Source organism: Triticum urartu, chromosome 7A, assembly GCF_056163025.1.
Source record: "Triticum urartu cultivar PI428250 chromosome 7A, HENAU_Tu73, whole genome shotgun sequence".
NCBI lineage: Eukaryota > Viridiplantae > Streptophyta > Magnoliopsida > Poales > Poaceae > Triticum > Triticum urartu.
The window spans coordinates 524,850,962-524,923,050 of NC_141879.1; the positions used below are offsets into that span (position 1 = coordinate 524,850,962).

Sequence of the window (72,089 nt, forward strand, 5' to 3'; positions counted from 1 at the left end):
AAGCTGTGCTGAAGCAGATGTTGGCGCCCATGGCCTTCTGAAAAGAATCCCAAAACTTCGAGGTAAAGATGCTGCCACGGTCTGAAGAGATCACTTGAGGAATACCGTGCAGAGAGACAATGCGAGAGGTATAGAGTTCCGCCAATTGAGCTGCAGTGATCGACTCTTTGATAGGCAGAAAGTGAGCCACTTTGGTGAGCTTGTCGATGACCACAAATATAGCATCATTGCCACGCTTGGACTTTGGAAACCCAGTCACGAAGTCCATTTCAATGTGGTCAAACTTCCATTCTGGAATGGCAAGAGGTTGGAGGAGACCAGCTGGCCTTTGGTGTTCTGCCTTCACTCTTCTGCAGACATCACATTCATTCACGAATTGAGCGATCTCGCGCTTCATTCGAGTCCACCAATAAGCTTGCTTGAGGTCCTGATACATCTTCGTGCTCCCAGGGTGGACGGAGAGGAGAGAATTGTGAGCCTCGTTCATGATCACTTTACGAAGTTCACCTTTGGGCACAACAATACGATCCTTGAAGAAGAGAGTGTCCTTGTCATCAAGGCGGTAGCACTTGTACTTGGACTGACTCTTGGCAATCCCAATCTTCACCTTTTTCACCATGGCATCAAGAAGCTGGGCTTGGCGAATCTGGTCTTCTAAGGTAGGAGAGACTTGAAGGTTGGCGAGGAAACCTTGAGGAACAACTTGCAGATTAAGTTTGCGGAAAGCTTCACAAAGCTCGGGTTGATAAGGCTTGAGAATCAGACTGTTGCAGTAGGCCTTTCTGCTCAAAGCGTCAGCAATCACATTGGCCTTGCCTGGAGTATACTCAATACTCGGATTATACTCTTGAATCATTTCGACCCATCGAGTTTGCCTTAGGTTGAGATTAGGCTGAGTGAAGATGTACTTGAGACTCTTGTGATCAGTGAAAATGTCCACTTTTCTTCCCAATAGAAGATGTCTCCAAGTCAAAAGAGCATGCACAACTGCCGCCAACTCGAGATCATGAGTGGGGTAGTTCTTCTCATTAGGCTTCAACTGGCGAGATGTATAAGCAACAACTTTCTTCTCTTGCATCAAAACTGCGCCAAGACCTTGGAGAGAGGCATCACAAAAGACCTCGTACGGCTTGGATTCATCAGGCGGAGTCAGAACTGGAGCAGTGATCAACTTCTCTTTCAAAGTGTTGAAAGCAATATCACACTCTAGAGACCAAACATACTTGACGTGCTTCTGAAGAAGATTTGAGAGAGGCTTCCCGATCTTGGAAAAGTTTTCAACGAATCTTCGGCAATAGCTTGCGAGACCGAGAAAACTGCGGAGTTGCTTCACATTCTGAGGAGGTTCCCAATTCACAATTGCGGAAACCTTCTCGGGATTCACAGAAATGCCCTTGGCAGAGATGATATGACCAAGATAAAGAACCTCATCGAGCCAAAATTCACACTTGGAGAACTTGGCATAGAACTGATGTTCCCTGAGCTTATCGAGAACCAAACGCAAGTGCGTGGCATGATCTTCCTTGTTCTTGGAGAAAACCAGAATGTCATCGAGATAGACCAAAACGAAGTCATTGGTGTAGGCGTTGAAGATGAAATTCATCATGCGAGAGAACGTCGGAGGAGCGTTGGCGAGGCCAAAAGACATGACAGTGTATTCATATGAACCAAAGCTTGTTCTGAATGCTGTCTTGGGAATATCTTCTTCACGAATGCGAATCTGGTGATAACCCATACGGAGATCAAGCTTGGAGAATACTTGGGCACCTTTGAGTTGTTCGAACAGCTCATTGATGTTGGGAAGTGGGTATTTGTTCTTGATGGTCTTCTTGTTCACTGGACGGTAATCAACACAAAGTCGGTCCGTTCCATCCTTCTTCTTCACAAAAAGAACACCACAACCCCACGGAGAAGTACTAGGCCGGATGAGAACCATTCTTTCTTGCTCATCGAGTTGCTTCTTCAGCTCCTTCAACTCTTCAGGTCCGAGCTTGTAAGGGCGTTTGCACACAGGTTCTGTGCCAGGTTCAAGTTCAATAACGAATTCAACTGGCCGGTGTGGAGGCATTCCTGGGAGCTCTTCTGGAAAGACGTCTTGATATTCGCAAACGACAGGAATTTGAGAGATGGCATCCAATTCACCCTTCTCATTGAGAGAAAACAGACGGATAGTATTATCCCGAGCGGCAAAGACAATTACATCCTCAGACGAATGAGTCAATTGAATCTGCCTGGCAGCACAATCAAGATGTGCCTTGTGTTTAGAAAGCCAATCCATTCCGAGAATAAGATCAATATCCGAGTCACCGAGAACCGTTGGAGAAGACAGAAACTTGTAGTCACCCAAAGTGATAGAAACATCCGGAACGATTGAGTTAGCCTGCATGCGCTTGCCGGGAGAGACAACTGCTAAAGGACTAGGCAAAACTTGTGAAACCAATTCATGCCTATTAGTAAACAGTCTCGAGATGAAACAATGCGATGCACCCGTGTCAAAAAGAACATTTGCAGGAATATCATTAACAGGAAGGTTACCCATGATCACATCTGACGAGTCCTCTGCCTGCGCTGCATTCATCAAATTGACCTTGGCATGCTTGGGATTATGCTTGACCACAGCTGTACTTGCCGATCTCACAGGAGGAGGAGGAGGAAGACGCCTCTGGTTGAAACACTTGTTGGCATAGTGACCCTTCTGTTGGCACTTGTTGCACGTGACCTCTGAAAGCGGACGGTGATACGGAGCACTCGATCTTGGAGCTTGAGACGAAGTCTTGTTCTGAAAGCCTGGGTTGGGTGGGTGGGAAGAACCACTGCCACCTTTGCTCTTCTGCTGGTATGGCTGACGGAACGGAGGAGGAGGAAGCCAAAACTTCTGCTGCTTGGCCACTTGAGTAGAGGAAGAAGGAGTAACATCTCTGACTCACTTCCTGGAAGCATCACACCTCAACTGAGCAGCCTCTTGCTTCAGTGCCATGTTGTAGAACTCATCGTATCTCAAGGGCTCGAAGAGGACAAGAGCGAGCTGAATATCTTCTCTGAGACCACCCCTGAACTGATATATCATGCTCTTCTCATCAGGCACGTCCTGCTTGGCAAAGCGGGCAAGCTTCTGGAACAATTTGTTGTAGTCATAGACAGACAAAGAGCCTTGCTTCAGATTGCGGAATTCCTCACGCTTGCTTTCAACCACGCTCTGCGGAATGTGATGAGCTCGGAAATCTCGACGGAAATCATCCCAAGTGATAACACGTCCACCTCTGGAATCCTTGTACTGCTGGAACCATTCTGCAGCTTGATCTTTGAGTTGGAAGGAAGCGAACTTCACAAAGTCCTCAGGCCTGACGTTGCTGCACTCGAAATGCTTACACAGATCCACAAGCCAATCGTCAGCATCGGTTGCCTCAACACAATTGCTGAAAGTCTTTGGTCCATTAGCAAGGAACTGGTTGAGTGTAGCAAAGTGACTCTGGTTGCTGCCTTGATTCCCTTGACTGCCTTGATTGCGCTCTTGGATAATTTGCATGATCAGCTGAGTGTTTGCATTGGTTGCGGCCATCACAGCTTGCCATGCCTCTGGAGGAGGTGGAGGCGGTGGCGGATCTTGATTCTGGTTCTGACTGGTGCTCTTAGCGGGAGCCATCCTGAAGAGGTTGACCACCGTTAGCAGATAGACAGATAAATATTGAAGCTGAATCCAACGGAATGAAAAATTGCAACATATAGTCTTCACATCCGAACAAAATGAACGAATGCATTCTCTTCAAATGGTCACATATCCATAAATTGAGAAGCCACGTAGAATTAAGGTAGAAAAATAAATCAACAAGGTACGGATCAAGAACGAATAATCGGTAAGAAATCCCAATCTCAAACCAATATCCGTGGAAGAAGAACTAGAGCTACTAGAATTCCCACCTATGAAACTCCCGAACCTTTCCGGTTATGCAATCAGGTGTTGGGGATACAGGGGAGGCATAATATCTCACCCAAACTAGCAAATCCTACATCCAGCTGTATCCATCCTTCAACACATAACCAAGAAAACTTCGGAAACCATCTACCTCAACCTTCGAAAAGCATCCGTTATACAAGTTATGGCGATACTCCCGAACTCCCGCCCCAGTACTGGGTGGCGTCGAGGTTATCTCACCAACGAACTGCATAAAAGAGATTTTCGATGTCGGCGAACATATCTCAAGTATTCCAGAATTGCAACGATAAAATTATGATGACAACACCTCAGAGCTCAACTCCCCGGGACACTTCCACTAAACCCCTGACAGGAGGCACCAAGACAATGTTCTCATCATAAGCCATCGGAACAAATCCAAGATACTCGCGTGATCCTAAAAAAAAATTAGTGAAATTTGAGAAGAGAAGAGTCAAAACTCTACGTCAGGATGCCTTACCAGAGCGATGAGGAGACTGGGAAGTAAAAAGAATTCCTAAACTCTCCGATATATAATTCCTAAGGACTCAAAACATTTTTCTAGACACAACTCGGCTGCTAAGACGATCAAGCAATGGGGCTCCTAAGGCCGGGGAAGGCTCTGATACCAAACTTGTAACGCCCCGGACACACCCGCCGGTGGTCGTTACTCCTGGCGGGATCTAGACTGGCCCCACAGATCAATACTAGTCTTTTCTACGCACTTTGTCCTCACTCATGCGCACCCGGGAGCAACTTCCCGGTCGGTCACCCATCCTAACACTACTCCAAGCTAAGCACGCTTAACTTTGGAGTTCTGTCCGAATGGGCTCCCGGAAAAGAAGGAATTCCTTATTGATATGCTAGTCTATCATCCCTAATAAGCCAGGCTATCACATACACCCCCACTCAGAGGAACCGACGTCCTCGTCGGGCCACAGGAACGTTCCCTCTTGGCACATACGTCTGTGCATCCAGTCCGGTACATGTGCCATGCCAAGTGCCACGACGGGTCACAAACGTCATGAACAACATGACCGCGCACCTGTCCGCAACCATCCGTGTAACCGCGAGGGTCGGCTCTGATACCAAACTTGTAACGCCCCGGACACACCCGCCGGTGGTCGTTACTCCTGGCGGGATCTAGACTGGCCCCACATATCAATACTAGTCTTTTCTACGCACTTTGTCCTCACTCATGCGCACCCGGGAGCAACTTCCCGGTCGGTCACCCATCCTAACACTACTCCAAGCTAAGCACGCTTAACTTTGGAGTTCTGTCTGAATGGGCTCCCGGAAAAGAAGGAATTCCTTATTGATATGAGTAGTCTATCATCCCTAATAAGCCAGGCTATCACACCTAATGATCGTTTAGTTTTATTACCATTGCTTTCTTCATGACTTATACATGTTCCTCTGACTATGAGATTATGCAACTCCCGAATACCGGAGGAACACCTTGTGTGCTATCAAACGTCACAACGTAACAGGATGATTATAAAGATGCTCTACAGGCGTCTCCGATGGTGTTTGTTGAGTTGGCATAGATCGAGATTAGGATTTGTCACTCTAAGTATCGGAGAAGTATCTCTGGGCCCTCTCGGTAATGCACATCACTATGAGCCTTGCAAGCAATGTGACTAATGAGTTAGTCACGGGATGATGCATTACAGAACGAGTAAAGAGACTTGTCAGTAACAAGATTGAACTAGGTATGATGATACCGACGATCAAATCTCGGGCAAGTAACATACCGATGACAAAGGAAACACCGTATGTTGTTATGCGGTTTTACCGATAAAGATCTTCGTAGAATATGTAGGAACCAATATGAGCATCCAGGTTCCGCTATTGGTTATTGACCGGAGATGTGTCTCGGTCATGTCTACATAGTTCTCGAACCCGTAGGGTCCGCACGCTTAACGTTTGATGACGATTTGTATTATGAGTTATGTGATCTGATGACCGAAGATTGTTCGGAGTCCTGGATGAGATCACAGACATGACGAGGAGTCTCGAAATGGCCGAGACATAAAGATTGATATATTGGACGATGTTATTCGGACACCGGATGAGTTCCGAGAGGTACCAGATAATTATTGGAGTGCCGGAGGGTCATCGGGACCCCCGGGGGAACTAATGGGCCTTGATGGGCCTTAGTGGGAAGAGAGGAAGGGACACAAGGGGCTGCCCCCCCCTTGGGTCCGAATTGGACTAGGGAAAGGGGGCGGCGCCCCCCTTTCCTTCCCTTCCCCCTCTTCCTTCCTTCTTCCCCCTTCCCTCCAGGTGGAATCCTACTAGGACTTGGAGTCCTAGTAGGACTCCCTCCTCCTGGCGCAGCCTACAGGGCCGGCCGGTCTCTCCTCCCCTCCTTTATATAAGAGGGCAGGGGGGCACCCTAAAAAATGTTTCTCTTAACCGTGTGCGGTGCCCCCTCCACAGTTACACACCTCGGTCATATCGTCGTAGTGCTTAGGCGAAGCCCTGCGTCGGTAACTTCATCATCACCGTCGCCCCGCCTTCATGCTCACGGAACTCTCCCTCGTCCTCAACTGGATCAAGAGATCGAGGGACGTCGTCGAGTTGAACATGTGCTGAACGCGGAGGTGCCGTACGTTCGGTACTTGGATCGGTTGGATCGCGAAGACGTTCGACTAGATCAACCGTGTTACTAAACGCTTCCGCTTTCGGTGTATGAGGGTATGTAGACACACTCTCCCCTCTCGTTGCTATGCATCACATAGATAGATCTTGCATGATCGTAGGAATTTTTTTGAAATACTACGTTCCCCAACAATGGCATCCGAGCCAGGTCTATGCGTAGATGTTATATGCACGAGTAGAACAAAAAGAGTTGTGGGCGGTAATAGTCATACTGCTTACCGGCAACGTCTTACTTTGATTCGGCGGTATTGTTGGATGAAGCGGCCCGGGCCGACGTTACATGACCGCGTTCATGAGACTGGTTCTACCGACGTGCTTTGCACACAGGTGGCTGGCGGGTGTCTGTTTCTCCAACTTTAGTTGAATCGAGTTTGACTACGCGCGGTCCTTGTTGAAGGTTAAACAACACACTTGATGAAAAATCGTTGTGGTTTTGATGCGTAGGTAAGAACGGTTCTTGCTAGAAGCCCGTAGCAGCCACGTAAAATTTGCAACAACAAAGTAGAGGCCGTCTAACTTGTTTTTGCAGGGCATGTTGTGATGTGATATGGTCAAGACATGATGAAATATAAATTGTTGTATGAGATGATCATGTTTTGTAAATGTTATCGGCAACTGGCAGAAGCCTTATGGTTGTCGCTTTATTGTATGAAATGCAATTGCCATGTAATTGCTTTACTTTATCACTAAGCGGTAGCGATAATCGTGGAAGCAATAGTTGGCGAGACGACAATGATGCTACGATGGAGATCAAGGTGTCGAGCCGGTGACGATGGAGATCATGACGGTGCTTTGGAGATGGAGATCAAAGGCACAAGATGATGATGGCCATATCATGTCACATATTTTAATTGCATGTGATGTTTATCCTTTATGCATCTTATTTTGCTTAGTACGGCGGTAGCATTATAATATGACCCCTCACTAAATTTCAAGGTATAAGTGTTCTCCCTAAGTATGCACCGTAGCTACAGTTCATCGTGCCGAGACAACACGTGATGATCGGGTGTGATAAGCTCTACGTTCACATACAACGGGTGCAAGCCAATTTTGCACACGCGGAATACTCGGGTTAAACTTGATGAGCCTAGCATATGCAGATATGGCCATGGAACACTGAGACCGAAAGGTCGAATGTGAATCATATAGTAGATATGATCAACATAGAGATGTTCACCATTGAAAACTACTCCATCTCACGTGATGATCGGACATGGTTTAGTTGATATGGATCACGTGATCATTTAGATGACTAGAGGGATGTCTATCTAAGTGGGAGTTCTTAAGTAATATGATTAATTGAACTTAATTTATCATGAACTTAGTCCTGATAGTTTTTGCATATCTATGTTGTAGATCAATAGCTTGCGATGTAGCTCCCCATTTTATTTTTGATATGTTCCTAGAGAAAACTAAGTTGAAGGATGATAGTAGCAATGATGCGGACTGGGTCCGTGATATGAGGATTATCCTCGTTGCCACAGAAGAATTATGTCCTTGATGCACCGCTAGGTGACAGACCTATTGCAGGAGCAGATGCAGATGTTATGAACGTTTGGCAAGCTCGATATGATGACTACTTGATAGTTTAGTGCGCCATGATTTACGGCTTAAAACCAGGACTTCAAAAAACATTTTGAACGCCATGGAGCATATGAGATGTTTCAAGAGTTGAAATTAGTATTTCATACTCATGCCCGTGTCAAGAGGTATGAGACCTCTCTTTTTCCTACAAGATGGAGGAGAATAGCTCAACCAGTGAGCATGTGCTCAGATTGTCTGGATACTACAATTGCTTGAATCAAGTGGGAGTTAATCTTCCAGATAAGATAGTGATTGACAAAGTTCCCTAGTCAATATCACCAAGTTACTAGAACTTCGTGATGAACTATAATATGCAAGGCATGAACAAGACAATTCCCGAGCTCTTCGCAATGCTAAAGGCCGCGGAGGTAGAAATCAAGAAAGGGCATCAAGTGTTGGTGGTTAACAAGACCAATAGTTTCAAGAAAAAGGGCAAAGGGAAGAAGGGGAACTTCAAGAAGAATAGCAAGCAAGTTGCTACTCCCGGGAAGAAGCCCAAGCCTGGACCTAAGCCTAAAACTGAGTATTTCTACTACAATGGAAATGGTCATTGGAAGCGGAACTAGCCCAAACATTTGGCGGATAAGAAGGATGGCAAAGTGAACATAGGTATATTTAATATACAAATTATTGATGTGTACTTTACTAGTGTTCATAGTAACCCCTAGGTATTTGATACCGGTTCAGTTATTATGATTAGTAACTTGAAACAGGAGTTGCAAAATGAACAAAGACTAGTTAAGAGCAAGGTGACGATGTGTGTTGGAAATGATTCCAAGGTTGATAAGATCACCATCGCAGACTCCTTTTACCTTCGGGATTAGTGTTGAACCTAAAAAGAGACTTGCCGGTAACGAGATTGAACTAGGTATGATGTAACGAGATTGAACTAGGTATGATGATACCGACGATCGAATCTCGGGCAAGTAACATACCGATGACAAAGGGAACAATGTATGTTGTTATGCGGTTTGACCGATAAAGATATGCGTAGAATATGTAGGAACCAATATGAGCATCCAGGTTCAGCTATTTGTTATTGACCGATGATGTGTCTCGGTCATGTCTACATAGTTCTCGAACCCGTAGGGTTCACACGCTTAACGTTTGAGGACGATTTGTATTATGAGTTATGTGATCTGATGACCGAAGATTATTCGGAGTCCCGGATGAGATCACGAACATGACGAGGAGTCTCGAAATGGTCGAGACATAAAGATTGATATATTGGACGATGTTATTTAGACACCAGATGAGTTCCGAGAGGTATCGGATAATTATCGAAGTGCCGGAGGGTTATCGGACCCCCCCCCCCCGGGGGGGAACTAATGGGCCTTGATGGGCCTTAGTGGGAAGAGAGGAAGGGACACAATGGGCTGGTCGCCCCCCCCCCCTTGGATCCTAATTGGATGAGGGGAAGGGGGCGGCGCCCCCCTTTCCTTCCCTTCCCCCTCCTTCATCCCCCTTCCCTCTAGGTGGAATCCTACTAGGACCTGGAGTCCTAGTAGGACTCCCTCCTCCTGGCGCACCCTACAGGCCGGCCGGCCTCCCCTCCCCTTCTTTATATACGGAGGCACAGGGGCACCCTAAAAAAAGTTTCTCTTAACCGTGTGCGGTGCCCCCTTCACAGTTACACACCTCGGTCGTATTGTCGTAGTGCTTAGGCGAAGACCTGCGCCGGTAACTTCATTATCACCGTTGCCATGCAGTCATGCTGACGGAACTCTCCCTCGTCCTCAACTGGATCAAGAGATCGAGGGACGTCATCGAGCTGAACGTGTGCTGAACACGGAGGTGCCGTACGTTCGGTACTTGGATCGGTTGGATCGCGAAGACGTTCGACTACATCAACCGCGTTACTAAACGCTTCCGCTATCGGTCTACGAATGTACGTAGACACACTCTCCCCTCTCGTTACTATGCATCACCTAGATAGATCTTGCGTGATCGTAGATTTTAAAAAAAATACTGCGTTCCCCAACAAGGCGGACGGACTGGCCCCGTTTGAATGCAGAGAGACGACGCCTGCACTGGGAAGCGGCGCGGGCAGCACTCTCGGGCGACGCGCCACTTCAATGCCGGCTCCAATGAGAGGTCGTGTGCACTCTGGACCGGCATGAATACGACGCTGACAAACGTGAGCGAAAACGCACACGGGTGAGGGAGGAGGGGTTTCAGCGGGCCAGGGTAGTCAGGTGCAGGCAAGACAGCGGCCCGAACGCCCGCAAAGCCTCCCTCACTTTTGTCTCCGGGTTGCGGAAAAAACACGTTCGGACCGGTCTGCGGACCGATACAAGACCGTGTTGGATGGTAAAACACGTTCAGATCATGTTGTCTGAACAATTATGAATGGTTCAAGGGTCGGCGTTGGAGATGCCCTTACACTATATATGATAGTACTAATTAAGAGAGAACATGCAAGTAATGGTACGCCCTGGTTGCGAACCAACCTGTGGTTGAGATGGTTAGGTGGACAGTGGTATCCCCAACCCACCAAGGTTCAAATTCTGGTGCTCGCATTATTCCTGGATTTATTTCAGGATTTTCGGCGATGCGCTTTCAGTGGGAGGAGACGTTCCCGTCGACGACGAGGCGCCTACGGTGACTTCGTAAATCTCAAGATGATGTGCCGGCTCAGTCTTTCGGAGGTGCTCATAGGGGTAGGGTGTGCGTGTGTGCGTTTATAGGGGTGAGTGTATGCGCGTGTATATGAGCGCTTGTGTCTGTACTGATGCTCAAAAAAAATGGTACGCCCTGGTTTACATTTCTTTAGGAATGTTATTATACTCTAGTTTTTTTTCTATTGGCATGGTAACTGTGATGCTCTGTTGTAGTTTCGATCTCCTGATCCTATAATTTTCACGATATTCTACACAGTACCCGTACTTTGCTGACAATCATGCGCGCACCGTGCACCGACGGTTTTGACACATGCAAAGGAGCCCCTCGGATCACTCAAAGAATCCGCGAACTCATCGGTAAAGCATCCCCTTTTCGCTGCGATATGTAGCACTGGTAACTTTATTTTGCTTAATCATTGGATCTTCCTTTTTATAGGGTTACAATTACAACATTAATTGGTTCCTCTTATTGCTGCTAATAATTAACCTGCGGTTGTCCGTCTCGAAGATTCGTGTTGTCTAGGCAAAATGCGATAGCACCCCTAAAACAGTCCGTTGTTCTCGGCAAAGAACCGGTGACGACGACGACGAACGCAACCTGTGATTTCCCAGTATAGCAGCCTAGCTAGTACTGGTAGAGCTAAAAAGAAACAGTTCAGACGCCGACAGTTTTGAGGCAGGTAGAGTAGCCGCAGATCGAGCCGGATTGGCAGCTCCGGTGACTCACCCCTGGACACTCGATCCGCCATTCCCGGCCTGCTGATTGGGCCCATCAGCGTACCCTGCAGATGGGGCCCTGCTGTCTCTCTCTGACTGTCCGGGTCATGACCTACAGATAGCATAATTTCCTGAGGAAGGCGAAGCAACCGCACATGGTGGGCGGCGCCACGTCCGTGTTTGCGATGCGTCGGGGCGTCTGCCGGTTTCGCGTACAGCTCCTGCGCTGCGCCGCACGTACCACACTATCAAATTGAAGATCTGCCATTACGCTTTTTCTCCAAAAAGAAAAACGATCACGGATCGATCATCCAAGTAGGCGATCTAGAAACTCTCTTTTCCACGCGGCCGTACCGTACCGAGATCGGCGCACGCGGATGCGGATGATGATTGCCTTTCACTCTCCCGCTCACGTGTTGCCTACGGCTGTCCTGCCGCTGTCGATCTTCGCTCTGATTCAGTGCCGGCCAAATGCGTCGGCAGACGGATTTCGCTGGCGGGATTTCCTATACGACGCTCCTTGCGTCGCTTTGTCCACCAAACGCACGCATCGACGAACTACTCGGCCGGCTCAACGAAGGAGCGTACAGAGAGGTGGGGTTAATGGTTTGCAGAAGGTTTCACCTCCGGTCTTTCCTGATTTTAGGAAGGAAAAACGTTTCCAGATGGACTGCCGGCCGAAACGCACAAGCCATGAGATCAATCGCGATCATGTGGCCAGCAAACAGCATGCCCCCCTTCCTTATCCACATCGAATGTTTTCTTCCTCACAGCTCCTCCGTCCCGCACCACCGGCGTTGTCACAGCATCGATCCCCCTCCTCGCACCACCGGCGTCGCCGCCGCGACCATCCTCCCCCATCCCGAACAGATCTCCCTCTTCCCTTGTGCTTTTTTCCTTTCCGACGACCAACACTCGAGGCTTGATCCCCGACGACCATCTCTCATCGGAGGTGAACACGACAGCAGGAGCGTTGTGTGGACGGCGATGCTGGAACCATCAACTATTTTGCTCCAACCGGCGGCAAGCTAGACGCTGGGAACCGAGGTGCCCCCGTGCTAGAACCATGGCGGTCGGAGAGCTGCAACCGCGGCACCAGGAGAGCTGCAAACGACAGTGCCCTATGCTACAACCGTGGACTCAAAAAGCTACATCCAGTCAGGGATTTGCTGGAATCGGCGGGGAAAGATGCTGGAACTAGTTTTGGCAGGGAGCTTCAAACGTTGCCGGGGGGAGCTTGAACAAGTGTCGCCGGAAGCTGCAACCGTTGGCTGGAACTGCTGGAACCAGTAGCCAAAAAAGTTGGAATCGACAACCGCCGAAGTTGCACTCGTAAGCAATGATGCCACCGCAGCAACCTTTTTTGCTGCAACCATCGCCAGTGTTTGCTACTACTAGGGAGGAAATTTGCTACATCTATCATAAGTGGAGCTGCATGGTGCCACGATCGGCATACTTTTTTTTGCTGGAACTGGCTACTAGTGGAGTTGCAACCATGCAATGAGGATGCTTAAACCGCTGCCTACGAAAGCTGGATCCACTGTCTTTTTTTATTCAATCAAGGAAGCGGTGTTGAGATGACGACGGGGCATTGTCGAGGTGAGCTGCAGCCGGCACCAGCAAAGCTACATCAGACTTCCGTTTTGCTGCAATGATTTTAATGGGCGAAGCATAATCCCAGGAGACGACAGCGATGGCGAAGGCGAGGCATTTTCGTTGCAACCATATCGATTTGTTGCTACTACCAGCGACATTTTTGCTCCATTTTTCTCCATAAAACTACCCACTGATGCTTCAACAGGGGAAGCGCGGCGGCTATGTGGCTTGGAGCGGCCGGGGCGGTGCGGTGCTCCAACAAGAGGCGACCGCAAACAGCCGAGGGCGAGCGAACAACTGCAGAAGGCACGAGCAGCCAGCAAGCACGGGGATGATGACGGCTGCACGCCTACGATGACGACGGCCTGATGCGGTGTGCCCCCACGACCAGCCGAGGGTGCCCGTGGGCGGATGGTGAGCACGGCCAGCCGAGGACGAGCGGGGCGCTGCCTTCTCTCTCTCTTTTTTTTCTGTGGTGGAGAAATCCCCATGGTCTGAGGTAGTTGGAAGAATAGTCAGATCTAAAGGTTAACAAAAGGCTGATCCTGTGGCTGGGACTCGACCAGCCCAGTGTTTCGTTGATATTTCGTTTTGTTGTCTTTTGTCGGTTCATTTTTAATTTCTTATTTCATTCGTATTGTTTTGCCGGTTATTTCATTGATATTTTACTTTGTATTATCTTTTTCATTTTATTTTCATTTTTTCCTCATTTTCCAAAATATTCCCAAATTCAAAAACCGTTCAAGCTTTATGATGAAATATTCACAAGTTACAAAAAGCATGTTTTCAAAAACCGTTCACATTTGAAGAAAAAAACATTTTCCAAAAATTGTTCCTAAATTTCAAAAACTGTTCGCATTTCCAAAAAATCATGTTTAAAAAATTGTAGTATTCAAAATATTGTTTACAATTATCAAATAATGTTCGAAAAGTATCTCAAGAAATTTTTAAATAATGTCTGATTTTTTAAAATATTTGGAAATTTCAAAAAAAGAATTCAAAACATTATTACCGTTTTCAAAATATTTGTTCATAGATTGAAAACATGCTTAAGGAATTTTTAAAAATGTTCGTAATCTAAAAAAAATCATGTTTTCAAAAATATCTATAATTTAAAAAAATTGTGTTTTCAAAAAAAATGGAATTTGAAAATTGTTCATAATGTTTAAAAAATTGTTTGTGTTTTCCATGTTATTCACATTTAAAAAATGGACCTGCCGCTCTAGTTAGTCTTAATGTATCATGCTGCGGAACAGTCACCAATGCTCATTGTCTCTACGGTAGCAGCACAAGTTCAGTGACCGGATATTCAATTCCTTTCAAGAGCACATGTTTTGGGATTTTTTTAAGTCATACGTTGCGGCAAAAATGGGCTGCCCCCCCTGTGTGCCTTTGGTTGCTACTTGCTCGCAAAGACATAAATCTCTTATGCCCACGGGAAGCCAATTTTTGGGTCATCCCAAAAGGAACGCTTCGCATGTGAATGGGACAGCCAATGTAATGGTAGCTACGCCTAAAAAAAATGTAATGGTAGCTTTAGGTTTTTTTCTTAAACGTTCCTAGCCGCATTTGCCAAGCTTCTAGAAGCTTCTGACGACCGGTTTTGGCAAGCTTCCCACCGTTTTTTGTTTTTCCATCTAGTTTTTTCTATTTTTCTTATTTCCTTTTATACATTTGCATTTTCTTTTTTCTTTGTTTTGCAAAATTTTCTCAAAGATGTGAACCGTTTTCACATCCATGGAATTTTTCAAATGAACTCTTTTCAAATCCAAGACTTGTTTTTGAATGCATGAATTTTTTCAAATCTCGTGAACTAAACATCCACAAACATTTTCTAAATGCGTAAACTTTTGTCAAATCCATGAAGTTTTTTTCAAATCCTCGTAAACTTATTTTGATGTCGTGAACTTTCTCGATTGTGCCAACTTTTTTCAAATCCACAAACTTCTTTGAATCCATGAACTTTTTTCAAATTTGTAGTGATTTTTTTAATTTCTGATTTTCTTTAAACGCATTGTTCTGAAAAGTTAATGGTCAGCCAATACCGGTCAACTGCGAACCGGAGAAACCAGCATGTCATGAGCGATCTACCTGCCTTGTTGTTGGACCGGGCTGCAGAGCGGGGCGCGAGAGCACCTGTTCCTTATCTGGCACACACAGAAGGTGCTGAGGAGGAGCTCTCAAGCTCCTTTTCCCTATGTTGGTGGGTATAATGAGTGTGGGAGCTATATCTAGGTTATACCGAGATGTATTCTCCCCTCGCTTGAAGCTTTTCCCTGGGCACTACAGTACTGTGCCCGCCCATTTTTGGCGTTTATTGGCTCGCTTGCTGTCGCTGGCTACATTCGCTTTGGGATCTTCTATCTTTTCCTTTTTTCAGTTTTCTCCAATTTTATTTGCACCTTTCTTTGATCTTTAATGATTTTCTCTAGTTTTCTCTAGATTTCCCTGTTCTTATTCCCTTTTATTCAGTTTTCTTTGTTTCTTTCTTTGTTTTCATCGATAACTATCAGATTTTCTTTTATTTTTATTTGGTTTTCTTGGTTTATTTCTTCAGTTTTTCCCATTGTGTTCAATGGTTTTCTTTAGGTTTTTCTGTTATCTTTTATTACACATGTCTAACTTTTTTCACATACAATGTACAACCTCTATCCGGGTTTATTGGTTCCCTTTGTATTCTATGTTCAATTCTGACCATATATTTGACTAACAAAATATCAGTTATATGACACAAAACTTATTTTGTTGGATCCATATTCTAAAGAGGTTTTCATTGATACTATTTTTGTGTTCAAAATTAGTTTTTAATATTTGAATCAAAGTTCAAAGTTTGAATCATAATACAAGGGGACTATTAAATCCGAACGGAGGTAGTATATTCTTTGTACACAATAAAAACATTTTTAAATACATGATTATCAAAATTTTATAATATATGTTATAATGTCTAATTGTTTTTCATAGACCTTGTACATTTACCGTATACATGTGAAACATTATTTTTATACATGTTCAACATTTAAAAAATATATGATTAACACTTCTTAAATGTATATTTTTTATATCTACATTTTTCGTATACATCAAGCACATGTTTTCATACACGTTTCCAAAAACATTATTAACATTTTTTGGCACAACCATTTACAAAAATACATTTTTATGTCTACTTTATGCCATACACGTTTTACATTTTTCGTATACATCTGAAACTATTATTTTATATATGATTAACCTTTTTCAAGTACAAGATTAATTTTTTTTACAGTGTTATCAATATTTGCCGAAGAAGAAGAAGAAGAAGATAATGAATCGAATGAACAATATTACTGGCCAGCCCATTACCACGTTGATTCAGCCAACTCGACGGGCATCTCCTTCCTATTTGGCGCATAGGTCGCTCGTTACCAGCCTAGAGCGTACGCCTACATCGTCCGATTCTCTTTTGGGTCGGCCCATTTTGAATTCCAACCCGATCTGTTCAGCGAAATCACTAATTAAGGAGTACTCGTTGCAAAGAACACTCCACCTTTTCAGGTTGTGACAAGTGACGCACATGCAACGCACCATTTGTCGTAACCTAGGAGTTTTCTCTTTTTTGGTAGATTCATTTATTCAAAATATTTTATCTTTTAAACCGTGCGTCCAAATCTCGAACCGTTTTCATCATTGGTTTCCTCGTGTCGAGATCTTCAAAACTATATACCATGTTGATATGTTTTAACGAACTTTTTATTTCATGAAAAAAACCGGAGAAAAAATCTGGGCGAAAAAACCGAACCGGAAGCACGGTTTTTTTCCTTTCCGAAAGAGGCACGCCCGTGCTTCTCGCGAAATCATACCCGTGCCTCTTGTGGAATCAAAACCGTGACTCTCGTGGAAGGAAAAAATAGAAAATACGTTTTTTTTCGTTTCCGAGAGGCACGGCCGTGACTCTCGCGAAAGCACAACTGTGCCTCTCGCGGAAGCAAAACCGTGACTCTCGCGGAAGCAAAACCGTGATTCTCGCAAAAGAAAAAAAACACATATTTTTTTCCCTTTCTGAGAGGCACAGCCGTGACTCTCACGAAAGCACAATCGTGCCTCTCGCGGAAGCAAAACCGTGACTCTCGCGAAAAAAAACAGAAAACGCGTTTTGTTTTTCCGTTTCCGAGAGGCACGACCGTGACTCTCGCGAAAGCACAACCGTGCCTCTCGCGGAAGCAAAACCATGACTCTCGCAAAAGAAAAAAAAGAAAAAAAATCCCTATCCGAGAGGCACGGCCGTGACTCTCGCTAAAGCACAACCGTGCCTCTTGCGAAAAAAACCGTGACTTTCGTGAAAGAAACAAAAACGCGTTTTTTCGTGTAAAAAAATTTGAATTTTTTTGACCGAAAAGCTAAGAAAAACCGGGAGAAAACCAAAACGTCAAAAAAACCCCGTAAAAATCCATTTAAAAAGCCGAAAACGCATGCAGAAAAATTAAAAAAAAACAAAATCCGGAGGGAGCGTCCAGAGTGCGACACGTGGCGAATGGCTGAGAGCGCGCCAAGTGGCGCTGATCGTTGCGAGGCTCCCGAATGAGCGCTCGTTAACTAGTTGCTCCCTCTGTTCCGGGAAGATTCTAAAGCCTTCCTTGAACAGATTTTTATTGTTTTTCCTACCTGTTTTTCTTTTCGTTTTCTTTTTCCTTACGTCATTTTTCATTTTTTGTATTTTTTTTCTGTTTTCCCTTTTTATTTACTTTTTCATTTTTACTTTATCCTTCATTTTTTTCTTTCTTTTTTCTTTTTTGCGACCTTCTTTCAAATTTGTCAACATATTTTCTCAACTTGCGAACAATTTATGAAAATTATGAACATTTCTCAAACTCGTGAACATGTTTGAAATCGTGACATTTTTCTAATTCACGTTTTTTTCACAAATTCGTGAACGTTTTCTGAATTGATGGAACTAAAAATATGGCGAACATTTTATACAAATTCAAAACATGTTTATAAACCCGTGATTTGAATCTGCGAACTTTTTTTGAATTGAAGATTTTTTTTCAGGAAATTGGGGTAACAATCTTTTTAATTCTCAAACTTTTTTTATTTTGCCGAATATTTTGGAAATACACGATCATTTTCTGAATCAGCATACCTTTATTTGTATACATGAATATTTTTTGTATACACTATCATTGACTTGATTAAGTATTATGTAATTCATGAATATTTATTAATTCTTTTGAGCATTTTCAGAAAAATCATGAACAAAATTTGAATTTTCAAAAATTTGTTAAATTTCATTATAGTTTTTTTCATATATAAATATTTTTAAAAAATCTTGAACTTTTTATGATGATAATTTTTTAAAATTGCGATTTGTTTTGACTCCCTGAACAATTTATGATTTTTTGAACATTTTTCCAAAATGCACAATTTTAAAAAAATTGGAACGTTTGAGATACAAATTACTTAAAATATAAACTGAAAAAGTGGAAAATAAAATGGGCATGCGGGAAGAGCGAGGGGTGCGCGTTATGTCTCCTCCTTAAAGAAAGGTCCCGGCTCGACGGTCTGTTTTGTTAGAAGCGAGACCTATGCGCTCACTTTTTTTCTGAGAAAAACATAGGCGCTCACATGGGATGCCACATGAAAATGTTGATCTTGATTGCTGCATTCAATCAAGAGGCATGTGTTTTGTCCCGCTAACAAAATGCAATCTATTTTGCCCTACTTTACGAATCTTGGGAATGTACTTAATTTATGGCTCTCAAAAATAATAATTCAATCACATAGGAAATTTAATTAATAAATATGTAAAAGTGCATGTTTTGTATAAAAATGTTCACATGTGTTTCAAACAGTTTATGTGAATTTCAAGAAATGGTCTAATTTTTTTAAGCATTCACGTATTTTAAAACGTTGTTCATATAATTTAAGAATATTTTTAGATGCCAAAAATGTTTATATGTATGGAAAATAATAGTATGTGTATTTCAGAAAAGTTGTTCATGTATTTCGATGAAGTGTTCATATCCTTTAAATATTCATGGACATTAAAAAATTTAGGTTGCAAAAAAAATCAAGTTTAAAAAAATAGTTATTTGTATATCTCATAAAAGATCTTCATATTTTTTTTTCAAATATCCTTGTATGTGAAAAAAAATGCTCTTTTGTTACAAGAAAATTAAACACGTACATAAAAAAGAAATGTTCATGTATTTCGAAAAATATTTGTGTGTGTTAAAAACCATATATGTCAAAGAGACGTTCACATTTTGAAAGTAAATTAGTACTAACTAAAATGTGTTCATTAGTATCATAAATATCCAAAATTCAAAAGGTTGATAAATAAACAAAGAAAGGGAAAATGGAAAAAATAATGTTGAAAAAAATAAAAGGGAAAGAGATAAGAAACAAGAATCCAAAAATATAAATAAAAGAACTAAAAACATGGGAAATGAAACATTACAATCGGACCCTTTCATATTGGTTTCCCATCAAATAAGAAAGATATACTTCCCTGCCAAGAAAATATATACTTATGCGTGGAAAAGATGATGTACGCACAGAATGTGAATCCTTTGGATGTCTCTGTTTGTCGGAGTAATGAGCCACGGGTAGCCTAACCCGAAGCCCCGAGCCTTTCAAAACATTGGGACCGGCTGCGCCCCTCAAGACGGCAAGATGAAGCGACGCCTTCTGGTGGCCGGCTGGCAGAATGGCCGACTGCCAAAAGGCGGCCATGCTCAGGAAGGCGACTCCAAGACGGGCCGACTCCTAGCAAGCGGCCTCCAGAGAGGACGGCTCCTAGCAGTCGGCCCATAGCGCCCTCAAAGTCTGCGCCCCCATTAAAAAGACAAGACGAGGTACAGCTACAGTGCGAGCCTTCCCCCTCCCCCCAATCCAGGGACGGGCGTGGTCACAGTGCCCCGTACAGGCGGAGATCTCCGTATGACGCGGCACTGTTGCTTCTCCCCCCACACGTCACACATGATAGGCGGAGTCCTGTTCCCACGTAGGCCTGTCAGGTACGGCTTGCAGACGGCGGACCCTACCTGACAGCCAGAGCCCTGAAGTCGGAGGAGGCCGGGGCAGCCGGACCTTGGAGGAGCCGGCTACCAGCAGGCGGCCAATCCCTCCCATAGGCCCCACGCGCCATCAACCAGATGAGACACGGAGTGGCAACGGTGATCGCCCACCAGGCGGCGCAAGCGGCGGAAGCGGCTTGTCGGCTCCGTACCAGATCAGGCGGTGGGGCCCACCAGGCGGTGGGGCCCACCAGGCGGCGGGCCTCAGTTGTCGGCCAAGAGGCCTGCGACCAGAGAGAATGACGATCGGGCTCTATGCCCGGCCAGATTACCATTGTACCCCTGGGGGGTAGGCCTATATAAACCCCCCAGGGCACTCATGCAAAGGGTTCGGCCCTGTTAGGATTAGACTCATACTTAGAGGAGGAGAGAGCGTGCCTGCCTTATTCCACCTCTAGCAAACAGCTCGAGGAGCACCATTGTACCACTTACACACTAGTGATCATGCGGAGACCCCGCAGAGCAGGATTAGGGGTGTTATCTCCTAGGAGAGCCCCGAACCTGGGTAAAGTACGCTGGTGTTCGTGTCTACGCCTCATCCCACTTCCAGGCACCGGCAACGTTCTACTCGCTCCCACCATGATAAGCCATCCTTTGGCATATGTCGCACCCAACCCCCGACATTTGGTGCCCACCATGGGGCGAGGTGCACCGTCTCCCGGAGACCTGTTCTGGACGAGAACCCAGTTCCTTCCTGACGAGCACAGCCAGCCCGGCACGCTGGACGGCGTCTGCGTCGAGGCGCTGCATGGTGCGGAGATCGCGTGTGCAGCGAGCTGCCTCACCGATCTTGTTGGAGAGATTTGCCTCTCCGACGAGCCCGCGTCCGATGCGGGCACCAACGGCCTCGAAGGCCGCCTCGTGGGCCTCCTCGATCAGCTCCACGTCGCCAGCGAGTCTGCTGCTGACTTGGAGTCGGTTGGCTCCACCGACCCGATGTTGGTCGACTCCGGCACGGCTTCGCTCGACACGTTCCCCTTCAATGTGGTGGTCTACGATGAGCAGCTTCCTCGCGCGGACAGCGGTGGCAGCACAGTCACGGAGGTGCTCGTGATCAGCCACGGCGAGCACTCTGGCGGGGGCGGTCAGGACCCGTTGCAGACGGCAATGCAAGACTTGGTTGCGCCAATCCCGGAAGACGCCGACGCCGAGACGCTGGAAGCGCGCCGCGTCCAGCTCGTTGAGAGCGCCAGCCGGCTGACCAGCATGAGATGCCTTTCGGAGGCCTACCAGCGGGAGATGGACCGTGTTGTAGGCGACACTCCGGCTCCTGGTGGGCCTAGCCGCGTTGGCCCGATCAGGCAGCGTGGCGCGACCATCGCCAGCATGTTCGGGACAAACCGTCCCGTCTATGCCATGTCTGCAGAGAACATACGAGCTGCCCAGGCGGCAGCAAACGAGCTACAAGCTCAAGGGCGACGAGCGTCGCCACATGACGGAGCGAGTTCAGCAACTCCTGGACGCGACTGCTGAGCAGCAAGATGTCGGGTGCCGCACTGAAGCGCCCAACCAGCAAAATGACGACCGACCACCTCGCCGAGACCAAGGCGTGACATCCCGGACGCCGACTGGTGGCGTCCATGATATAAGAGACAAGGAGCCGGCAGCCAGCTGTAGCCAGACTCACGTCACCATCGAGCGCGACCAAGATGGCCGCCCAAGAGCAGTGCTACGGCAAGACGACTGCCCACCGCCTCCTCCCCGCAGGGAGAGGCGCATCTCCCCGCCGCCTGTTGACCACCCGTCACTCGGCAACCGCCTTGGTCGCCGAGAAGGAATCGGAGAAAACGATGCTCGCCATCGGATCGACCGCCTTAATCGGTCCCTGGCGCTAGAAGAGGAAGAAGAGCTGGGTCCGCCTTGTTTTGGCCCTCGCATCCGAGATGAGCCCTTTTCCAAAGGGTTTACTCTCCCAAGAGATACCCCCAAGTGCACCGGCTTCGTGAAGTCGGAGGACTGGTTGGTCGACTACTCCACAACCGTCAGCATCGCCAACGGCAACAAGCGCGTCACCGTGAAGTATGTCCCCCTCATGATCCAGGGCACGGCCCGGACTTGGCTGAACAACCTGAAGCCACACAGCGTCAACAACTGGGTTGACTTTACTGAAGCATTCATCTGCAACTTCACCAGCATGTACAAGCGGCCGCCCAAGCCTCGCCAGCTCTCCCTGGGCGTCCAAGGCCCCAACGAGTCGACTCGCGACTATCTCACACGCTGGGCCGAGCTGCGCAACTCTTGCAAGGGCGTGCACGAGGTGCAGGCCATCGAGTACTTCACTGCCGGGTGTCGAGAGGGCACCCTTCTCAAGCACCGGCTCCTCTGCGACGAGCCAGCGATCCTTGACGAGCTGCTAATCATAGCAGACAAGTACGCCACAGCCGACTCCTCCATGAAGGCGGAAATTTAAGTCAACGCGTCTGGCAAGGTGGCCCCCAAGCCCCTCGGACCCCGGCTGGCGACGCCAGTCGGCGGCAGCAGCCGAATGACAACAAGCGCAAGGCCGTACAGCCGGCTACCACAAGCCAGCAGGTGGCGGCAGTTGAAGATTGACAACCAGAAGAACAGCCTCATCCCAAGCATCAGAAGGGCAGCAAGCCTAACTGGCTGCCCGCTTTATCGTACGAACAGACTCTTGATACTCCTTGCAAGTTCCACAGCGGTGCAAAGACATCCAATCACACCCCTCGGAAGTGCCATTGGCTCACCAGGATTGCCAAGGGTGACGGACTCCAGCCCGCTCCCCCTGTCGGCCCGCCGCCTCCTCCCCCGCAGTAGCCGGCGGCTCGGCCAGTCGGCGTTGTGCAAGATGATTATCCCGAAGAGCATGGGGCCTACGTCGTGTTCACCAGCGTGGCCGACGATAGGCGCAACAGGTGGCAGCAGCGGTTGGAAGTGAATGCAGTAGCATCAGAGACCCCCGAGTTCATGCATTGGTCAGAGAAACCCATTAGCTGGAGCAGAGCTGACCACCCGGAAGTGATGCCAAACCCCGGCTCTTATGCCTTGGTGCTGGACGCCACGTTTGCTATAGAGAGGCGGGCTGCCCGTTTTTCCCGAGTCTTGATAGATGGCGGCAGTAGCATGAACATTCTATACAAGGATACCATGGAGAAATTGGGAATCAAGCAAAGGCACCTTCAGCCCAGTCGGACTGTTTTCCATGGCATAGTTCCTGGCCTTTCCTACTCACCAATCGGCAAGACTCAAATGGATGTTCTCTTCGGGGACAAAACTCATTTCCGTCGAGAGCCAGTCTGGTTTGAGGTGGTGGGCCTTGAGAGCCCTTATCACGCACTGCTTGGCCGGCCTGCCTTGGCCAAGTTCATGGCGGTCCCCCACTATGCTTACCTAAAGATGAAGATGCCAAGCTCTAAGGGAATCCTGACCGTAGCAGGAGACTACAAGAAGTCGTCCGCCTGTGCGGCGGAGAGGAGCCGGTTAGCCGAGTCCCTCGTAATCGCAGCAGAGAAACGACTCCTTGACCGGGTTGTGGCAATGGCAGGCAAGCAGCCGGAAATGTCGGCCGACCCCAAGGAGTCGAAAGCAGAGGGCTCGTTCAAGCCGGCCAAAGAAACTAAGAAGATACCTTTGGACCCGGAGCACCCGGAGAGGTATGCTGTCATTGGCGCAAACCTTGACAGTAAATAGGAAGGCGAGCTCGTCGATTTCCTCCGTGAGAATCGGGACATCTTCGCATGGTCCCCCACAGACATGCCAGGTGTACCGACGGAATTCGCCGAGCACAAGTTACATGTCCGATCTGATGCCAAGCCAGTCCCGCAGCCCTTGCGCCGTCTATCAGAAGAGAAAAGAAGAGTTGTTGGAGAAGAGATAGCCCGGCTCCTAGCAGCCGGCTTCATCATGGAGGTGTTCTTTCCAGAATGGTTAGCCAATCCAGTCCTAGTGTTGAAGAAGAACAAGCAGTGGCGCATGTGCATTGATTATACCAGCCTCAACAAAGCATGCCCCAAAAATCCATTTGCTCTGCCCAGAATCGATCAAGTGATCGACTCTATAGCCGGATGCGAGCTGTTGAGTTTTTTGGATGCATACTCCGGGTATCACCAGATCAAGCTGGACCCGGCCGATAGGATGAAGACCGCCTTCATCACACCATTTGGAGCCTTCTGCTACCTGACCATGACGTTCGGCTTAAGAAATGGCGGCGCCACCTTTCAGCGTTGCATGTAGAAGTGTCTCCTCAAACAACTAGGCAGAAACGCTCATGTCTATGTAGACGATGTGGTGGTGAAGACAGTGAAGCGTGGGACGCTACTGGAGGATCTCAGGGAGACTTTCGAGGACCTGCGCCAATTTCAGATCAAGCTCAACCTAGAGAAGTGTGTCTTTGGGGTACCAGCCGGCCAGCTTCTTGGTTTTCTGGTCTCAGAGCGTGGCATAGAGTGCAACCCTGTGAAGATCAAGGCCATCAAAACGATGGAAATACCCACCCGACTGCTGGATGTGCAAAAATTTACCGGCTGCTTGGCATCTATTAGCCGTTTCATCAGTCGGCTAGGCGTGAAGGCCCTTCCCCTGTACCAGCTCATGAAGAAGACCACCTTTTTCGAGTGGAATGACAAGGCGGACGGAGCTTTTTTCCAGCTCAAGAAGATGTTGACCACCCCGCCTGTCTTAGCGGCCCCGACTCCTAAGGAACCAATGCTCCTCTACATTGCCGCTACCAGTCGGGTGGTTAGTATAGTCATAGTGGTGGAACGGAAAGAAGAAGGCAAAGCCCTACCAATCTAGAGGCCGGTGTATTACCTAAGCGAAGTACTGTCCGCCTCCAAGAAGAACTACCCCCACTATCAGAAAATGTGTTATGGCGTGCACTTTGCTGCCAAGAGACTGAAGCCATACTTCCAAGAGCACCCAATCACTGTGGTCTGCACAGCCCCGCTTGCTGAGATTATTCGAAGTCGAGATGCCTCGGGCCGAGTGGCCAAGTGGGCCATAGATTTGGCCCCCTACACCATCTACTACCAGCCTCGCATCGCCATCAAGTCACAAGCACTGGCCGACTTCCTCGTCGACTGGGTCGAGACCCAGTACTTGCCGCCAGCGCCAGATTCCACCCATTGGCGGATGCATTTTGATGGTTCAAAAATGCGCACCGGTTTGGGAGCCGGCGTCGTTCTCACCTCCCCCAAGGGCGACAAGCTCAGATATGCGCTACAAATTCACTTTGCCGCCTCCAACAATGTTGCTGAATACGAAGCACTCATTCACGGGCTCCGGCTTGCCAAAGAACTCGGCATTCGCCGGATCCTGTGTTACGGAGACTCCGATTTGGTGGTCCAGCAGTCATCAGGCGACTGGGACGCCAAGGATGCAAATATGGCCAGCTACCGTTTTCTCATGCAGCAACTCAGCGGATACTTCGAAGGGTGCGAGTTCCTTCATGTGCCAAGAAATGACAATGAGCAAGCCGACGCCTTGGCGCGAATCGGCTCCACCTGGCAAGCAATACCAACCGGCGTTGCCTTGCAACGACTCCTCAAGCCGTCCGTCAAGCCATCACCAGAGTCAGATTCCATATTTGTGTCGGCTCCTCCTGAAGCAGCCGGATCCGACTTGAGAACTGATACGTCTCCAACGTATCTATATTTTTGATTGCTCCATGCTATATTATCTACTGTTTTGGATTTTTATGGGCTTTATTATACACTTTTATATCATTTTTGGGACTAACCTATTAACCCACAGCCCAGTGCCAGTTTCTGTTTTTACCTTGTTTTAGGGTTTCGAAGAAAAGGAAAATCAAACGGAGTCCAATTGACCTGAAACTTCATGGAACTCATTTTTGGAAGGAAAGAAGCCTAGAAGACTTGAATTGCATGTTAGTGAAGCTTCGAGGATGCCACGAGGTAGGGGGCGCGCCCACCCCCTGGGCGCGCCCTCCACCCTCGTGGGCCCCTCGTGGCCCCCTAACGTATTTCTTCCGCCTATATATCTCCATATACCCTAAAAACATCCGGGAGCACAATAGATCGGGAGTTCCGCCGCCAGAAGCCTCCGTAGCCATCGAAAGCCAATCTAGACCTGTTCCGGCACCCTGCTGGAGGGGGCAATCCCTCTCCGGTGGCCATCTTCATCATCACGGTGCTCTCCATGACGAGGAGGGAGTAGTTCTCCCTCGGGGCTGAGGGTATGTACCAGTACCTATGTGTTTGATCTCTCTCTCTCTCTCTCTCGTGTTCTTGAGGTGATACGATCTTGATGTATCGCGAGCTTTGCTATTATATTTGGATCATATGATGTTTTCTACCCCCTCTACTCTCTTGTAATGGATTGAGTTTCCCCTTTGAAGTTATCTTATCGGATTGAGTCTTTAAAGATTTGAGAACACTTGATGTATGTCTTGCGGTACGTATCTGTGGTGACAATGGGATACCACGTGATTCACTTAATGTATGTTTTGGTGATCAACTTGCGGGTTCCGCCCATGAACCTATGCATAGGGGTTGGCACATGTTTTCGTCGTGATTCTCCGGTAGAAACTTTGGGGCACTCTTTGAGGTTCTATGTGTTAGTTGAATAGATGAATCTGAGATTGTGTGATGCATATCGTATAATCATACCCACGGATACTTCAGGTGACATTGGAGTATCTAGGTGACATTAGGGTTTTGGTTGATTTGTGTCTTAAGGTGTTATTCTAGTACGAACTCTAGGGCTGTTTGTGACACTTATAGGAATAGCCCAACGGATTGATTGGAAAGAATAACTTTGAGGTGGTTTCGTACCCTACCATAATCTCTTCGTTCGTTCTCCGCTATTAGTGACTTTGGAGTGACTCTTTGTTGCATGTTGAGGGATAGTTATGTGATCCAATTATGTTATTATTGTTGATAGGACTTGCACTAGTGAAAGTATGAACCCTAGGCCTTGTTTCCTAGCATTGCAATACCGTTTGTGCTCACTTTTATCATTAGTTACCTTGCTGTTTTTATATTTTCAGATTACAAAAACCTTTATCTACTATCCATATACCACTTGTATCACCATCTCTTCACCGAACTAGTGCACCTGTACAATTTACCATTGTATTGGGTGTGTTGGGGACACAAGAGACTCTTTGTTATTTGGTTGCAGGGTTGCTTGAGAGAGACCATCTTCATCCTACGCCTCCTACGGATTGATAAACCTTAGGTCATCCAGTTGAGGGTAATTTGCTATTGTCCTACAAACCTCTGCACTTGGAGGCCCAACAACGTCTACAAGAAGAAGGTTGTGTAGTAGACATCAAGCTCTTTTCTGGCGCCGTTGCCGGGGAGGTGAGTGCTTGAAGGTATATCTTTAGATCTTGCAATAGAGTATTTTAGTTTCTTGTTTTATCACTAGTTTAGTTTATAAAGAAAACTATAAAAAATGGAATTGAGTTTGTCTCATACGTTTCACCTTTTTAATATCTTTCGTAAGTATGATGGAAAGGAAAACTATGCTCAAATGCTAGAAGAAGAATTATATAGAATGCTTGGCATAAAATATGTGAATTATGAGCATGATTGCAATGTTGTTAGTACGAATTCTTTGAATATCCATAATACTAATGATGATTGCACTAGTTATGATGAAAATGTCTCCTATAAACATGTCAATTTTTGTGGAGTGCATTGGGTTTGTAAGTACACACCAAATAGGGAAGATAGATATTGCAAGAGGCATAAGTACTTAGAAACTAAATTGTTGCAAGAAAGTCTTGATGATTGTGCTGAAAAATTCAATATTTTTCGCGCCCCTTGTGAACTTTGCAGTGAACATGGTCATTTAAATCTCCAATGCAAATTGTTTCATGACCGAATCGTATCCAAAAATTGTGATAATTTGATTACCCTTGAGCATCATAAAGAGCTTAGTCTTCTTTTGGGGTATGAGGAAATGAAACATATAACTGAGGGTATTCCAAAGTTTAATCTTGATAGATTTCTTGATTTTGATCTAGAGAAAATTTATATGTATTTTGCGGTGAATTGTATTTAAAATCCTTATATTGCCAACTACATAAAGAAAAGAAAACAAATAGAAGATGAAGAGAATACTAATGAAAGGGAAGAGACTTCCCAATACCCTCCTATTATTTCTTATGATGAATCAAGTAACGAGGAGGAGCCTCCTATTCAACCAATCTCATTAATAAGGAGCTCCAAAAATAGGATTGAACCCACACATGATGTGGTGAAGAAGAAGAAAAGAAAAAGGAAGAGAGGTAAAAAGATATCTCTCCCAAATAATGTTGCTCCTATTATTATTGTGCTTCATGAAAATATAATTGTGGAAGATAATGATACTTCTTATAATCTTGAAAATCTTTTTGGCACTTGCTTGGAAGAATATGATAATTGCTATACTATTGGTGCTATCCATACTATTAATGATGAGAGTGATTATGCCTATGATATGAAAAGGCCCAAGCTTGGGGATGCTATGTTTGATGAAGCTGATGTTTTTGAGAATATATTTGCTGCAATTAATGTTTGTCCCAAGCTTGGGGAAGCTACATTTAATGAATATGATATTTTTAATCTCCCAAGTTTTGATATGCAAATTTATAATGATGATAGCATGCCTCCTACTTATGATAATTATTGTGATGATACATATGCTATAAAAAGTAGTGATGATTATATTTATAAAACTTGTCATGATTATGATTACCCTTTTTCCGAACATTACTCTTTTAATGTGGAAACAATTTATAGTATTCAAGTCTCTTATGACACTCCCACTATCCCGAATGAGAAGAATTTTGCTTATGTGGCGAGTAATAAAATTTCTATGCTTGTAGATCATGAAAAGAATGCTTTAGGTGCTGGTTATATTGTTGAATTCATTCATGATGCTACTGAAAATTATTATGAAGGAGGAATATATGCTTGTAGGAATTGCAATAATACCAAGTTTCCTCTCTATGTGCATAAAGTTTTGAAGTTATGCTTGTTTTGCTTTCCTATGCAAGTTGATTCTTGTTCCCACAAGTTGTTTGCTCACAAAATCCCTATGCATAGCAAGTTGGTTAGGCTTAAATGTGCTAATCATATTCTTCATGATGCTCTCTTTATGATTCAATTCTTATCTTTTATATGAGCATCATTGAAATCATCATGCCTAGCTAGGGGCGTTAAACGATAGCGCTTGTTGGGAGGCAACCTAACTTTATTTTTGTTCCTTGCTTTTTGCTCCTGTTTAGTAATAAATAATTCATATATCCTCTGTTTAGATGTGGTTTTATGCTTTTAATTAGTGTTTGTGCCAAGTAGAACCTTTGGGAAGACTTGGGGAGAGTCTTGTTGATCATGCTGTAAAAAACAGAAACTTTAGCGCTCACGAGAATTGCTGCCATGTTTATTTGGAGAGTGATATTTAGTTAATTATTTTTGCAGATGATTAATAGATAAATTCCTCAGGTCCAGCAATTTATTTGAGAATTTTATGAGTTCCAGAAGTATACGTTTGATCCAAATTACTATAGACTGTTATGTTTTTGACAGATTCTGTTTTTCATGTGCTGTTTACTTATTTTGATGAATATATGGCTAGTAAAAGAGTTTATAAACCATAGAGAAGTTGCAATATAGTAGGTTTAACACCAATATAAATAAATAATGAGTTCATTAAAGTTCCTTGAAGTGGTGTTTTGTTTTCTTTCGCTAACGGAGCTTACGAGTTTTCTGTTAAGTTTTGTGTTGTGAAGTTTTCAAGTTTTGGGTAAAGATTCAATGGACTATGGAATAAGGAGTGGCAAGAGCCTAATCTTGGGGATGCCCAAGGCACCCCAAGGTAATATTCAAGGACAACCAAGAGCCTAAGCTTGGGGATGCCCCGGAAGGCATCCCCTCTTTCGTCTTCGTTCATCGGTAACTTTACTTGGAATTATATTTTTATTTACCACATGATATGTGTTTTGCTTGGAGCGTCATTTTATTTTCTTTTGTTTTGCTTTCTGTTTGAATAAAGTATCAATATCTGAAATTCTTAAATGTTAGAGAGTCTTCACATAGTTGCATAATTATTCAACTACTCATTGATCTTCACTTATATCTTTCGGAGTAGTTTGTTGTTGCTCTAGTGCTTCACTTATATCTTTTAGAGCATGGTGGTAGTTTTATTTTGAAGAAATAGATGAACTCTCATACTTCACTTAGATTATTTTGAGAGTCTTAATATCATGGTAATTTGCTTAAAATCCTAATATGCTTGGTATGCAAGATTAATAATAGAACTTTCTTATGAGTGTGTTGAATACTATGAGAAGTTTGATACTTGATAATTGTTTTGAGATATAAAGATGGTGATATTAAAGTCATGCTAGTTGAGTAGTTGTGAAAATTTGAGAAATACTTGTGTTGAAGCTTGTGATTCCCGTAGCATGCACGTATGGTGAACCGTTATGTGATGAAGTCGGAGCATGATTTATTTATTGATTGTCTTCCTTATGGGTGGCGGTCGGGGACGAGCGATGGTCTTTTCCTACCAATCTATCCCCCTAGGAGCATGCGCGTAATACTTTTCTTTGATAACTTGTAGATTTTTGCAATAAGTATATGAGTTCTTTATGACTAATGTTGAGTCCATGGATTATACGCACTCTCACCCTTCCACCTTTGCTAGCCTCTCTAATACCGTGAACCTTTCGTCGGCATCATACACCCACCATATACCTTCCTCAAAACAGCCACCATACCTACCTATTATGGCATTTCCATAGCCATTCCGAGATATATTGCCATGCAACTTTCCACCGTTCCGTTTATGACACACTCCATCATTGTCATATTGCTTAGCATGATCATGTAGTTGACATCGTATTTGTGGCAAAGCCACCATTCATAATTCTTTCATACATGTCACTCATGAGTCATTGCATATCCCGGTACACCGCCAGAGGCATTCATATAGAGTCATATTTTGTTCTAAGTATCGAGTTGTAATTGTTGAGTTGTAAGAAAAATAAAAGTGTGATGATCATCATTATTAGAGCATTGTCCTAGTGACGAAAGGATGATGGAGACTATGATTCTCCCACAAGTCGGGATGAGACTCCAGACAAAAATAAATAAAAGAGGCCAAAGAAGCCCAAATAAAAAAAGAGAAAGAAAATAGGCCATAAAAAGAGAAAAGGCCCATATAAAAAAATAAAAAAAATGAGAGAAAAAGAGAGAAGGGACAATGTTACTATCCTTTTACCACACTTGTGCTTCAAAGTAGCACCATGATCTTCATAGTAGAGAGTCTTTCATGTTATCACTTTCATATACTAGTGGGAATCTTACATTGTAGAACTTGGCTTGTATATTCCAATGATGGGCTTCCTCAAATTGCCCTAGGTCTTCATGAGCAAACAAGTTGGATGCACACCCACTTAGTTTCTTTTTGAGCTTTCATATACTTATAGCTCTAGTGCATCCGTTGCATGGCAATCCCTACTCACTCACATTGATATCTATTGATGGCCATCTCCATAGCCCGTTGATACTCCTAGTTGATGTGAGACTATCTTCTCCCTTTTTGTCTTCTCCACAACCACCACTCTATTCCACCTATAGTGCTATATCCATGGCTCACGCTCATGTATTGCGTGAAGATTGAAATTTCTTTGAGAATGTCAAAAGTATGAAACAATTGCTTGGCTTGTCATCAGGGTTGTGCATGATTTAAATATTTTGTGTGGTGAAGATAGAGCATAGCCAGACTATATGATTTTGCAGGGATAACTTTCTTTAGCCATGTTATTTTGAGAAGACATAATTGCTTTGTTAGTATGCTTGAAGTATTATTATTTTCTATGTCAATATGAACTTTTGTCTTGAATCTTTCGGATCTGAATATTCATACCACAATTAAGAAGAATTACATTAAAATTATGCTTAGTAGCACTCCGCATCAAAAATTCTATTTTTATCATTTACCTACTTGAGGACGAGTAGGAATTAAGCTTGGGGATGCTGATACGTCTCCAGCATATCTATAATTTTTGATTGCTCCATTCTATATTATCTACTGTTTTGGATGTTTATGGGCTTTATTATACACTTTTATATCATTTTTGGGACTAACCTATTAACCCAGAGCCCAGTGCGAGTTTTTGTTTTTACCTTGTTTTAGGGTTTCGAAGAAAAGGAAAATCAAATGGAGTCCAATTGACCTGAAACTTCATGGAACTCATTTTTGGAAGGAAAGAAGCCCAGAAGACTTGAAGTGCACGTTAGGGAAGCTTCAAGGAGGCCACGAGGTAGGGGGCGCGCCCACCCCCCTGGGTGCGCCCTCCACCCTCGTGGGCCCTCATACCCCCCTGACGTATTTCTTCCGCCTATATATCTCCATATACCCTAAAAACATCCGGGAGCACAATAGATCGGGAGTTCCGCCGCCAGAAGCCTCCGTAGCCACCGAAAGCCAATCTAGACCCGTTCCGGCACCCTGCCGGAGGGGGCAATCCCTCTCCGGTGGCCATCTTCATCATCCCGGTGCTCTCCATGACGAGGAGGGAGTAGTTCTCCCTTGGGGATGAGGGTATGTACCAGTAGCTATGTGTTTGATCTTGCTCTCTCTCTCTCGTGTTCTTGAGGTGATACGATCTTGATGTATCATGAGCTTTTCTATTATATTTGGATCCTATGATGTTTTCTCCCCCCTCTACTCTCTTGTAATGGATTGAGTTTCCCCTTTGAAGTTATCTTATCGGATTAAGTCTTTAAATATTTGAGAACACTTGATGTATGTCTTGCCGTGTGTATCTGTGGTGACAATGGGATACCACGTGATTCACTTGATGTATGTTTTGGTGATCAACTTGCGGGTTCCGCCCATGAACCTATGCATAGGGGTTGGCACACGTTTTCGTCGTGATTCTCCGGTAGAAATTTTGGGGCACTCTTTGAGGTTCTATGTGTTGGTTGAATAGATGAATCTGAGATTGTGTGATGCATATCGTATAATCATACCCACGGATACTTGAGGTGACATTGGAGTATCTAGGTGACATTAGGGTTTTTGGTTGATTTGTGTCTTAAGGTGTTATTCTAGTACGAACTCTAGGGCTGTTTGTGACACTTATAGGAATAGCCCAACGGATTGATTGGAAAGAATAACTTTGAGGTGGTTTCGTACCCTACCATAATCTCTTCGTTCGTTCTCCGCTATTAGTGACTTCGGAGTGACTCTTTGTTGCATGTTGAGGGATAGTTATGTGATCCAATTATGTTAGTATTGTTGAGAGGACTTGCACTAGTGAAAATATGAACCCTAGGCCGTGTTTCCTAGCATTGCAATACCATTTGTGCTCACATTTATCATTAGTTACCTTGCTGTTTTTATATTTTCAGATTACAAAAACCTTTATCTACTATCCATATACCACTTGTATCACCATCTCTTCGCCGAACTAGTGCACCTATACAATTTACCATTGTATTGGGTGCGTTGGGGACACAAGAGACTCTTTGTTATTTGGTTGCAGGGTTGCTTGAGAGAGACCATCTTCATCCTATGCCTCCTACGAATTGATAAACCTTAGGTCATCCACTTGAGGGAAATTTTCTACTGTCCTACAAACCTCTGCACTTGGAGGCCCAACAACGTCTACAAGAATAAGGTTGTGTAGTAGACATCAAGAGCCCCACCAGCCGGCATGGGAACTTCGGCAGACAACCCGGGGACTGCAGCAGTCGGCCCGGGGACTTCATCAACTCAGCAAGCGGCGGCCGACTCCAACCCACCGCCTCCCAGCCCAGCCGCCCTCGTAAAAGTGGCAGTCCTGGCAGTTGAAGAAATTGCAGCACCTTCATGGGCCCAGCCCATCCTCAATTTTTTGGTGAAAAAAGAGCTGCCAACCGACGAGATCTCGGGCCGGCAAGTGCAACGCCGGGTGGCAGCGTACACCATAGTCAACAGAGAGCTTGTAAGGCGCAGTATCACTGGTGTTTACCAGCGCTGCGTCGAGCCAGAACAAGGACGGGCAATCCTCAAAGATATCCATCAGGGCGAGTGTGGTCACCATGCGGCCTCAAGGGCTCTGGTGGCCAAGGCTTTTCACCATGGTTTTTTGTGGCCGACTGCCCTAGAAGACGCCAAGGACTTGGTCCAGAAATGCAAAGGGTGCCAGAAGTTTCGTTCAAAGCCTCACCAGCCGGCTTCCACACTCAAGACTATTCCCATCGCCTGGACCTTTGCCGTCTGGGGCCTAGATATGGTGGGACCATTTAAGACAGCAAGAGGTGGCTTGACTCATCTGCTTGTCGCGGTGGACAAGTTCACCAAGTGGTTAGAAACAAAACCAATCAAGAAGTTGAATGGTCCGACTGCTATGACTTTCGTCTCCAACATCACCATCCGGTACGGCACACCACACAGCATCATCACCGACAATGGCACGAACTTCGCCAAAGGTGCCTTGGCCTGTTTTTGCGCGACACAGGGCATCCGACTGGACCTAGCGTCTGTTGCCCATCCGCAGTCAAACGGCCAGGTGGAGCGAGTAAACGGCCTCATTTTATCTGGCATCAAGCCCTGACTAGTCGAGCATCTGGAGCGGTCGGCCGGCTGCTGGCTCGACGAACTTCCGGCTGTCCTCTGGAGCCTGCGCACAACTTCGAACAAGTCAACCGGTTTTACTCCTTTCTTTCTCGTCTACGGTGCCAAAGCCGTCATCCCGACGGACATAGAATTCGACTCCCCTCGAGTCACCATGTACACCGCAGAGGAGGCGGAAGAAGCACGGCAAGATGGCATCGATCTGCTGGAAGAGAGCCGGTTGTTGGCACTCGGACGGTCCACCATCTACCAGCAGAGCCTGCACCGATACTACAACAGAAAGGTCAAGCCAAGATCCTTCCAAGAAGGAGACCTTGTGCTCCGGCTGATCCAGCGAACAGCCGGCCAGCACAAGCTCTCGGCACCTTGGGAAGGCCCCTTCATCATCAGCAAGGTGTTGGACAACGACTCCTACTACCTCATCGACGCTTAGAAGCCTCGAGCACGCAAAGAGATGACTCCGGCAAGGAGACAGAGCGACCATGGAATGCAAACCTCCTTCGAAGGTTTTACAATTGATGCAGTATGTATCATGCCAACTTTTGTATTAAGTACGAAGACTCCGGGTTCCCCGAGAAGAGCTCGGGGACTGCCCTCTTTTATCTGTATGATAAGTATTACGCCTATCATTTATGCCATTTCATTAATCTGTCTAGCACCGGGGCCGACCAGTCGACCCGGGGACTTGCCGCCTTGTTCTATGAGATGCCTCCTGCGGCCGGACAAGTAGTGTGTTGGCACCCTAGCTTTCTCCTGCCAGAGGCCGCAGCCTGCAGAGCAGCTATTCGGTCAGCAGGAGTCAAGGCGGAAAGGGAGCCTGCATGAAAAATGGCTAAGGACTTAAGGCATTTGCATAGTCCAAGCCGGTTTCTCGCCTTGCCAACCGGTTGCCGAGCAACCGGCCTGCCGGTTTCTACTTAACTTGCCAAGAAAACTCTAGTCGGCCAAGTACTTGCCTTCCCAAAAGTGGCTAAGTACTTGACCCAGCCACAGTCCGCAGAGCAGCTGTTCGGCTGGCAAGACAGCAACCAAGGGAAGGCGGCAAAGGAAAAAGCCAAGAGAGTAGAAGGCAAGGAAAGGTAGAACTCGGATAAAATATTTACACGTCAAAGGCCCTTGGCCGACATCCAACATAAGTTCCAAATACACCCCGCGGGTGGAATTGTGCGAAGCTAACAAAGTTCGTTGAGACTGATAAACAGGGAGAAATAAAAAAGTAAAGTGGCAGCCTAGGGATCGGCGGACGGGTTCGGCGGAGTGGTGGAGTCGGTGGCGCCGGCTGGTCGAGTGGCCGGCTGGTCGGTTCCCGCTTGGTCCCCTCCAGCGGCAGCCGGCTCATTCGGGTGCGGATCATTGCTGGAGGCGCGGTTGAGTTGGGGTTGGCCGTCCGCTCCGACCTCTGGCGCCCCCTCTTCGCCTTCCTCCTCCTCCTCGTCTTCTCCCTCGTCACTGGAGTCGATCACCTAGGCCGAGTCCTCGCCCTCCTCCGGGTTCAACCCGAACCACTCTGGCGGCGCCTCGGTGCCGTCCTCAGCCGGCTCCGGGATGAAGACTCCGGTGTCGGTGTACTCGGCGATGGCCGCCGCCCGCTTGACGAGTTCGCCCTCCACCGCCACCAGCTCCTCCTGGGCCTCCTGTCGGAACGTGGTCAACTGGGCTAGATCTAGCCCAGGGTACCACACCTTGACAAACTCCAAGGCCCGGCATGCTTCGGCCCGGGCCGAGGAGCCCTTCCATGCCTCAAGGCGGCCAGCCGCCACCTCCAGCCAGTCGGTAGTCCAGCTGGGGGTGCGCGGGGCCGGCCTGTCGGGCCACAAGGCGGCGATCGCCTGGGCGCCGACACGCTGAAGACGGTGCATCATCCGATGAGTTGGCCGAAGACGGGCCTGAATGCTGAGAAGCTGCTCGCGAAGGGTGCGAGGGGCATTGGCGGCGATCCGCTCGCCTTCCGCCCTTCGTTCTTCACGGTCGACCTTGATAGCCTGGTTGGCGGCACCAGAGTGGCCTGGAAAGAAGTCTATCAGGACTAAGCAAAAGAGTCAGCACAAGAACAAAAGAAGCCGGCTTGGCTAGAGGCTGGCAACTTAAAAGAAAAAGTAAAAAAGGTCGCCTACCGTCAACCATATCCTCGATTTCGCCAAAGCCGGCCGTCAGCATCGCCTCCTTGTCGGTCCAGGCGGAGCGTTCGATCTCGAACTCGGTGAGAAGACCCGCCTCCTTGTCCTCCGCCTCCTTCTGGGCCTTCTGAAGAAGCACTGCCTGCTCCGCTAGCTGCGTGGCCAGCCGGTCACGTTCTTCAGCCAGCTTGCTGCAGTCCACCTCCTTGGCATGCAGCGCGGCGTTGGCTTCGCCCAGTTGCTGTTGAAGGATGGCATTGGCCTCTGCAAAATCAGAAAAAGAAGGAAACGACAACAATCAGCAAAGAAAGATGTAGCGCCAAGAAGATCCGGCCCGACTGCTCAGCAGTCGACTCGGATCTCGAGGACTACAACCCGCGGGTGCGCTAGCGCGCCCCCGCAGAAAGAAGAGAACTTACTCCAGCTCTCCGACAAGTCGGCGGCACGTTGATCCAACTCCTGGACTCTGGAGTTGAAGGCGGCCGCGCGGAGGTTATGATAATCCTGCAACAAATGTATTAGTACTCGGAGCTTGCGAATTAGAGTTCCGGGCCGCCTGCTCAGCAGCCGGCCCTGAACTCGGGGACTACACCCAGTGGGTGCGCTGGCGCGCCCCCACGAAGCAATACAAAAATTGAAAATAAAGGAGCAAGAGGTATACCCGGATGGCCTCTCGAGGAACACCTTGTTGCAATGCTTAAGAGCATCGGCCTCGGCGCGGAGTTTGGCTTGGACCTCCAGGACCGCCTTATTCAGGTGGGTCATCCCGCCTCTCCGCGTCCATCCAGCGGGCGTGGCGCTGGTCGCCTTGGTGTCCAGGATGGAGGAGCCCGCGGCGTCGACCTCCACTGGGCGTGGCGCCGAGGCCACCTTCGCTGGCCGGTGGCGCAAGGGTGTGCGGGTCCCGGGAGTCGGGCCCGTCAGCATCTCATTTCCGGCCGGCGGCACCGGTGGGTCGGCCGGCTGCTTGTCTCGCACCTCCTCAGAAGGTGGTGGCGGGAGCACGATTACATCCGGAATGGCGGCGTCGCCGCCCTCCGTCTCCATAATAGGGTGCTCGCCGTCGGTTTCCCCTGTCTGCGTCACAAACTCCGGTGGTGGCGGCGTAGAGTTCAGGGGGACGACGAACGTCGCTGACTGATGGCGCGCGGCTTCTTCAACCCGCTTCTTCGCCGCATCAGCGGCCTCGGCCTCCGCCAGCTTCTTCAGGGCGGCGGCCTCCGCCTTGTTCTCCTCCGCCTTCTCCAGGCGGGCGGCCTCCTCGCGCGCCTCCCGCGCGTTCCGTTCCGTCGCCTCCCAGAGGTCGGTGGCCGGATCGATCCGCCGGGTGGTGGTGGAGGTCTCCGCCGACCTCACGATGGAGGCGGCAGCCGACTTCTCAAGAACGAGCGGGGCCCTAAATCAAGAGGAACGAAGTAAAGGAGACTCAGATGAGATCAGAAAGGAAGGAGGAAGTACGAAGGAGGTCAGAACTTACGCAGAAACCAGTGGCAGTGTCTTCACCACCTTGCGAAAGCGGTCGGCTTTCGTGGCCGCTTCGTCCTGTTTGGTCGCCGCAGCCGAGCCCCTGGGTTTCTTTGGCCGGCTGCCAAACAGGCTCGGCGCGGCTCTGCGCTTATGCGCGCCGCCTCGGGCTGCCGGCGCGCCAGACGAGCTCGCGCCCTGCTGGTCGGAGCCTGGCTGGCGACGCGGGACGACTTCCCCCGCATCGTCATCTGGCCAGCCCTCGAGGCTGGCTCCGAGCCCCGAGCCACCCGCGGCACCGGCTCCTCCCTCGGCGTCGTCCTCCAAAGCCGCCGCCCCCAAGTCGGGGTCATCTACGTCGCTCTCCACTCGGTCGGGGAGAAACCAGCGCTCCAGCCCTGCGGCGCCGGCCGCCGACTGGAGGAGGGCGCTCTGTCCAAAGAGCCGACTGGTCAGATTAAGCCAATGGAACCCGGCAAAGAGGAAGAAAAATGGAAGGAAGGGAAAATTACCATAGGCGGGGGGTTTGCACAGGAATACGGCTCCTTGCCAAACTGCCACTCCTCCGTGAGCTTGCAGTTCGCAAGGTCGTTCACCATGTGAGCTACCTCTGCGTGAGGCATCTCTTTGGTGCACAGCCGGCTTGGATCCTGATGACCGCTCATCTGACTTATCATGTGAGGGTGGCCCTGGAGCGGGAACACCCAGCGCGCCACGAAGGCGGACATCAAGTCGGACTCGGTCAGGCCCTCCGACTGTACCATCACCCGGAGCCGTGCGACGGCGGCGGCTCCCGAAGGCGACAGCGTCTTGGCCCAGTACAACCAGTTAGGCCGCTTCCCAGTCGGTGGGCCGACAACATAGGTCGGCAGGTTGACCCAGTCACCCTCCGTGAAGATGCTCTTCATGTAAAAGTACGACTGCTGCCACAACTTCATCGATTGGATCAGCGTGATGGGAGGAAATGGATTGTCGGCCCCTGGGCCTCCGCACCGTGATGAAGGCGCCGCACTGAGCCGGCACCCCCGCGATGATGGTGCCAAGCTTGGTGTAGAAGAACCCCCCCCCCCCCAGAGCTCGATGGTGGGGAGGACGCCGAGGAAGCCCTTCGCACAAGGTGACGAAGGCGGACAACAGCACCACCGTGTTCGGGGTGAGGTGGTGCGGCTGGAGAATATAGAATTCGAGGAAGGCTCGGAGAAAGCCACTCGTCGGCAGGCCGAGGCCGCACAGGCAGTGCGAGCGGAAGATGACCCGCTCGCCCTCCTCCGGTGCCGGCGATATCTCACCCTTTGGCGCGAGATGAACCCCCACGTAGTCCGCGCGGGGCAGCCACCGCGTCTCGCGGAGGAAGTAGATGTGGTCCTCGTGAACTGTGGAGCCATCCCAGGCTTCGGAGCACGCCATGAGAACGAGGGGCTGACGGACGAGCTCGATGGAGACAAGCTGCGGCGGCACTTCGGCAAGGCTCGGGCGTTGCGGCAAGGAGGAGAAGTGGAAGAAAGAGTGGGCGGAGGGGCGCGCGTGCATTCCCGCTTCCTCCCCCTCCCCCCGTACTTATAGCCTGCGGGCTACAAAGCCGAGGGGGTGGGCATGGGAACGTGGGATTAACTGTGCCCACGACCCCACACCCCCACCTTTACCGCGCGAATATTGCGCGCATTAACTCCACAGAGAAGCCCAACCGCCTACTTCGGCCGTCGCGGATCCGCTCGCTGCCCGAGGCCCGATGGTGGCGGGCCCGGCCTGCGGCCGCGTCCCGTCATGCGCGTGGGTTGGCATGCCAACCCGGCCGGCCAGCGCTACGTGGCATGCCCGCAATAGACGGCAGGCAGAGAAGCTTATCAAGCGCGCCGCCTGATTCCCATCACGCATTCAAAATCCCAGCAGAGGAAACTGTTGAGGCTCCCCGGCTCCTCAAACCGCGGCCCCTCACCAGTTTCGAGGACTACTGTCGGAGTAATGGGCCACGGGTAGCCTAACCCGAGGCCCCGAGCCTTTCAAAACATCGTGGCCGGATGCGCCCCTCAAGACGGCAAGATGAAGCGCCGCCTTCTGGTGGCCGGCTGGCAGAATGGCCGACTGCCAGAAGACGGCTATGCTTAGGAAGGAAACTCCAAGACGGGCCGACTCCTAGCAAGCGGCCTCCAGAGAGGCCGGCTCCTAGCAGTCGGCCCATGGCGCCCTCAAAGTTTGCGCCCCCATTAAGAAGACAAGACGGGGTATGGCTACAGTGCGAGCCTTCCCCCCAAATCCAGGGACGGGCGTGGCCACAGTGCCCCGTACAGGCTAAGATCTCCGCATGACGCGACATTGTTGCCTCTCCCCCCACACATCACACCTGACAGGCGGAGTCCTATTCCCACGAAGGTCTGTAAGGTACGGCTTGCAGACGGCAGGCCCTACCTCGTAGCCAAAGCCCTGAAGTCGGAGGAGGCTAGGGCAGCCGGACCTCGGAGGAGCCGGCTACCAGCAGGCGGCCAGTCCCTCCCTTGGACCCCACGCGCCATCAACCAGATGAGACACAGAGTGGCAACAGTGATCGCCCACCAGGCGGCGGGACTGTAGCCATGCCCTCCCCAACCAAGCCTGCGTCATTAGTGATACAGCTATAGTGATCAGTAGCCGGCAAGACCCGCAAGCGGTGGGAGCGGCTTGTCGGCTCCGTACCAGACCAGGCGGCAGGGCCCACCAGGCGGCGGGCCCCTGTTGTCGGCCAAGAGGCCGGCGACCAGAGAGAATGACGACCGAGCCCTATGCCCGGCCAGATTACCATTGTACCCTTGGGGGTAGGCCTATATAAACCCCCAGGGCACTCATGCAAAGGGTTCGGCCCTATTAGGACTAGACTCATACCTGGAGGAGGAGAAAGCGTGCCTGCCTTCTTCCACCTCTAGCAAACAGCTCGAGGAGCACCATTGTACCACTTACACACTAGTGATCATGCGGAGACCCCGCAGAGCAGGACTATGGGTGTTATCTCGTAGGAGAGCCCCAAACCTGGGTAAAGTACGCTGGCATTCATGTCTACGCCTCATCCCGCTTCCAGGCACCGGCGACGTCTACTCGCTCCCACCATGGTAGGCCATCATTTGGCATATGTCGCACCCAACCCCCGACACTGTTGCACAAGCTTGGACAGAGCATCTCATCGTTTACCAATTCCTAGCCTTCTTGTCCTTGTGATGGCCACAAATTCCAAGCTCAACCACTACAATTAGACCTTCAGGCGATCTACAGCCTTCACAAGCATCTCAGGTGAAATCACATGCTTGTTAGCTCCCGGAAAACTCCTATCATCTTGGAGCCCCAAAAATTCCAAGATTAACAAGCCGATGAAGAACTCGGAGTGGGGTCCAAGTTTGGTTTGGTTGGATCATAGATCACGTCTCAAATGTCACTTCTCCTCACAAAGATTCAAGTTTTGAGGCTTGGGGAGCATTGTAAGCTCAACAATGGTTAGGAAACTCATATCCAAATGGTACAATCGCTTTGGGGACGAAGCAGTATTTATTGGAACCCTTATAAATTCGCTCGTTATCCTGTTTCTACATGAACTCACAACCTTTAGGTTTAGCTGGGAGCTATGGGCATTCTTCGAGGTGCGCGGCAATGATCCAAGCCGCCACGGAGCCCAACTAGGTCTAGGACATTCCTAGGGTGACGAGAGGTTCTATGGATTGCCCGAAGCTTGGCCCAGACCCCTCTGAGGCACCTTTGCAGCACAACTACATGAGTACCAACCACTTTTCTTGAGGCCTCCTTTGGTGGGGTTTCTCAAAGTAAAATTGTTTCTTCGGATGCCCCACCCCTCAGAATAATATGTTTCTATATGACACAAATCATAAAGTAAATATTGCATGAATTTAAACACTCTTATATTGTTTTCCCTTTTCTTATGGGGAGTTTCCAACCACCTTTCTTTTACTTTCACATGGATTAAATTACACACTTGAGAAAAATATTAGTCTCATAATCACCACTTGTTAACACTCATTTAGGGGCAAAGATGTCCGTTCACCGCAATCTAGCATAGTTTGCATCACTCGAGAACAATCTAATTAAGCTTACTACCAGCTGTGTGCATCGAACTGGAAGAGTGCGGTTTTAAGCATGATGCAAAGCAAGAGCTTCTGCCATTGATGCTTCATTCAACACACCAAATATAATATTTGAAGCAGTAATAAATTCTTAGAACTCTATTAAGTAGACCGACATTGAAAATCTAGTTATTGTGGAGCTTCAAAAACCTGGTGTTAGGCTTAATCCAACCACGCCATTTGATCTTAGCTCCTTTCTCCTAAACTTTAGTCGAGTCACAAACAATGCCATGAATACATATTGTACTTTCTTTTGAGAAGGAGGATCACCCCCGGCCTTTGCATCCGACAGATGCATGCGGCCATATTATTAAAAGGTGCCAACAGAATACAAAGTCTGCAATCCAGTACAGCTCGCAAACGGAGCAAAAGAAAACAAAATATTGGAGAGAAAATAAAGCCACAACCGGCATAAAACAGGATGAGATGACTAAACACCTATCATATTAATGGGTCGCCACCCAAACCAGTTGGAGATACCCGACTCTACCATCTCCCAACGGGTGTATCCAGTAGTCAAATGCTCCCCGGAGACCGTAAGAGTGAGTAACGACCACGTGCAGATCCATGTCGTAGCTCTGAAGATGACCTGCAAGAAATTCAAAATGTTTTGTCTGTTAAAGATCAATATCATTCCTAAGTTTCATACAACCCGCAATAAAGCACAGATTCCTATCTAAATGCGTGCCGGAATAACTAAGTCTACTCCAGTTAACCACATCCCAAATAACGTGTCAATGTTATCTGGAGGGGTAATATTGAACACTATATGAATGGTGCGCCAAAGTAACCTCGCGAAAGGGCAATCAATGAAAAGGCGTTGTATTGTTTCATCTCGGTCACAAAAACAACAACGTGCACTGCCTACCCATTGTCACCTAAGAAAATTATCTTTGGTAAGGATCACTTGCTTGTGGGCAATGAAGGAAATATGACCTAGAGGCAATAATAAAGTTGTTATTTATATTTGCTTATATCATGATAAACGTTTATTATTCATGCTAGAATTGTATTAACCGGAAACTTAGTACATGTGTGAATACATAGACAAACATAGTGTCACTAGTATGCCTCTATCTGACTAGCTCGTTGATCAAAGATGGCTAAGTTTCCTAGCCATGGACAAAGAGTTGTCATTTGATAAACGGGATCACGTCATTAGAGAATGATGTGATTGACTTGACCCATTCGTTAGCTTAGCACTTTGATCATTTAGTTTACTGCTATTGCTTTCTCCATAACTTATACATGTTCCTATGACTATGAGATTATGCAACTCCCGAATATCGGAGGAACACTTAGTGTGCTATCAAACGTCACAACATAACTGGGTGACTATAAAGATGCTCTATAGGTGTCTCCGATGGTGTTTGTTGAGTTGCCATAGATCAAGATTAGGATTTGTCACTTCGTGTATTGGAGAGGTATCTCTAGGCCCCTCGGTAATGCACATCACTATAAGCCTTGCAAACAATGTGACTAATGAGTTAATTACGGGATGTTGCATTACGGAACGATTAAAGAGACCTGCCAGTAACGAGATTGAACTAGGTATTGAGATACCGACGATCGAATCTTGGGCAAGTAACATACCGATGACAAAGGGAACAACGTATGTTGTTATGCGGTTTGACCGATAAAGATCTTCGTACAATATGTAGGAACCAATATGAGCATCCAGGTTCCGCTATTGGTTATTGACCGGAGATGAGTCTCGGTCATGTCTACATAGTTCTCGAACCCGTAAGGTCCGCACGCTTAACGTTCGATGACGATCGGTATTATGAGTTTATATGTTTTGATGTACCGAAGGTAGTCCGGAGTCCCTGATATGATCACGGACATGACGAGGAGTCTCGGAATGGTCGAGACATAAAGATTGATATATTGGAAGCCTATGTTTGGACATCGGAATGATTCTGGGTGAGTTCGGGCATATACCGGAGTACCGGGAGGTTACCGGAACCCCTCGGGAAGTATATGGGCCTTATTGGGCCATAGTGGGAGAGAGGAGATGGGAACCTAGGAGCCCGCCCCCAAGCCCAATCCGAATTGGGTGGGGGCCGGCCCCCCTTTTCCTCCCCCTCTCTCCCCCTTCCATCCTCTCCTAATCCAACTAGGAAAGGGGGGGGGATCCTACTCCCGGTAGGAGTAGGACTTCTCTTGGGCGCGCCATAGAGGGGCCGGCCCTCCCCCTCCTCCACTCCTTTATATACGGGGGAGGGGGGCACCCCATAGACACACAAGTTGATTGTTTAGCCATGTGCGGTGCCCCCCTCCATAGATTTTCACCTCGGTCATATCGTTGCAGTGCTTAGGCGAAGCCCTGCGCCGGTAGCTTCATCATCACCGTCATCACGCCGTCGTGCTGACGAAACTCTCCCACGACACTCGGTTGAATCTAGAGTTCGTGGGACATCACCGAGCTGAATGTGTGCAGATCGCGGAGGTGCCATACCTTCGGTGCTAGGATCGGTCGGATCGTGAAGACGTACGACTACATCAACCGCGTTGTCATAACGCTTTTGCTTACGGTCTACGAGGGTACGTGGACAACTCTCCCCTCTCGTTGCTATGCATCACCTAGATGGATCTTGTGTGTGCGTAGGATTTTTTTTTTCAAATTACTGCGTTCCCTAACAGGCAAACCACATGAAGATTCTAATTCGCAAGGGAACCTTAATCTTCGAAATACGAATCGATGTTGGGATTGGGCCAGAATTGATTAGATCCAAGTACAAAGATTTGCCCGTTGATGGTGTCCTGGACTAGGGGGTACTCACCATGTCGTCTCCCGATCAGTTAGATTGGGCCGAGGACCCATGGCCGCATACTCATGGGCCAGTTCGGACAACCCCTACCGCATACAAGGAAGACTCCACAAGACTTGGCGCCCAAGACAAGGACTCTCCTAAACCCTAGGCCTCTGGTGTCTTATATAAACTGAGGCCAGGCTAGTCAATAGACAATCTCATATTCATTACTACAATCTCGTGGTAGACACATGTACTCTGTACTACATCCCATATGAATACAATCAAAAGCAGGATGTAGGGTTTTACCTCCATCAAGAGGGCCCAAACCTGGGTAAAATTCTGTGTCCATGTTACCATCGCTCCAAGACGCCTAGCTTAGGACCCCTACTACGAGATCCGCCGGTTTTGACACCGACATTGGTGCTTTCATTGAGAGCCTACTGGGTGATCGTCGCAGTCCGATGGGATAATCAGGTGATGTCTATCCGATTAGATCTATTCATCATCACTTAATTTCTTTAAGGATTACTTTTTCTGATTTTACATTGTCGTGTTCATGGATTTATGCACGAACACGGATGATCTATATGATCTGCACTCCTTTGCGGGCGACGGCGGGGTTCCACATGCGGAGGACTTTATCCGTACTAGTAAACAAATCGGATGTCCAACCCTGATGCGTCCCCAAGATTTAACTATCCGTACTAGTGTTAAAGTACTACCTCAATTAGTACTAGATGCAACACAAATCCCGAAGCCTTTCGGAAGCAACGTCAGCCGACCAAGCCACTTTTTGAGGCACCCAAGCACACGGGGAGCAAGATTGCATGCACCAGAGATACTTCGCCGACGCTTGTACATGCTTTTTCGTCTGCATCGATCTGGCCAGCCGATGTACGCGTCAGACTCTTCATCAAAACGACCTCCGCGTTCGGATTGGCGATTCCATATATTGTCTGGCCCGATGCACTCCGGTCAGGACATCCCTCGTCCATCGTCATCTCATCTGCTAGCAAGTTTCGACATCGTCGGATAAATCGACAGGTGCAATTGTTTTAATTATTCGTGTTGCACATGTTAATAATATTTCAAAGAGTATTTTCTGCTCGTCAGCGATTTTTGGCACTACAGGTTTTGCAGCCTGGTCTACTTTGAGGCCGTCGTTTTAGGACAATCCGATATGTCGTCGCTGTACCGCACACATTGTGTCCGTAACTCGGGTGTTCGGCGCACGGGCCATATTTCTTTTATCATTCACCTTGCATAAATTATTTATTATGCTATGATTTTTTTTTAAAAAAATTATTATTACTATTATCTCCGGCTTGCACTGTTTTTTGTGCAGAAGTAAATGATCCGGATTGGGCAGCGCTGTCATCTCGGCGTACCGACGTACCATATCACCTCAGCTGGACCGGGGGCTTCGTCATCACTTCATTAACTCACGCCGGAGATTTCGGCGTCACACTGCCGGCCTGCTCCACTGCCTCGATCGGACTGGGGTTCCACCTCGCCACGTTGGCCATACCATGTCGCCACTTCGGAGTGCCGAGCTCTTCGCTCGGCCACATCGGGCTTGGGGGCTGAGACCTTGTCCCGCACCAAGCTCGGACCGTATCATCAATGCCGAACACATTAACCAGCTAAGTCGTTTTCATGCTCAAAGTCTTAAATTTTGTTCGGTTCGACCAAGCATTATACCTTCTTGGTAAAAATTTGTATGTGAAAAAACTCCCTTGTCAAAACTTTGTTTGTGACACACAAATTCAAATACCCCATTTACTTGGGGGCTTCCTTTATGAAGCTTTTCCTCTTGCATATGATTATACTTGTACGGCTTCGTTCCTTGTTCGTGTATTATGCCACAATATGCACCATGTTGACTTAAGCGATTTGCAAGCTGGGTTGCCTCGCTCCTGTGTTTACCCCTACGTTCCCGATTATTCGGCTAGGGAGTAAAGGGAGCACCTCTACGATTGTCATGATCGGGTCATCCGAGACGGACCTCAGACTGGGTGAAGCCGAAAGCTAGCGCTCTTATTTTCAATTATGGTCGGCACACAACGGAACTCATGAGTACAAAAAATCTATTGCACAAGTCTCATAGTAACAATGAGCACCGAAGAAAGGTATCGGTGGGGGTACTATTTTCTTCGAAGATGCTTCTTACACTTTGTCAGTAATATAGCATAAGTTCCCTGAGCGCGCTTTGTCTGTTACAGCCATATGGCCTGATTGCCTGGTTATCGGAAACACCGTTGATATTCTCGACAGGTAGAGTACATAACACTTTTCGGTCCTTAACCGAAGAGGGAGAAGCCGACGGTCGGTTAAGACGCATTTACAGTTTGGGTGAACACAGATATAATACAAGTACTTCGGTACATACGATCATTATACATAATTTTTTTTATCCAAGTCACTTGGGGGCTCTTAAACTTATATGAGCCGTTTTATAATAAATAATTTCTTCCTAGTCGTTGCAAAGTCTTTTTCTATCACTCCTTTTTTCGACACGAGTGTGTGATCAATAGCCGGGTAGCCTGATTTCTCTCTCAAGCCGCTCGCATTTTAGTTTGCTAAATTAGCCTAACAATAAGAACCCCGCCTTAGGGATAGGAGATTGAAGCCGTAGCCTGACCCGCTTGAAGTCTTGAGATAGGATGTGTCATATTAAAGCACGACATAAGCACTTTTTTTTTCTTTTTTAAGACCAATTTTTGGATTGGCACCGAACACTTGATCTTGTTCGGACGTCTAGTTTTTACTGGCGTTTTTTGGTTTTCCAAGCTTATGGCACTTTTAAATTATTTGTGTGTTTCCCATATAAGTCGCGCAGTGCAACGCCGGACACCTTTAGAGATTCGGTAAAAACATTCTCGGATATTACTATATATGCATTGGTTTCGAATTGTGTCTTCGGTCAATAATTGGGTTGCCCGGCTCCTGTGCTTGACCGCCTACGTTCCGCTTTGTTCGGCCTGGTGTGCAAAAGGAGAACCATTGTGATTGTGCTTCCAGCTAGCATGGTTAAGCACCTCAGTGGAGAAAGCCGAAAACTGACTGTCACAATAAGCGTAAACTGGTCAGTGATCCGATAACTATGTTAAATGACGGGCGTTCGTAACATTGGCCGAAGTGTTTACGGCTTGACCTCTGCTGTCGCCGAACACTAACCGGGGGCTCGTAGTTAGCTTCCCCAATTTAAAACTCCTCTGACTAAGTGCAAGTTATAAAGCCTGCATATCTGATTGTCTAGTTTCCGCTAACTCAACCGCCTTCGGGCACCGAGACGTCGGCTAAGGGTTGTCTTGTTATTGCGGAAACACCCTGCGTAGTATCTACAAAGGGGTAGAAGTCGACGATGGGCCACTTTCAACTGATAAACGGTCGCAACGGAGTCAAAATAAACATATCATCGGCATTTGTATTTTACTTTGGATATCGATCATTAATTCGGACACCCGTGCCCACATTAAGGCTCGGGGCTACTGGGCTTCGTACTTATTATTTACAAACATTAAAGGGGTACATCGATCCCCTGATCTGGTGTTGCCACCCGACCAATGTCTCGGGGGCTACTGCATTGACAATCCAATGCAGAAAATTTAAAGTGCAATATAGTTTTCGAGGAGATTATTATCCTCAGGTTGGTCGGCCACATCCAACCTGAGTCTCGAGGACTTTGCACACCGCGTTTCTATTCCTAAGTATGCTGCCGAGCTGGGAATTGATCCTCAGGCTGATTTTATGAATCGACCTGAGTCTCAGGGCTACTAGGGTCAGCGGTCTGATTTTTTCCCTCAGGTGCATCCCGGATATTAGGCCAACACGCACCTTGAGGGCTACTGGCTATACATCTCAGCAGAGATTACATTGCACAATTCCAAATTAAATTCATAAAAATCATCCCATGGACGAGGTGGTGTACTACCTCGGATATAGTCCGGCGTTGGTGCTCGACTACAATAGACACCCCGGAAGCGGTCCGGCATAAAGCTCGGATGCCAATGGTTGGCTCCATAGAGGGCATTTCTGGCATTTAGCTCGGCTAAACTCCTTCAACTTTTTTGAGCCAAGGTGATATACGACACCTCGGATATAGTCCGGCGTTGGAGCTCGGATACTCTCCGGTGTTGGAGTTTGGATTCAGTCCGGCGTTGGAGCTCGGATACAGTCCGGCGTTGGTGCTCGGCTGCAAAAGATACATCAAATGCAGTCTGGCGTTGGAGCTCGGATGCAAGAGGACACCGCCGCATGGGGACAACTTCAAACCCGAGGTGGGCGTGAAAATAACAAGGCATTGATAAAGGTCGGAAACTTAAAGGGGCTCCTCAGATACCCGACGTATAAGCTCTTCGGGTGCACTTTGGCGATCCTCAAAGATCGAAGATGGGAAGATTTGTTGAACCAGTTTTCAAGACCGACGACCGAAGATGAAGAACAGTTCGGAAGAATCGAGGAGCATCCCCAACTTGAAGACCGGTTCAGGGGGCTACTGACGGTGTCCTGGACTAGGGGGTACTCACCACGTCATCTCCCGATCAGTTAGATTGGGCCGAGGACCCCATGGCCGCATACTCATGGGCCAGTTCAGACAACCCCTACCGCATACAAGGAAGACTCCACAAGACTTGGCGCCCAAGACAAGGACTCTCCTAAACCCTAGGCCTCCGGTGTCTTATATAAACCGAGGCCAGGCTAGTCAATAGACAATCTCATATTCATTACTACAATATCGTGGTAGACACATGTACTCTGTACTACACCCCATATGAATACAATCAAAAGCAGGATGCAAGGTTTTACCTCCATCAAGAGGGCTCGAACCTGGGTAAAATCTTGTGTCCATGTTACCATCGCTCCAAGACGCCTAGCTTAGGACCCCTACTACGAGATTCGCCGGTTTTGACACCGACAACCGTAAACACACCGCTTCCAGCCATCAATCTCCGCACAAGGTGAAGCCAAGAATTCCAACGCTCCCCAACTAAGAACCTCTTGAACCGGATATTTAACGGGACCGCTTGTAATACTGAAGCCATGTAATCATCCTTACAGTGCACAATATTATACAAGGTGGGATACTTTAAGGCTAGCGGCGTCAAAAATTGGGGGAGAATTTCAATACCAGAAAAGGCTGGCCCTCAAGAATAAATAAGAACCTAAACTCGCCTCCGTGAGGATTTGAACCCAGGTATTTGCTTTGACATTCACTCCCCCGACTAGTTGAGCTAGGCTCAAGAATACATATTGTAACGTAAAGAATTGAATGTTGATCGGTTAGCTAGTTGTGCACACACTCAGGGATGCCACTACATGTTGTTCTTCTGTTAGAGTTGCTGCCATGTGGTTGTTGTCCTTGGCTTCTCTCGTTTCTGTTGACATTGTACTGCAATGCAAAGGTCCGGAGTTCCTTTTCCATGCAGATCGGGAGGTTGTGTGTGTGTGCGCGCGCGCGCGTGTGTGTGCATGTGTTTTCTTGAGAGAAAGTGTGTGTGATATGACCAAGGATTTCAGGCTGCGTTTGGAAGCAAAGTTTTTTTTTAAGTTTTCTGGGAATTCCGCGGTTGTTGAAAAAAAACATGATTTGGAATACTTTGATGCATTTGGTTTCAGCAAAAACTAAAATTTTGTAAACCACGGTATCTCTGAAACCATGGTCTTTTTGGAGTATCTGGAAAAGAGGTCCTGGCCTCTTTTTTCTAGACAGAGCAGAGAAAAAAGATCGGGGCGATCGCAGTTGACATTGCCGTCTACTCAAGATAACAGTATCCAGCTGCGATCCTTTTTCCTCGTTCTGTTAGTATATGCTAAACGGCATGTATTATATCTCCTGGACCGATTCAGTTAGATTTGTTTACCACGTGCTAGTCTCCGTTTCTTCTCTTCATCATGAGCGAATCAAGCTCACCAAGGGATAGACATATTCTACGGATCCTAGCATCTATAGATCGAGCGAACGTTGCCGCCCGCCGCCGTTAAGAGTCGCTAATTACTCAGTCATCCACGCTAAATACTTGGGTCAAAACTTTGATAAAACAACACACATATGTAAAACCAAGTAAAACATTGGTAACTTTTTTTAGACCAAGGATTTCACGATCTTACCGTAAGTTCTTTTTTGCTTTTTAGGTGGTTTGCCCACTGGACCCGATAAATGGGCGCACATGCAGGCTTGCCATCCACGCGGCCCTGTCTTTTGATTGGGTGATCCCTCTCGGCCCTGCATGCACTTTGCTAGGTGACGTCGGGGAACTGGTGGCCCATCCATCCATCACATCCATCATCACGCGTGTGCCGCCGCTCGGAGCGGAGACGACGCTGATCGAACACAACAGACAGAGCGTTGGGCATCCTCGCACTGTTCGCCGGCGGCGGCTCACGGCGGCGCCCGTGCCCGCCCGCCCGAGATGGTCGCCGGCCACAGCGAGACCAATCAACTCAAGGTGGAGCGAGCTCGTCGCCGCCCACGCGCGTCCATGGCCAGGCCAGCCGTGGGCGCGCGCGCTTGTGAAGTCGACGCGACGTAGCAGAGCATAGCTTCGTCTGGTCCCCCGGGCCCCGGGCCGGGCGTGACGCCCGCCGTGGCAGGCGTAGCAGCCAGCTACAGCTCCGGGACCGGCTGCCATGGCCTAGCCGAGGCGGAGGCGGAGGCGATCCCCTCCGCCCGCTGCGCCCTCCGCTGACAGAAACAAATCATGGAGCGAGCACGGGTGTGCGAGCTCAGCTCAGCTCGGCTCAGGTGGACCCAATTCCGTGCTTTGCAGCTTGCATCAGGGAGGGCGGTCCGCGCATGGGCCTCATGGTTCAGGTCCTAGGATATCTCCAGGTGTAGGTAGGTCACCAACCTTTCTGAAAGTGGCACCGTGATGCTGCCATGTACGTTTGATGGTGTTATGGCCGGTTTAGCTAGGCCTACCGGGCAATCTTAGGCTACAAATTATCTTAGATTCATTTTTATGCAAGTTATTTTAGGTTAATTCTTCTGCAAATTATCTTAGGTTAATTCTTCTGCAAGTTATTTAGGTTATAAATATAGGCTGTAAGATTTTTTTTGGAATGAAGCAATAAGAAGATTATCTCTATTGCCCGGCTCTTAGAGGAGCCGGAACCCTAGCCGCCCCCAGCCTCTTGCGCTGCCGCCGCCATCCTCCTCTCCCGCGACGGCGCCCAGCCGTCGGCGCGGCCGCTCATCACCACGCCCAGCCCCCTCCTTCCCCTACTACCTACGGCCAAGACCGGGCAGAACCCTAGCTCCTAACACCTTGGTATCAGGTACCCGGGTTTCGACCATGTCTTCACCGCCTCCAAACCCGCCACCACCGCAGCCGCCGCTGCCCAATGCCTCCCCCACCGCCGCTGCCACCAATTCCACCAACGCCGTCGCTGCGTCGCCGGGCACCACGGCCTCCCTATCGGCGACAATCTCCCCTGCACCTGGCACCACGCCGGGCCAGGGCCTGCCACAAACCCCCCTCCAGCAACCACCGTCGTCGCCTCCCCCAGCGCCGCCGCAGTTCACACCGGAGGCCATGGCCGACGTGCTCAATGACCTGGTCGTCGCGGTCCAGGGCATCCGCCTCTACTTGGCGGGCCCGTACGGGCCGCCTCCACCGCTTCATCCGGCCGCGTCCGCGGGCCAGCAGGCACTGCCATGGTACTCAGTACCGACGGCCACCACCGGCGGCTACCCGGCGTTTTCCCCATCGGCCGCTTCGACGCCGCCTTGGCCGCAGTGGCCGACGCCGTTCGCGGCGCCAACCGCGCCGCCCGCCACCACCCAGGGACCGTAGTGGCCGACCTGGGCCCCGCCGCCCGCGCCGTCCCTCACCGCGCCATCCCTCCCGACGGCAACGGTGCAGGTTCCACCACCGCCCCCGCCCAACCCTAACCTGGGCCGGTCCTCGCCGAGCGGCCTTCCGATCCAGGAGGTCCGTTTCCCTTCGTCACCGTCGCCACTTCCTGGCTGGCTCCACGGGCCGCCGTCAGCTTCCACGGAGGCCCGGCCGCCGTCAGGGTTCCAGTTGCAGCCCGAGGCGTCGGGAGCCACAGGGGACTACGCCGGCCCTTGCACCCTGGACCGAGCTCCGTCATCAGCCCTCCGTACCGCCGAGGCAGTGGGCCAGGGCGCGCCACACCAGCAGCCGCCCCGGTTCGCAAAGATCGACTTCGCCACGTACAACGGTTCGAACGATCTGCTTAACTGGCTCAACCAGTGTGACCAGTTCTTCTGTGGACAGCGCACGCCCACGTCGGAGCGCACTTGGCTGGCTTCCTACCATCTCCGCGGGGCCGCCCAGACATGGTACTACGCCCTCGAGTAGGACGAGGGCGGCATGCCACCGTGGGATCGCTTCCGCGAGCTATGTCTTCTTCGATTCGGACCACCGGTACGCGGGAGCCGCTTGGCCGAGTTGGGCCGCCTACCGTTCACCTCCACGGTGCAGGATTTCGCCGACCGCTTCCAGGCACTAGCATGCCACGCGCCTAGTGTGACGGCCTTACAGCGGGCGGAGCTCTTCGTCGGCGGCCTTCCCGACCACATCTGCGTGGACGTCGAGATGAAGGGGCCACAAGACCTTCAGGCGGCCATGTACTACGCCCGCGCGTTCGAGCGCCGCGCGGTGGCCATCCAGCAGGAATCACCGTCCCGGATCGCCGGGTTGCTACCCGGGCCGGATTCCGCGCAGGGTCGACCTGCGCAGGCTTCTGCGACACCCCTCGTCGCGACCGCGGCGCGGCAGTTCCGCCGGCTCACATCAGCCGAACTGCTCGAGCGTCGTCGCCAAGGGTTATACTTCAACTGCGACGAGCCCTACACGCCCGGCCATGCCTGCCCGCGACTCTTCTACCTGGAGGTTGCAGACTACATTCCGGAGGACACCGTCGCCGCCAACCTGGACGCCCCAGCTGTCGAGAAGGTGTTTGACGCTGGTTGATCGCCTCCATGAGTTCCGCAAGCGCTTCCCCACCTTACAGCTCGAGGACGAGTTGTTTATGCAGGCGGGGAGAAGTGTTATGGCCGGTTTAGCTAGGCCCACCGGGCAATCTTAGCCCACAAGTTATCTTAGGTTAATTCTTATGCAAGTTATATTATGTTAATTCTTCTGCAAGTTATCTAGATTATAAATATAGGCTGTAAGACTCTTTTTGGAATGAAGCAATAAAAAGATTATCTCTATTGCCCGGCTCCCATAGGAGCTGAAACCCTAGCCGCCCCCTGCCTCTTGCGCTGCCGCCGCCATCCTCCTCTCCCGCGACGGCGCCCAGCCGCCGGCGCGGCCGCTCATCGCCACGCCCAGCCCCCTCCTTCCCCTACTGCCTACGGCCAAGACCGGGCAGAACCCTAGCTCCTAACAGATGGTGTGTTTTGTTTTGCATGAAGGCCTCGAATTACCAAGACCTCTGCTCATGTGCACGATCCTAGTCTCTTGATAGGCACACATATCAAGGATAGCACTACTCCTGTAAAACAAATGCCACACCCTCAGTTCCAAAATACTTGTCCTGGTTTTAGTTCCACATTTCCACAAGGTTGATGCAGCCGACTCGGACTCGAAAGGTAAATCTTGAGGTAGGTTGGTTGGTGTATCAAGATCAAGAAAACGTAACAACCAAACAAACAAACATAATCGACCAACTTTTCACTCAAAACGTCTAGCTAGGAAGAAACTTACAAGCACGCCTCTATAGGAGGCCTCGGATAAACAATCCAACAAGCACAAGAACTAGCCAGGAGGCCACATAGGATGGAGCTGAAAACAATTTCTGGAAATCAGAACGACCGCCATTGATCTTCAAATCTCCATGTTCTCGGATGCAGCTACGCCACTGGTTTATCCCCGAGCTTATCCGTGGGTGATGATCGTAGCGTGCTGGCCTGTCACGATAACTTTGGGGACTCGCATACCAAATCCGCGCCTCAATTTCTCGACGCTGTAATTATACAAGGAAAGGAAATGTTAGAAGAGTGATATACACTACAGCTGGCATAAGACTATTTGCCGAAAGATGCAGGTGTGGTCCAAGGCAGAGAAGCCGCACCAACTGAACAAACACCCTAACTGTTCCCGAATATGGAGTTATTCGCGCATTTGATCACGGCACATGCTAGTTCAGGAATTTCTTGAAAATCATCTCTTCCCAAGAGCAATCCACATTTCAATATACTACCCAGTCTAGATCAACCGATGGTGATCCGAGCAATCATAACTTCATAACTAACACTATTCAAGTTTTCAGTCACATGGATAGTAAATCAATGTAGCTCTTGAGAACAGGCTGTCTGAAAGCTATGTTTGTGCATGGCTTTGGGTCTGCCTCAAGGCACCTGTAACGATCAGGCTCTGCTGACCACAACTGGCACTTCATAGATCTGAGACCAATGATGTCGCATTTCTAAACACTGCTACGAGTTTAGCATTGAGCACTATATTAACAAGCTAAAATATACATCAGCAAATATTATTACTTGCAATTCTAGCATGACTTCAGCAGCTCACGATGCTCTACATCTATCCGCCTTACGGCAAACAATACTAAGCACGGCGGGTGCACTACGCACATACGTATTTGCTATATGCTTAGGAACTCATAATATATGATTGCTTAGCAATAGATTTCATATGACCCTATATTTTATTCACCAAAAACAAATAATCCTCGGTTAGAGTTATGTTAGTACAGGAAGAGGTGTCGCAGCAAGATTATAGGAGTATTGCACTAACTGCACTTGAAGGGAAAACTTATTCAAATTTTCAAACAGGGGATTTCTTTGCCAAAAATAGAAAAATAAGAGAGGAACTTGAGCCACTAAGCAAAATAATCTCAAGTACTTTGCATTCATAGAATTTAAGATGATTAACAAGATACTTACGTTGGTGCAAGCTTGCCAAGGCCATATAGCTCTTCGCCAGATGCTTCATCTGTAACTTTCCCAGAATTTTCAACTATATAAGATCTTTCAGGGGAATCAGAGAGTCCTCGAGATACAAGTAAATCCAAATCCTTCTGGTGGAGTTCTCTTCCGTTGATATAAATGCCAGTGTTTCCACCACCACAATTCTTGGGCATAGGGTAATTAAACTCTGGAATATAAGGCTGCAATCAAAAAATTTGCTTAGAAACTTAATCAACACTATGCAGAATACTGAATTGTGCAAAATCCACAAGCTCTTACAGGTATCATGCCAAGGCAGGGCTGACCGACAACACCCCAGAACCCAGCACGGTAGTCATACCTAAGAAAGAGAATATTAGACAACATTTGAGTAGTTCATATAAGGATGACTTCTGACGTACATAGGATGTATTTATACAAATTAACTGAAGTGTTTATTTTCTAGGTTAGTGAAGCTTAAATGCCTGAAATGTAAAATCCATGAAGTAAAACCAAAAACAGAATATGCCTTGAAGAATTTACCAGTAATCACCAGGATATATTAGTCCAGCTAACTTCTCAGCCTTCCTGACTGCACGGTCTGGGATAGGGAAACCATTTACAAAAACCCTTGCTCTTCCATTGCGTGTTCCATTGTTCATTTTGAAGCTCTTTTTTATAAGATTGGTGAAAAATGAATCACCCACCTTTGTTGTCCTAGTGTGGCCAGAATCTTGTGGTACATTTAATACATCTTCTGTGTAATCAGGATCATCAAACTCATTGTCTGACGAGTGCATCTCATTTGCTACACATACATCTTTGATTGAGTTCTGTTTGCAAGTTTCAGTTAACAGTACAACCTTTTCATGTTCAGAACGGGTACTTCTGCTTCCTATTCCAGAACCTTCAGATGGTGAGAATCCACAATGATCACGGCGTGGTAAACTCGGTGTGCGGGACATCACATTGTCTTCAGCAGGAAGATCCCTGGATTGAGGACTATCCTCAGAATTAGTCCCCAGAGGGGTATGTTTGCTGCCTGTTTCGCTTGAATTTGAGTGTTTGTCCTTTTCCTGAGATTGATGGCTTGCTACAGAAAAAGCATATGTTGGAAGCAATCTATCATCAGCAGTAGCACGCAAGTTATCTGCCATGTTATCACCAATGCCATTTTGCGGTGCAGGAGATAAATGTGCACTCGGTGCAAGTTCTGATACATCAAGCCTGGTTCCATCAAGCTTGATTACAATTGTGTGTGAGCATGATCCACACCGCAATTTATACTCCTTCCCCAACAAGGAGCGTTTGTTCGGTAGCTGCAGTACTTCATAGCAGTTGTAGCATATGGTGAAAGGAGCACCACCAGCAATTGGCTCGCAAGTTTGTGCAGGCTTCTTGCTTACGTTGGCCCTCAGGTTATGCTGCTGCAAGGAAGGATTAGCACCTCTTGAATTGTACCTTTGCTGACCAAGCAAGGGACCATCCACAGGATAGGCCCCGTAACTGTTCACAAGATACGGTGCCCTCTGGTCACTGAAACCCAGGGGAGTTCCCTGTACAGGCAAGAACTCCCGGTGGTAGCAATGTGAGCAAGAACAAGGAGCCTGGTGGTAGAAACCTTCGTGGTGGCAAGAGAGGAGAGGATCAGGATCATGCTGTCCAAAGAAATAGTTATCGAAATTTCTCCATGGGTAAGGGCCAGCAGGATAGCTAGAGGTTCTTGCATGTGCAATTGGTTCCACATATCCATGAAGGCTCTGCTGTGTAGGCAATGGACCATAAACATGTGGAACGCTAGGATTCCTCATATTCATGGATGAAGAGTGATGAGGACCTTTCCGATGCAATTGAGATGGATCATGCCTAAATTGACTTGCCCGTTCATGAATATTGTATGAACTTGAGGCATCTGCTGCTCTATTGACTGTAGCACTTGTATCCGGCCCATTTACCTCACACGACTGCTGAACCTGGTCTCTCAACTCATCAAGCATCCTCAACAGCTCGGCCCGATCTTTCTCAAGATCCCTGACTCTGCTTGGACCGTCCATGTCTGTATCATTGACACGCTCCCTGTTGGAATATGTGTTCCTAGACTTCAACTGGTGGTCAACAGGGCCTTCTCCTCGGACTGCATTGGGTGGAACACTGTCGATTTGCGACCTCGGGCTTATGTCAGATACACCTCTTGCTCTTACCGGATGTGCAGTCTCTCCATTTTCCACATTACGAAAGCGCATGTACTTGGCCTCCCTGACATCATCTCTTATGTTAGCTTTGACACTTGAGGTGCTTGTCTCTCTTGTAATCCGACTATTATCACGGCTGTAAACTGATCTACTGTGCAAAGGTGGCATTCTATTGGGTACTGATTTATGATCAATGCTAGCTCCAGCCATTGCTTCAGATGTCTCTGGCACAGTCTCCAGTACTTCCAAGTATTTCATATTTCCATTATCAGAGGTATCCAAAGCTTGAGCAGAGTATTTCCTCTTTGCTGCAAAATTTCAGGTGAGTAATGGTGTCATTTCCAGATTCATACAAGTACCACTCAATGGTAGAGATTAACTGGGCATATCATTAATAAAAAAGTACCAAGTCATACTATGATAGGCAATCATGCTAGTATTAACAAAGATCTCAGAAGGATGTGCAAAACACAACTACATCTCCTAGACTCAACACCAACAACGTCGCCTTGGCCTCCTATTGGCCCCAGAAGCAACCCAGCACAGCACAACCGAAGACTAAAACGCAAGTAGATCCTAAACTAATAGCGAACAGACAGAGCATACGCTGGTTATAAAATTATAACTATTGACATCGTCAAGTAATTTAATACATGCACAAGGTCAAACTCAGCATATCTTTTCCCCTTAACCCTAATATGATACTACAAATTACAACCTAGTAAAAACCCAAAGCTTCATACACTGGCAACAGGCATTTTTCGGCAAGAAGTGGTCATAAGTAGAGCTTTCAGCTTTACTATTTTTACACGAGAATTTTTTTCTATGCTTTGTCTTGCAAGAAACAGCCAGAAAAATGAGACCTGGTCCTACAAATCAAAACTTCAAGATCACTATAGTATTCTTTCTAAGAAAGACGGTACAGAAATTTCAGAAAATTACATATATAAACCCAGGCATTTGAGGGCTAAATTCCAAAAAGTAGCATAAACGGTAGGCTAAGATAAGATTCCAAAGCCCGAAATGAAAATGGGCCTTCCCTGTTCGGAGGGTGGGGGGGTTAAAATTCAAAACCAACCCTATATACAGGGGTAAAAATTACTGCGATGGCAACAAAAAATGGAAGACGGATGTGTCATGTGTCCCCACACAAAAAGGCAAAAGCCCTTCCCAAATTTGCCGCGGAAGGTGAGGACTGGTTCACGAATCAAACTATTCGTCGCAGCATGCGTCAGTGTCACCACCACCAGCAAAATGCCAAACAAAAATGCATGGATTGACCGGTTATTATTATTTCCTTGGAGTATACTAGCAGTGGTGATTAATCAATTCCCCAATCCGCCATGTCTGAACCCAGTGGAGGAAAAGAAAGAGGAATTTGCAGGCCAATCAGGAGAAGAAACGACGAGCGAACAGAGGAAGAAGAAAACAGGCTGGAAACCCGGCATTCCCGTCGTTTCTTGGCCCGTGACGAGCCAAGGCCGCGCCGCGAAGCAGTAAATGGACGGGGCAGCCGGGTGAGGAAGGGGGGGGAAGGAGGAGGGGAGGCGCGCACCTTGGAGGGTGGCGCCGCAGCCGCCGCAGACGTAGACGGAGTACGCGGGCAGCTCCGGCAGGAACTTGTCGCACTTGGGGCAGCGCACCACCCTTATCCTCGCCGCCGCCGCGGCCGCCGCCCCCGCCTCGTCGCCTTCCATTCCTGACAGCCCTCGTCGTCCAAGAAACAGCTCCTTCCTCCTCCCTCTTCGGCGTCCCGGTCACAGGCGCCGCCGCATTAACGGCGAGACCGAGAGTCCCCGACAGACAGACACCAAGAAGCAGCTGGCTCGTGCCGTTGCACAGACAAAGAAACAGACCGAACGAGAGCAGAGAGAAGCGCAGAACCCCCTCCGGCGACCCTGGCCGCCGCGTGCCGGGCGGCGGACGGAGCAGGAGAGGCGACCGGCTGGTCCGGGGGCCGGAGAAGGGTGGAGGAAGGGCGGGCTGGTCGAGGTGGTGGGGAGAAGGAAGGGCGGAGAGGGAGGCGGAGGGGGGTCGGGTGGTTGCTCAAATTAAATCGTGACCCGTCACGAGTCGGCCATCTCCTCTCCCCTCTTTCCTTTCCCTCCGTCTGAGTCCCTGACTCCAGCGCTTCGGCTCTCGCTGCGCTGGCTCAGCTGGCTGGGCCGGGCTGGGGCCCGCCGCCTTTCGCGCTCCTCGACGCGGCGCAGAGCACAGTGGTGTGCTGCTGCTCCTGTGGTGGTGGTGGCCCTCCCAGGAATTTACGCCACTACGGAGCGAGCGAGATCGACGGCGCGTGCGCCCGTTTTGACCATTTTCCCGAGGAAAAAGATGAGTCGCTCAACCACACTTCGTCCATGAAAAGAAAATATGCATGCCCCCCGTCCGCTGGGAATTCGGGATGGATGGCGCCTCCGCCTGTGTTTTATTTTCTTTTTTCTTTTTGCGACGATGCCGCCAATGTGATGTTCTTTTCGCTCGGTGGTGTCGCGTCTCGGGATCCTCTCGGGTCTCGGCGGCTCGGGACAGCGTCCACGTAGTACGTACGATCGGGTTGATGGAAGTGGCGGCCGCGCACGATGAACAGGTCCCGCCGCGTAAATGTCAACCCGGTTGATGGAGTGGAGTGGCAACCACGCAGGTGAACAGGTCGCCTGCGTGATCCGTAAAGCACAGAAATCATATACTAGATGTTTACATTGACTGGCATTTCTTAAGTGTTAATCTGTTTAAAAAAAGTGGAACTTGCATTTTTTTCACATAGTTGATCTTTTTGTCTAAAGACAATTAAGACTTGAAAAAAAAAACATTACTCGCACCTAGCAAAACCACTAAAACGGGAGGTAAAAGCATTTCAAGTATCCCAACTTGCATAGAATGTGATGATTTAGCCCCAAACATACAAAATGCTACTCCACCATACCCTAACTTACATTAGATGTGATGATTCAGTCCCTAGCCTATCACAATGTGACAAGTGGCAGCCAGCTGGCCGGATAGGTCGTTGCCTGCACTTTTACAAAAAAAACACCCCGTGTCTTGTCTAATTAACCCGCGCTACAGGCAGCTCTTCTGTTTCGCACGATTTACAAGATACTTTTTTGCGCGATCTGCACTGCTACCTCTTGAGCACTTGTGTTGGTTTTTCCTTGAAGAGGAAAGGGTGGTGCAACAAAGTAACGTAAGTATTTTCCTCAGTTTTTGAGAACCAAGGTATCAATCCAGTAGGAGGCTACGCGCGAGTCCCTCGCACCTACACAAAACAAATAAATCCTCGCAACCAACGTGATAAGGGGTTGTCAATCCCTACACGGTCACTTACGAGAGTGAGATCTGATATATATATATATATATATATGATAAGATAATATTTTTGGTATTTTTATGATAAAGATGCAAAGTAAAATAAAAGCAAAGCAAAATAACTAAGTGTTGGAAGATTAATATGATGAAGATAGACCCGGGGGCCATAGGTTTCACTAGTGGCTTCTCTCAAGAGCATAGGTATTTTACGGTGGGTGAACAAATTACTGTTGAGCAATTGACAGAATTAAGCATAGTTATGAGAATATCTAGGTATGATCATGTATGTAGGCATCACGTCCAAGACAAGTAAACTGACTCCTGCCTGCATCTACTACTATTACTCCACACATCGACCGCTATCCAGCATGTATCTAGAGAATTAAGTTCATAAGAACAGAGTAACACCTTAAGCAAGATGGCATGATGTAGAGGGATAAACTCGTGCAATATGATGAAAACGCCATCTTGTTATCCTCGATGGCAACAATACAATACGTGCCTTGCTGCCCCTACTGTCACTGGGAAAGGACACCGCAAGATTGAACCAAAAGCTAAGCACTTCTCCCATTGCAAGAAAGATCAATCTAATAGGCCAAACCAAACTGATAATTCGAAGAGACTTAAAAAGATAACCAATCATACATAAAAGAATTCAGAGAAGATTCAAATATTATTCATAGATAAACTTGATCATAAACCCACAATTCATCGGTCTCAACAAACACACCGCAAAAGAAGATTACATCAAATAGATCTCCAGAAGAGAGGGGGAGAACTTTGTATTGAGATCCAAAAAGAGAGAAGCCATCTAGCTAATAACTATGGACCCGTAGGTCTGAGATAAACTACTCACACTTCATCGGAGAGGCTATGGTGTTGATGTAGAAGCCCTCCGTGATCGATGCACCCTCCGGCTGACCTCCGGAACAGGCCTCAAGATGGGATCTCGTGGATACAGAAAGTTACGGCGGTGGAATTAGGGTTTTGGCTCCGTATCTGGTCGTTTGGGGGTACGTATGTATATATAGGAGGAAAAAGTACATCGGTGGAGCAACAGGGGGCCACGAGGGTGGAGGGCGCGCCTGGGGGCGGGGGGGGGGGGGGGGGGGGTAGGCGCGCCCCCTACCTCGTGGCCTCCCTGTTGCTTGCTTGACGTAGGGTCCAAGTCTCCTGGATCATTTTTGATGAGAAAATCACGTTTCCAAAGGTTTCATTCCGTTTGGACTCCGTTTGATATTCCTTTTATTCGAAAACCTAAAATAGGCAAAAAAACAGCAATTCTGGGTTGGGCCTCCAGTTAGTAGGTTAGTCTCAAAAATAATATAAAAGTGGATAATAAAGCCTAATAATGTCCAAAAACAGTAGATAATATAGCATGGAGCAATAAAAAATTATAGATACGTTGGAGACGTATCAAGCATCCCCAAGCTTAATTCCTAGTCGTCCTCGAGTAGGTAAATGATAAAAACAGAATTTTTGATGTGGAATGCTACTTGGCATATTTTTAATTTATTCTTCTTAATTTTGGTATGAATATTCAGATCTGAAAGATTCAAGACAAAAGTTTAACATTGACATAAAAATAATAATACTTCAAGCATACTAACTAAGCAATTATGTCTTCTCAAAATAACATGGCCAAAGAAAGTTATCCCTACAAAATCATATAGTCTGGCTATGCTCTATCTTCACCATACAAAGTATTTAAATCATGCACAACCCCGATGACAAGCCAAGCAATTGTTTCGTACTTTTGATGTTCTCAAACTTTTTCAATCTTCACGCAATACATGAGCGTGAGCCATGGACATAGCACTATAGGTGGAATAGAATGGTGGTTGTGGAGAAGACAAAAAGGGAGAAGATAGTCTCACATCAACTAGGCGTATCAAAGGGCTATGGAGATGCCCATCAATAGATATCAATGTGAGTGAGTAGGGATTGCCATGCAACGGATGTACTAGAGCTATAAGTATATGAAAGCTCAAAAAGAAACTAAGTGGGTGTGCATCCAACTTGCTTGCTCACGAAGACTTAGGGCATTTTGAGGAAGCCCATCATTGGAATATACAAGCCAAGTTCTATAATGAAAAATTCCCACTAGTATATGAAAGTGATAACATAGGAGACTCTCTATCATGAAGATCATGGTGCTACTTTGAAGCACAAGTGTGGTAAAAGGATAGTAGCATTGTCCCTTCTCTCTTTTTCTCTCATTTTTTTATTTGGGCCTTCTCCTTTTTTATGGCCTCTTTTTCTTCGTCCGGAGTCTCGTCCTGACTTGTGGGGGAATCATAGTCTCCATCATCCTTTCCTCACTTGGACAATGCTCTAATAATGATGATCATCACACTTTTATTTTCTTATGACTCAAGAATTACAACACGATACTTAGAACAAGATATGACTCTATATGAATGCCTCCGGCGGTGTACCGGGATATGCAATGACTCATGAGTGACATGTATAAAAGAATTATGAACGGTAGCTTTGCCACAAATACAATGTTGACAGCATGATCATGCAAAGCCATTTATGAACGGTAGCTTTGCCACAAATACAATGTCGACAACATGATCATGCAAAGCAATATGACAATGATGGAGCGTGTCATAATAACCGAAACGGTGGAAAGTTGCATGGCAATATATCTCGGAATGGCTATGGAAATGCCATAATAGGTAGGTATGGTGGCTGTTTTGAGGAAGGTATATGGTGGGTGTATGATACCGGTGAAAGGTGCGCGGTATTAGAGAGGCTAGCAATGTTGTAAGGGTGAGACTGTGTATGATCCATGGACTCAACATTAGTCATAAAGAACTCATATACTTATTAAAAAAATCTACAGGTTATCAAAGCAAAGTATTACACGCATGCTCCTAGGGGGATAGATTGGTAGGAAAAGACCATCGCTCGTCTCCGACCGCCACTCATAAGGAAGACAATCAATAAATAAATCATGCTCCGACTTCATCACATAACGGTTCACCATACGTGCATGCTACGGGAATCACAAACTTTAACACAAGTATTTCTCAAATTCACAACTACTCAATTAGAATGACTCTAATATCATCATCTCCATATCTCAAAACAATTATCAAGTATCAAACTTATAGTATTCAACACACTCATAAGAGAATTTTATTATTAATCTTGTATACCTAGCATATAGGATTATTTAAGCAAATTACCATGCTATTTAAGACTCTCAAAATAATCTAAGTGAAGCATGAGAGATCAATAGTTTATATAAAACAAATCCACCACCGTGCTCTAAAAGGTATAAGTGAAGCACTAGAGCAAAACTTTATAACTCAAAAGATATAAGTGAAGCACATAGAGTATTCTAACAATTTCCGAATCATGTGTGTCTCTCTCAAAAAGTGTGTATAACAAGGATGATTGTGGTAAACTAAAAAATAAAGACTCAAATCATACAAGACGCTCCAAGCAAAACACATATCATGTGGTGAATAAAAATATAGCTCCAAGTAAAGTTACCGATAGAAGTAGATGAAAGAGGGGATGCCTTCCGGGGCATCCCCAAGCTTTGGATTTTAGGTGTCCTTAGATTATCTTGGGGGTGCCATGGGCATCCCCAAGCTTAGGATCTTGCCACTCCTTGTTCCATAATCCATCAAATTTTTACCCAAAACTTAAAAACTTCACAACACAAAACTCAAAGTAGAAAATCTTGTGAGCTCCCTATGCGAAAGAAAACAAAAGACCACTTCAGGGTACTGTAATGAACTCATTCTTTATTTATATTGGTGTTAAACCTACTGTATTCCGACTTCTCTATGGTTTATAAACTATTTTACTAGCCATAGATTCATCAAAATAAGCAAACAACACACGAAAAACAGAATCTGTCAAAAAAAGAACAGTCTGTAGTAATCTGTAGCTAGCGCAAGATCTGGAACCCCAAAAATTCTAAAATAAATTGCTAGACGTGAGGAATTTATATATTAATCATCTTCAAAAATAATTAACTAAATAGCACTTTCCAAATAAAAATGGTAGCAGTCTCGTGAGCGCTAAAGTTTATGTTTTTTACAGCAAGATTAACAAGACTTTCCCCTAGTCGTCCCAACGGTTCTACTTGGCACAAACACTAATTAAACACAAAAAACACAACCAAAACAGAGGCTAGATAAATTATTTATTACTAAATAGGAGCAAAAAGCAAGGAATAAAAATAAAATTGGGTTGCCTCCCAACAAGCGCTATCGTTTAACGCCCCTAGCTAGGCATAACAAGCAAGGATAGATCTAGGTATTTCCATCATTGGTAGGTAATTATTCAATGAGGCATCTACCGTCCTTAGGAATTTCTTTCTTTTTATTGATTATCAAACTTTTAGGCACAAGATCGAAAAAATCATTAGCAGCAAATGGTTCCTTAATGATAGCAAAAAGATTAGGATGAACACTTATAGATTTAAGATCCGCAGTTTCTTTGCTAGAGAATTCACCTTTATTTTTAGGAACATACATAAGCTTAGCAATTTTAGTCGGAGGACTTGGAGTATTCTTTACGGAAGAAAAAGTGGTTCCCAAGTTGGTAATGATACCCTCAAGTTTATCGATTCTAGTGGAATCATGATTTATTCTTTCATTAACTATAGGTTCCTTCTCCTTGATATTTTTCAAAGTTACTCCTACTTTAGATCCATATTGGGTAATTTGGTTGTGGATCTTTTTATCGAAATTTTCAATTAACTCAACGGTAGCAACTTTATTCTCAATAATTTCAAGTTTTTGCATTACATGCTCCAAAGTTAACATAGTTCCATTAACCAAAAGAGGTGGTGAGCCAAACAAATCTATCATAGCATTGTAAGAATCAAAAGTATGGCTACCCAAGAAGTTCCCTCCGGTAATGGTATCAAGGATATATCTGTAACAAAGAGTAACGCCTACATAAAAATTGCGAAGAAGAACGGAAGTAGATTGCTTCCTGGTAGATCTATTTTGAGCATTAAAAATACTATACCAAGCGTCTTTTAAATTTTCTCCTTCCCTTTGTTTAAAATTAAGAACTTCATTCTCGGGAGATAACGGAGAGGATAGGGGACTAGCCATAACGACAAGCAAGCAACCTGACACACAAGCAAACAAGAAACGGGCAAAAGAGGCAAATAGAGAAAGAGAGGGAGGATAGAGAGAGAGGGCGAATAAAACGGCAAGGGAGAAGTGGGGGAGAGGAAAACGAGAGGCAAATGGACAATAATGTAATGCGGGAGATAAGGGTTTGTGATGGGTACTTGGTATGTTGACTTTTGCGTAGACCTCCCCGGCAACGGCGCCAGAAATCCTTCTTGCTACCCTCTTAAGCTCTTGCGTTGGTTTTCCCTTGAAGAGGAAAGGGTGGTGCAGCAAAGTAACGTAAGTATTTTTCTCAGTTTTTGAGAACCAAGGTATCAATCCAGTAGGAGGCTACGCGCGAGTCCCTCGCACCTACACAAAACAAATAAATCCTCGCAACCAACGCGATAAGGGGTTGTCAATTCCTACACGGTCACTTACGAGAGTGAGATCTGATAGATATGATAAGATAATTTTTTTGGTATTTTTATGATAAAGATGCAAAGTAAAATAAAAGCAAAGGAAAATAACTAAGTATTGGAAGATTAATATGATGAAGATAGACCCGGGGGCCACAGGTTTCACTAGTGGCTTCTCTCAAGAGCATAGGTATTTTACGATGAGTGAACAAATTACTGTTGAGCAATTGACATAATTGAGCATAGTTATGAGAATATCTAGGTATGATCATGTATATAGGGATCGCGTCCAAGACAAGTAGACCGACTCCTGCCTGCATCTACTACTATTACTCCACACATCGACCGCTATCCAGCATGCATCTAGAGTATTAAGTTCATAAGAACAGAGTAAAGCCTTAAGCAAGATGACATGATGTAGAGGGATAAACTCATGCAATATGATGAAAACCCCATCTTGTTATCCTCGATGGCAACAATACAATATGTGCCTTGCTGCCCCTACTGTCACTGGGAAAGGACACCGCAAGATTGAACCCAAAGCTAAGCACTTCTCCCATTGCAAGAAAGATCAATCTAGTAGGCCAAACCAAACTGATAATTCGAAGAGACTTGCAAAGATAACCAATCATACATAAAAGAATTCAGAGAAGATTCAAATATTGTTCATAGATAAACTTGATCATAAACCCACAATTCATCAGTCTCAACAAACACACCGCAAAAGAAGATTACATCGAATAGATCTCCACAAGAGAGGGGGGGACTTTGTATTAAGATCCAAAAAGAGAGAAGAAGCCATCTAGCTAATAACTATGGACCCGTAGGTCTGAGGTAAACTACTCACACTTCATCGGAGAGGCTATGGTGTTGATGTAGAAGCCCTCCGTGATCGGTGCCCCCTCCAGCGGAGCTCCGGAACAGGCCCCAAGATGGGATCTCGTGGATACAGAAAGTTACGGCGGTGGAATTAGGGTTTTGGCTCCGTATCTTATTGTTTGGGGGTACGTAGGTATATATAGGAGGAAGAAGTACGTCGGTAGAGCAACAGGGGGCCACGAGGATGGAGGGCGCGCCTGGGGGGGGCGGTAGGCGTGCCCCCTACCTCGTGGCCTCCCTGTTGGTTGCTTGACATAGGGTCCAAGTCTCCTGGATCATGTTCGGTGAGAGAATCACATTCCCGAAGGTTTCATTCCGTTTGGACTCCATTTGATATTCCTTTTCTTCGAAACCCTAAAATAGGCAAAAAAACAACAACAATTCTGGACTGGGCCTCCAGTTAGTAGGTTAGTCCCAAAAATAATATAAAAGTGGATAACAAAGCCCAATAATGTCCAAAACAGTAGATAATATAGCATGGAGCAATCAAAAATTATAGATACGTTGGAGACGTATCACGCACTCGCCCGTGCCCACGATGCGTCTTGTCTAATTAAACAGTATCATGTTCCTTGCTGACGCCCCAGCTGCGGGGTTCCAGCAGAATCCGGCGCAACTTGCGCAGCCGAGGAGGCCAACAAGTTCTTGCCGACCAACAACACCCTCCTCGAGGCCATCCCCGGCAAGGAGCACGGCTTCACCGTCAAGAAAGGAGGTGGCAAATGGAACACAGACGTCCGGCAATGGCTAGGGCCGCAAATACAGGTACGACGAGGACGACTTGGAGGCGGAGACCGCCAGGAGCAGCAAGCAGATGATGCCGGACAGCGAGGAGACCGGCGCGCGAGATGCTCGACGAAATAATGCTGGAGGGGTAAAAGGCGTGCATGCAGGGTATAGAGGAGACAGCGAGGCCAATAAGAAGAACGGGAAGGCAGCGCGCGCGAAGAAGAGCGAGGCGGTCAACTTGTGCACCATGCTCATCCACTGCGCGCAGGCCGTGGCCGTGGGCGACCGCCGGGGAGCGAGGGAGCTGCTCAGGCAGATCAAGCAGCACTCCGGGCCGACGGGAGACGCCACACAAAGGCTAGCGCACTGCTTCGCCGAGGGGCTGGAGGCGCGGCTGGTGGGCACGGGGAGCCAGATCTACTGTTTTGCGCGATCCGCACTCGCCAGCGCCCACGATGCACGCTCGTATGCGTACGTCTCGGCTGGCAACCAACAGATAGTATCTTGATAACCCACAAGTATAGGGGATCAATTGTAGCCTCTTTCGATAAGTAAGAGTGTTGAAACCAATGGGGAGCTAAAGGTAGAACAAATATTCCCTCAAGTTCTATCGACCACCAATACAACTCTACGCACGCTTAACGTTCGCTTTATCTAGAACAAGTATGAAACTAGAAGTACTTTGTAGGTGTTTTTGGATAGGTTTGCAAGATAATAAAGAGCAAGTAATTAAAAAGTAGGGGCTGTTTAGATAAATACACAACTAAGTTAGATTTAGTAAAGAGCTTGTTGTTACGAGAAAGTTATTTGTCCCTAGGCAATCGATAACTAGACCGGTAATCATTATTGCAATTTTATATGAGGGAGAGGCATAAGCTAACATACTTTCTCTACTTGGATCATATGCACTTATGATTGGAACTCTAGCAAGCATCCGCAACTACTAAAGATCATTAAGGTAAATCCCAACCATAGCATTAAAGCATCAAGTCCTCTTTATCCCATACGCAACAACCCCCTTACTCGGGTTTGTGTTTCAGTCACTCACGCAACCCACTGTAAGCGAACCATGAATGTATTGCAACACCCTACAGCGGGGATCCCTCACGCTTGCGCGACACGGAGAGCACCATAGGACAGCACCAATAATAAAACATGCAACTCAAACCAATCTTGATCATCAAATAGCCCATAGGACAAAACAGATCTACTCAAACATCATAGGATAGCCATACATCATTGGGAAATAATATATAGCTTTGAGCACCATGTTTAAGTAGAGATTACAGCAGGTAAGAGAGAGGTTACACCGCTGCATAGAGGGGAGAAGAGTTGGTGATGATGGCGGTGAAGTTGTTGGTGAAGATTGCGGTGATGATGATGGCCCCCGGTGGCACTCCGGTGCCACCGGAAGCGAGGGGGAGAGAGCCCCCTCCTTCTTCTTCTTCTTCCTTGACCTCCTCCCTAAATGGGAGAAGGGTTTCCCCTCTGGTCCATGGCCTCCATGGTGTGGGAGGGACGAGAGCCCCTCCGAGATTGGATCTGTCTCTCTGTCTCTCTCTGTTTCTGCGTTCTCACATTCTACCCTTTCACCGTTTCTTATATTCCCGGAGATCCGTAACTCCGATTGGGCTGAAATTTTAACACGATCTCTATCCGGATATTAGCTTTCTTGTGGCGAAAGAAGGGCATCAACCGCCTTACGGGGTGGCCACGAGGGTCAGGGGCGCGCCCCCTGATACGTCTCCGTCGTATCTATAATTTTTGATTGTTCCATGCCAATATTATACAACTTTCATATACTTTTGGCAATTTTTTATACTATTTTTGGGACTAACATATTGATCCAGTGCCTAGTGCCAGTTCCTGTTTGTTGCATGTTTTTTGTTTCGCAGAATATCCATATCAAACGGAGTCCAAACGGGATAAAAACTGAAGGAGAATTTTTTTGGAATATATATGATTTTTGGGAAGAAAAATCCACGCGAGACGGTGCCCGAGGTGGCCATGAGGCAGGAGGGAGCGCCTGCCCCCCAGGCGCGCCCCTGACCCTCGTGGGCCATCCGTAAGGCGGTTGGTGCCCTTCTTTCTCTGTAAGAAAGCTAATATCCGGATAGAGATCGTGTTAAAATTTCAGCCCAATCGGAGTTACGGATCTCCGGGAATATAAGAAACGGTGAAAGGGAAGAATCTGAATGCAGAAACAGAGAGAGACAGAGAGACAGATCCAATCTCGGAGGGGCTCTCGCCCCTCCCGTGCCATGGAAGCCATGTACCAGAGGGGAAACCCTTCTCCCATCTAGGGAGGAGGTCAAGGAAGAAGAAGGAGGGGGGCTCTCTCCCCCTCGCTTCTGATACGTCTCCGTTGTATCTACTTTTCCAAACACTTTTGCCCTTGTTTTGGACTCTAACTTGTATGATTTGAATGGAACTAACCCGGACTGACGCTATTTTCAGCAGAATTACCATGGTGTTGTTTTATGTGCAGAAAACAAATATTCTCGGAATGACCTGAAACTCCACGGAACATCTTAGAAAAAACAATAAAAAATCCTCGCCAAAGATGAAGACCAGGGGGGCCACACCCTTCTCATGAGGGTGGGGGGCGCCCCCCCCTAGGGCGCGCCCCCTACCTCGTGGGCCCCCTGGAAACCCTCCGACGCCAACTCCAACTCTATATATTTGCTTTCGGAGAGAAAAAAATCAGAGAGAAGAAATCATCGTGTTTTACGATACGGAGCCGCCGCCAAGCCCTAAAACCTCTCGGGAGGGCTGATCTGGAGTCCGTTCGGGGCTCCGGAGAGGGGGATTCGTCGCCGTCGTCATCATCAACCATCCTCCATCACCAATTTCATGATGCTCACCGCCGTGCGTGAGTAATTGCATCATAGGCTTGCTGGACGGTGATGGGTTGGATGAGATTTATCATGTAATCGAGTTAGTTTTGTTAAGGTTTGATCCCTAGTATCCATTATGTTCTGAGATTGATGTTGCTATGACTTTGCTATGCTTAATGCTTGTCACTAGGGCCCGAGTGCCATGATTTCAGATCTGAACCTATTATGTTTTCATGAATATATGCGAGTTCTTGATCCTATCTTGCAAGTCTATATTCACCTACTATGTGTTATGATCCGGCAACCCTGAAGAGACAATAATCGGGACCACTCCTGGTGATGACCATAGTTTGAGGAGTTCATGTATTCACTATGTGCTAATGCTTTGTTCCGGTTCTCTATTAAAAGGAGGCCTTAATATCCCTTAGTTTCCAATAGGACCCCGCTGCCATGGGAGGGCGGGACAAAAGATGTCATGCAAGTTCTTTTCCATAAGCACGTATGACTATATACGGAATACATGCCTACATTACATTGATGAATTGGAGCTAGTTCTATGTCACCCTATGTTATGACTGTTACATGATGAATCGCATCCGGCATAATTAT

At 47.4% G+C, this 72,089-nt stretch overlaps 2 protein-coding genes across 2 annotated transcripts; one reads left to right on the forward strand and one right to left on the reverse strand.

Moving 5' to 3' along the window:
• The first annotated feature begins 25,283 nt into the window (after positions 1-25,283).
• On the forward strand, positions 25,284-34,689 carry LOC147960260 (uncharacterized). Its single transcript, XM_087533239.1, has 4 exons — positions 25,284-25,720; positions 27,288-27,337; positions 33,845-34,572; positions 34,633-34,689. The coding sequence occupies exons 1-4, from the start codon at positions 25,284-25,286 to the stop codon at positions 34,687-34,689; spliced, it is 1,272 nt and encodes a 423-aa protein (XP_087389365.1).
• A 19,995-nt stretch (positions 34,690-54,684) lies between these two features.
• Positions 54,685-60,474, reverse strand: LOC125519882 (uncharacterized). The gene is made up of 5 exons (XM_048684661.2): positions 59,776-60,474; positions 56,572-58,528; positions 56,329-56,389; positions 56,026-56,249; positions 54,685-55,085 (listed from the first exon to the last, which is right to left on the reverse strand). Exons 1-5 carry the CDS (start codon positions 59,915-59,917, stop codon positions 54,998-55,000), a joined length of 2,472 nt encoding a protein of 823 aa, XP_048540618.2. The 5' UTR covers positions 59,918-60,474; the 3' UTR covers positions 54,685-54,997.
• Between the last annotated feature and the right edge of the window lie 11,615 nt (positions 60,475-72,089).

Bases quoted from the DNA above. Each gene is read 5' to 3' on its own strand.
- LOC125519882 (XM_048684661.2), bottom strand. From the start codon at position 59,917: ATGGAAGGCGACGAGGCGGGGGCGGCGGCCGCGGCGGCGGCGAGGATA. The intron at 58,529-59,775 runs GTGCGCGCCTCC...GAAATTTTGCAG, and splicing joins CTGCGGCGCCACCCTCCAAG to CAAAGAGGAAATACTCTGCT. The intron at 55,086-56,025 runs GTAAGTATCTTG...GTATAATTACAG, and splicing joins CTTGGCAAGCTTGCACCAAC to CGTCGAGAAATTGAGGCGCG.
- LOC147960260 (XM_087533239.1), top strand. From the start codon at position 25,284: ATGCGCACCGGTTTGGGAGCCGGCGTCGTTCTCACCTCCCCCAAGGGC. The intron at 25,721-27,287 runs GTCGGCTCCTCC...TGCTTGAGAGAG, and splicing joins GAGTCAGATTCCATATTTGT to ACCATCTTCATCCTACGCCT. The intron at 34,573-34,632 runs GCCTGTTTTTGC...GCCCATCCGCAG, and splicing joins ACTTCGCCAAAGGTGCCTTG to TCAAACGGCCAGGTGGAGCG.